Source organism: Polypterus senegalus, chromosome 8 (genome assembly GCF_016835505.1).
Source record: "Polypterus senegalus isolate Bchr_013 chromosome 8, ASM1683550v1, whole genome shotgun sequence".
In the NCBI taxonomy this organism is placed as follows: Eukaryota; Metazoa; Chordata; class Cladistia; order Polypteriformes; family Polypteridae; genus Polypterus; species Polypterus senegalus.
Window position 1 is genome coordinate 70,308,332 of NC_053161.1, and position 72,089 is coordinate 70,380,420.

General features: G+C 38.8%; 1 protein-coding gene and 1 long non-coding RNA gene across 2 annotated transcripts in view; one reads left to right on the top strand and one right to left on the bottom strand.

Moving 5' to 3' along the window:
• The window catches only part of cradd (CASP2 and RIPK1 domain containing adaptor with death domain), a 102,306-nt gene extending 83,981 nt beyond the window's left edge, over window positions 1–18,325 (top strand). Inside the window, exon 2 of the mRNA XM_039761235.1 lies at window positions 17,894–18,325. Within this exon, the coding sequence (XP_039617169.1) occupies window positions 17,894–18,207 (314 nt within the window). The 3' untranslated portion in view covers window positions 18,208–18,325. The remainder of the gene's footprint in view (window positions 1–17,893) is intronic.
• An 11,328-nt stretch (window positions 18,326–29,653) lies between these two features.
• On the bottom strand, window positions 29,654–36,809 carry LOC120534021. Its single transcript, XR_005634666.1, has 3 exons — window positions 36,737–36,809; window positions 36,308–36,479; window positions 29,654–31,193 (listed from the first exon to the last, which is right to left on the bottom strand). It is a non-coding gene; the product is annotated as an uncharacterized LOC120534021 (long non-coding RNA).
• Window positions 36,810–72,089: the final 35,280 nt, after the last annotated feature.

Genomic DNA, 72,089 nt, shown 5'->3' on the forward strand with positions numbered 1-72,089 from the left:
ACTAATGATTCTGATGCCTCTGTAACCTGAACGTTTAGTAATCCTTAAATTTTAGGGTCTCTAAGGCAGCTCCTGATGGGTCACCTACCTGGTCACTTTCCCACTAGTGTACTGGGATGGCACAGCATGAGACTAGGTCATCTATCTACCTGTTGCTGTTCTTGTTTAAAATCTATAATTTATAGTCAGATACTGTTTATCTGATCTCATTCCATTTACTCTTTTTTGCGGTTTTCAGTTCTCCTTGGAACTAGAGTACTTAGTCTAGTCTGTTGGGATCACATGATTTCTTTATACCATGGTTCTTAAGAGGTTCATCCACTGTGTTCTGGGTGTAATTTATCTTAATCCATGCATCTGTTGTTTCTTCTGGTAGCATCCATTCTTCTCTTGTTTTCTTCTATCATTAATTGTACAGTCCCTTAACTTCTGCTCTTTCGACAACTCCAATTACAGATATTTCTTATGCTAGTAGGCTAGCTGATTTCTTCCCCACCAGATCCAATCCTGTACCACATTTATTATTTTCCATTGGCTCTTTTTTATTTTCTCTTTACATTTTATTCCATAAAGAACATTTTCTTGTGTTATAATGTGATCTGTAAAAAATGTTTATCATTTTTCCTGTACTTTAATTTGTGAACATCCACACAGTCCCCAAAATTATGGAACACTTAATATTTTTTTGTGGCAATTTATAGCAAACATTGCTGTTTTATTATTGCAAGGGCATTATGTACACTTGGCCATCTTAAGTCTGTTTGTTTTGTTTTTCTTTGACATTGACTTGTCTTCAGATTATCTCAGACTTGTTTATTGATAAATAATCCCCCTGATTACTTCTTTGTAGTATTTTGGTTTGTAAATTTGATTAATTCTTTGTAGTCTTTCCCTATCTTTGTATTTAGTTTGTCCTGTTGATATTTATTCAAACATTTACTAGTGGTCCAGAACATTAAACACTACTGGTTTATTTTTAGGTAGGTTTTATAATTTCACTTTCCTTAATTTGCAGCCTGCTTGATACTATCATTTCAGCTCTTTACCTTATTGATTTAACAAATGGTTTACATTTTCATATTTTGGCCCAAATCACATAATGAGGAAAATGTTTATCACATTAGTTGGTGAATGGAGAATCCCAGCTATATACAATACTTTGGCCAGGATTACTGTTTTTATTAACATTAATTTCAAATCCATGGTCATTTTCTTTAATAAAATAACCCTAATTTTTGACTTGCTAGTTTTGTTATTGTGTATGCTGGCAACCAAATTTAATCCCAATATTTTCACTTTGTTACTTGTTTTTGTGTTGTAATTGTGTCTTTTCTTTCCATTTGCCCATGCAATATTCCTTCCCATTTTCATCTGTTTAGTTTTGATCCTGATGCTTCACAAATTTTTATCAACACATATAAACATGGTCCATATAAAGGAGTACTTTCTTTTGCTTATCTATATTTTTTGGATAATTATCCTAGAATCCATTGATTTTCCTAGTGACTCAAATATAGGAGCAGAAAAGTTGCAAACCTTTCTTACACTATTATTCCATTGGAATGACTTCACTTAAACAAACTTTGTTTCAATTTAAATTGTGCAAAGCAAAACACCTTTAGACCTCTGAGAGGATACTCCATCCCTGCATTTGTTCTAGAATCAAAACAAGAAGTACTGGCAGTTCTTTTTTTTCCACTTCAGTTAAATTAATTATTACTGTAGGACCACTGCAGTTTTACTTCTGTCTGAATCTCTCAAACAATGTTTTTACTGAAGCGTCGATTTGCATGGGACAACAACTAGGTTTGGTTTTTACAGACTTTTTATAGAAAGCAGGTCTTAAGTTTGAAAGAATTGTGTCGAGGCACAGATTTGGAAAGGCTACAAAAAGTATGTAGCATTAAAGGTTCCTAATAGCACAGTTGCCATGATAATTCTTAAATGGAAGAAGTTTGGAACAGCCGTAACTTACCTTAGAGGTGGCTATCTGGCCAAACTGAGCAATCGGGGGAAGAGGGCCTTAGTTAGAGATGTGACCAAGAACCCAATGGTCACTTTTCGAACTTTAGAGAATCTGTATGGAGATGGATGAAACTTCCAGAAGGACGACCATCAATGTGATACTCCACTGGACTTTATGGCAGAGTGGCCAGATGATACATGAAAGCCTTATTGGAGTGTAAGGGTGCAAAAGGGCACCTAAGGTTCTCTCAGGCTGTGAGAAACAAGATTCTCCCATCTGATGAAATCAAGAATGAACTTTTTGGCCTGAATTCTAAGCATCATGTTTGCATGAAACCAATAACCATTCATCACCTGCACAATACCATTCCAATAGAGAAGCATGGTGGTGGTAGCATCATGCTGTGGAGTTACTTTTCAGTGGTAGGGGCTGGAAGAATAGTCAGAGTTAAGGAAAAGCTGAATTGCACAAAGTAGAGTTATTTTAATGAAAACCTGCTCCAGAGCACTTTAGACCTCATACTGGACCAAAGGTTCACCTTCTAGTAGGATAATAACCCTAAGCACACAGCAAACACAACATAGGATTGGCTTAGGGTCAACTCTGTGAATGTATTTGAGTGGCACACAGAGGCCTGACTTAAACCCTATTGAACATTACCTGAAAATAGGTGTCCACTGACAGTCTTTGAGTAGATCTGCAGAGAAGTGTCACAGAACATCCTGTAATCCAGTTTTCTCAGCTCGTCTGTTTACCTGCGTGTCAGTTGCTTAGAGTTGTATAGAGTGAGAAGTCAAGCAAAATGACACCTTTTATAAATACTATATCATTATTTGGAACACTTGCATTTCATGTGTGTTCCGTACAACGATCTATGCACAGTAAACACATCGTTAAAACAGGATCGTTTTTCATGTTTTAGTAATAATTGACAAAATGTAGACATGAAGTGTATAATGTGTGAAGCCTGAATTCCAAATATCAAAGAAACATTTTCACAAAAGATACAGTATAAGCATAACAGTATAACAGTACAAATGCGCTTTTATTCAAAAATATAACTGCAGAAAAAGAACCCGCATTAGGGTGCGACATTGACACGCATTTGCTACGACCTGGTATCAACTGTTGACTGGTAATCAAAACTTCACAGGTTCGATCCTGGACGATTCCGTTTTGAGAAGTGAGCTGCTCGTATTCTTACTATTTCAGAATAAAAATGTACATTTGATTCCAGTCTGTCACAGCCGGTGTACTTTATGATACTTGCAAAGGTTAGCTTTGTTTTTTTTTTTTATTCAGTTTTATTCTCTCAGTCACGTCCACGATCCCCCTCTTATTTTTTATCAGCAAAGATGGCGCTGACTGGTGTGGCTGGCCGTCTGCTCGTCTCTCTAGTCTATGTCTTAACTTTGTTTTTATGTTTTATTTCATCCCAACGATCACTGTCCTATGATCGTGAGTCTTTACTTAACATATTTTCTGGCCTACTTTCCTCTAAGTTTTCATCTTCTGATTGGATTTTTTGTGAACCTCCACCTTTGTTTTATTCATCTCCTGACTTCTTCACCTGGACGCCGGTGTTCACCTGTATCAGTCAGTTGAATGTTACTCAGAGACGCAAACACACTCGCCGCCATCGTGGGAAAAGAGCCGGAATTGCTGTTAAACAATGCCGACTCAAGTCCCATTGTTTCCCGATGCCTGCGAGTTGTCTATGACCCATCTTCTCCTGCTCAGGAATCCATCACTGATTCATGGGCGCTGGACACCGGATTTAATTTGTCCATTTCAAGACAGCATCACTTTTCCTCGGTGTGCAATCGGGCAGTAAACGCTACTAATCTTCGTCCTCTCACCCGTGCTCATCCTGCAACGAGCTCTTCTACTTCTATCAAGGCTGCTCTCCTGAATGTGAGATCAGTGTCCAATAAAATTTTTATTCTGCAAGACTTTATTACATCAAATAATCTGGATTTCTTCTTCATCACTGAGACTTGGATTTTAAATGGTGACTCTTCATGTTTTATGGACTTGGTTCCATCAGGTTATTCATTTTGAAACTCTCCTCGTTTGACTCGTCGTGGGGGGGGCATTGCCACTGTTTTTAAAAGTATGTTCTTGTGTCGGAGCCTTACAAGGGATCCGTTTAGCAGCTTTGAACTTCAACTTTTCAAGTGTGCAGCTCCCTTCTTTGTTGTTTGCCGTGGTTTATAGACCTCCTGTAATTAATGATACTTTCATTTCTGAATTCTCTGATCTCCTGGCTGATATCACCCTCTCCCATGACAAAATATTTATTGTTGGTGATTTCAACATTCACGTTTGTTGTCAATCGAAACCTTTGGTCAAAGACTTTTTATCACTATTGGACTCATTTGATTTTATACAGCATATTAATATGCCAACTCACTCTCTAGGTCACACCCTTGATCTCATTCTTACTTGTGATATTTCAGTGAATAGTATTGATTTATGTGATGTTTCTTTCACTGATCACTTTTCTGTAATGATGGATCTGCATATTACTGTTGATCTCCGACTAATAGCTGTCCCCACGCTGCTCGTGCTTTTAAATTCTTCTACTATATCTGATTTTAAAACCATTTTCTCTAGTCTTTATATGCATGACCAAAATATTGATATCGATGACTCTGTCGTAAAATTTTATTCCTCCTGTGAAACGGTTTTAGACGCAATTGCTCTGCCCAAGATACGCAGTAATAAGGTAAGACCAGCTCCCTGGCTAAATGAAACTACGCGATCACTGCGCCGCGCCTGTCGAACTGCTGAACGGCGTTGGAAAAAAGATGGACTGACTATCTCTAAACAGATTTTCAGGACTTCTCTTTTCAATTTCCAGGCTGAAGTTAAGAAATCGAAACATGACTTCTTTGCCGATTTAGTATCCCGCCATTCAAACAATCCTAGGGTTTTATTTAATTCAATTAATGCGCCATTCACCCTCATTCTATGATGGGATTAAATAGCACTGTTCATTCATGTGAGCAGTTTCTATCATTCTTTGTCAGCAAAATTGATACTATCCGCCGTGGCATTGTTCAAACTGGCTATGAACTTCCTACTGTTAATCATGACATTGTTCTAGATTCCTTTGATCAAGTCTCACTTTCAATGCTAAAAGAACTATTGACACCCTTAAACCAGCTTCCAGCCCCCTTGATATTGTACCACCACGTCTCTTAGTGGAAGCCTTTGATGTGTTGGGCCCATCTTTACTAGCCATTATAAATGATTCTATTAGTTCGGGGGTTGTGCCCTCATTTTTTAAACATGCTGCAGTCCGTCCCCATCTAAAAAAGGCAGGATTAGATCCTGGAGTTTTAACCAACTTTCGTCCAATTTCCCAGCTCCAATTTCTGGCTAAAATTCTAGAAAAATTATTTATAATCAATTGGTCAATCACCTTAACTCCAATAATTTATTTGAGACCTACCAATCTGGTTTTAGGCGTTATCATGGTGTTGAAACGGCACTCCTGAAAGTGTTCAACGACATCTCTCTTATTACTGACTCAGGTGATGCGCAGTCCTTGTCTCCTTGACCTGTCCGCTGCCTTTGACACCATTGACCATGAAATATTGCTGATGCGGCTCGAACATCTTGTTGGGATTAAAGGGGCTGCTCTTAACTGGTTCAGGTCATATTTAACTGGTAGACACTTTTCAGTGACTTTAAATTCCTTTTTTCATCTACTGCTCCTCTTAAATATGGTGTTCCTCAGGGATCCATTTTGGGTCCTATTTTATTCTCTATATACCTTCACCCTATTGGAGCGATTTTTAGGAAATTTAACATTTCTTTTCACTGCTATGCTGATGATACTCAGGTTTATATTCTCGTCTGCAACTCTGCAACAAATCAACTCCACAACTGTCTGTCTGAACTAAGATCCTGGATGGCTAATAATTTTCTTGATCTAAATCAAAATAAAACGGAGGTGCTTATAGTGGGTCCATCAGCTAAAGCCCAAATTGGTCTTGGACTTCTCGGCTCTTTCTCTGTCTTTTCCAAACCTCAAGTCCAAATCTTGGTGTTACCTTTGATAGTAACCTCTCTTTTGAGAAACAAGTAAATTCTGTAGTCAAGAGTTGCTTTTTCCAACTTCGTCTATTAGGTAAGATAAAGCCTTTTTTATCTTCTAAAGATCTTGAGAAAGCTACTCATGCTTTTATTTTTTCTCGCCTTGATTATTGCAATTGCTGTATTCTGGGATTAACAAATCTCTGATACACAGGTTACAGCTGGTCCAAAATGCTGCTGCTCGCTTTCTGGTTGGGGCAAGGAAGTATGACTCTGTTTCTCCTATTTTAGCTTCTTTACACTGGCTGCCTGTCAGTTTTCGAATTGATTTTAAAATCTTGCTGCTAGTTTTTAAATCTTTACATGGGCTTGCTCCTGCCTATTTATCTGAATTGTGTGTTTTACACCAGCCATCCAGAGTGCTTAGATCTTCTGGTCAGTTGTCTCTTGTTGTCCCTCGCACCAAATGTAAAACCAAGGGGGACAGGGCCTTTGCAGCTGCTGCCCCTTGCCTGTGGAACTCTCTACCTCATCATATTAAGGAGTCGTCTACAATTGAACAGTTCAAAACAAGATTAAAAACTCACTTCTTTTCACTTGCATTCAGTGACCTTCAGTAATACTGTTGGTTTCCTCTTTGTGATCATATAACATTATTTCTATTTGTTATCTATCTTATTTTATGTTCATATATTTTATTACTATTTATGTTTTATTGTTTATTGTTTTTCTTTTATTCTATTATTGTAAAGCACTTTAGCCGCAGCATTACTATGTTGTTTTAAATGTGCTATATAAATAAATTGACATTGACATTATTTGACACTGCTGTTTTCACATAAACACACGCTATAACAGAGGTGAACTTAGATCATAATGACGGTTCTGCATCGGAGCAAGAATGCACTTTTGCCATCGCTGTACTTTGTATATGTACATGGGAACCTCTGCACTCTACTTGTGACTTTACACTGTAGGAAGTAAGTAAATAAATAAATAAAGGTATTCGATCTGGCTCTTACATACAAAGGACAGTGTATGTAAGGACGGTGCATGTGCCCAAAACATTAACATTTATATGTTACTTACATAAAAGCCAGATCGATTGTTATTTACCTTGAGGTATTTACTTAACATACAGAGAATGCAGTTAGACTTTTTTTGGGGGCACATACACCGTCCAGATCTAAACACTAGCGTGGAGAGTTGCTTGTGTACTGAAGAGTCTATAGCTGCAGGTGGAAGCTGCTGTCACTTTGTATGGAAGAGCCAGATCGAATGTTAGTTACCTATTTACCTTTATGTATTTACTTACTTCCTACAGTGTTAAGTCACAATTAGAGTGCAGAGCTTCCCATGTACATATACAAAGTACAGCGATGGCAAAAATGCATTCTTGCTCCAATGTAGAACCGTCGTCATGATCTGAGTTCACCTCTGTTATAGCGCATCTTTATGTGAAAACAGCAGTGTCAAATGTGAGGGGGTGGGTGGGATCGTGAACGCAACTGAGAGAATAAAACTGAATAAAAAAAAAAACAAAGCTAACCTTTACAAGTATCATAAATTACACTGGCTGTTACAGACTGGAATCAAATGTATGTTTTTATTCTAAAATAGTAAGAATACGAGCAGCTCACTTCTCAAAACGGACTCGTTCAGGATCAAACCCGTCAAGTTTTGATTACCAGTCAACAGTTGATACCGTTGCGCCACTGAAGTGGTCGTAGCAAATGCGTGTCAATGTCGCACCTTAATGCAGGTTCTTTTTCTGCAGTTATATTTTTGAATAAAAGTGCTCAAAGCAACTGACATGCAGATAGACAGACTTCAGCTGAGAAAGCTGTGCAGGGTGGGGGGATGTGATAGCAGGCTGCTGGCTGCTTGCTCCTTATCGACACATTTACAGGACAAAAGACACTGACGGAGAGGTGCGAAGCGATTTAAGGTGGGACGGATCTACAAGTTTTTTTGTAGGCTGGCTCTGGTAATTCTAGTGTTAAGGACGCATACAGCATCACCCTGCTGCCTGTACTTGGGAAAGCAGATCATAACCTGGTTCTGCATCAGCCTCACAACAAACCAAGAGTGAGGGAGCTATCTACAACCACACGCTCATTCAGGAAGTGGGGGGATAAACGTTAACATTATACAATGTTATTGTCTGTTATACCTGCCTTGCACTCTCCACCTTGCATTTTTAAACTTGCACTGCATTTTTATCACTATTTAATTGATATTGTTTTTATCAGTATGCTGCTGCTGGAGTATGTGAATTTCCCCTTGGGTCTTAATAAAGTATCTATCTATCTATCTATCTAAACTTTGTTTTATATTGGCCTTTTCACAAAGCCTGTTATAACAAGGTGCTTTGAAAAGGCAAAAAATACATTACAAAGGAACAAACTATCCACATTTTCATAATATTGTAACATATAAAAATAGTTTAATTATATTCCTGCATTAAACAACCACAGTAGTTCTTGACTATATAATTTTAAGGAGCTTTAGTCTTTAAAAATCACTTTAAATTCTGTCTCATACAGTAACTTGCTCTAGTATTTGTGAACATTCTGGTGGTCATATCAGAAGACATACCACACGAGGTCCAGTAGAAAGCCATCGGCATCTGCTCTAGCATGTCCATCTGTTTACTCATCAGTTTACTGAAGCCACTCTTCCAGTTTCAGTGGAGGAATTTGGTGGTGTCTATCCCTGAAGCACTACACTCACCAGCTAATTTACTACATATACCTTGTTAGTACAGGGTTGGATACCCTTTTGCCTTCAGAACTGCTGTAATTCTTCATGGCATAGATTCAAAATGGTGCTGGAAACATTCCTTAGGGATTTTGATCTTTATTGAAATGATGGCATCATACAGTTGCTGCAGATTTGTCGGATGCACATTGTCGAGGATGCCAGGGGCCACGACCCGGCCAGGACGCCTTGGAGGACCGGAAGTGGGTATGTGCCCATCTTGGATCATGTGGGGGCCGCCTTCCTGGTTGCTTTGGGGGCCACGGGTTCAGGGCATGGAAGCCCCACCCTGTAGGGGCCCGTGGTCACCGCCAGGAGGCGCCCCAATGCCTTGGGGACCCTGGACCTCAGCACTTCCGCCACACCAGGAAGTGCTGGGAGGAAGAGAAGCAGGGACACCCTGAAAGCTTCCGGGAGAACAACTGGCACTTCCGCCACACTGGGGCGTGTCAGCGGGAGATTGCCGGGGAGCACCTGGAGCTCATCCGGGTGCGGATAAAAGGGGCCGCCTCCCTTCATTCAGGGCGAGAGTCGGGAGCGGAGAGGACTGAGCTAGAGAAGGCAAGGAGGCGGCCTGAAGAAAGGAAGGCATTGTGTGGCCAGGACTTTGGGGGTTTGTGGTGCACTGACTAACTGTAGATATTGTAAATAAACGTGTTTGTGGGTGACATGAACGTGTCTGCCTGTCTGTGTCCGGGTCAACTTCCACAACATTCATGCAAATCTTCCATTCCACCACATCCCAAAGACGCGCTATTGGATTGAGATCTGTTGACTATGGAGGGGATTTGAGTATAGTGAACTGATTGTCATGTTCAAGAAACCACTTTGAGATGATCTGAGCTTTGTGACATGGCGCGTTACTCTGCTGGAAGAAGCAATCAGAAGATGAATACACTGCAATCAAAACAGGATGAACATGGTCAGCAACAATACTCAAGTATGCTGGGTCATTTAAACAATGCTCAATTGGTCCTAAGAGTCCCAAAGTGTGCCTAAAAGTATTCCCAACACCATTACACCACCACCAGCCTGAACTGTTGATACAAGGCAGGATGAATCCATTCTTTCATGTTGTTGATGCCAAATTCTGACCCTACCATCTGAATGTAACAGCAGAAATCAAGACTCATCAGACCATTCACCATTTTTCCAATCTTTTGTTGTCAAATTTTCTTAAACTTGTGTAAATTCTAGCCTCAGTTGCCTAACCAACAAGACATTTTCCATCAACGATCTTGTTAGTGATAGGAAAATCTATATATATAATTCACTAAGGCAAGACAACCATGGAAAGCACGCCGGAAGGGGCGTGGATTCTCTAAGCCACCCACAAGTGAGACACCTATGGCACACGCAGGAAGGAGCCACGGCCACCAACTCCAAGACCATTGGATATGACAACAACTCACAGAGCCACGGCCACCAACTCGGACGTGACGACACAGAAAAACTGGCGTCATTTATATTCGTCTGTCGTAGAGGTCACATGCAGCTCCGACCCACGTTGACTGTTAATAGAGGCATGTTTCTCACGGAGGTAAATCGCCATATGCGGCGTGTAAAACTGTTTGCGAGGGTATCCCATGGGATCCTTAAAACGTCCCTTTACAACTGAGGTTAAAACACAATGAAGTAAGCAGTCTTTAAAAAATGAGTTTTCGGTTACGACCACGTGCACTATAGCAAACTGTTTTACACGCTACATACAGCAATTCGCATCCGCGACAAACATGCATCTTCTTAGATACTCCTGCACTTTGTACACACCCCCCTCCCACCGTGGTCGGGTGTCTTGGTGGATTATATATAGAAAGGCAGCCAAAACCGCACAGAGCAATGAAAAGTCTATGTGAGTCACAGGTGCATCTGGACTGTACAAAGACTCGAGTGACGAGTTGGAGGTGGGCACATGAGCAGGCAGTGTATACTGAACGAGAAACCAGCAGACTAGCATGACGGAGGGAGCAGAGTGGATGTCCCTCTCTCCTCCCGTTCCACCCTGAGCGATTGTGTGTTGGTTCGTTCCGTGCATTGGTTAAAAGCCAATGAAGGAAGCAGTCTTTAAAAACCAATAAGCCCTGTGCCTCTGTTTAATTACCGTCTCACCTGCTTCACCAATGCAGGCCCCGCAACAGGCGATCCAGCGGCGTCATTCCCATGACCCGCCGGGCAGCCAACCGGGTAAACAAAGTCTTTGGGTTCAGGGAGGAGTATGGTTACAAAGCTGAAACTTAAAGCAATTGACGGAAGGGCACCACCAGGTGTCGAGCCTTTCGCTTCATTTGACTCAACACAGGAAACCTCGCCCGGACACGGACAGGATTGACAGATTGATAGCTCTTTCTCGATCCTGTGGGTGGTGGTGCATGGTAGGTCTTAGATGGTGGAGTGATTTGGCTGGTTATTTCCGAAAACGAACGAGACTCCCGCCTGCTAAATAGTTACACGACCCAACAGTGGTCGGCGTCCAAATTCTTAGAGGGACAAGTGGCTTTCAGCCACGTGAGATTGAGCATTAACAGGTCTGTGATGCACTTGTATGTCCGGTACTGCACGCGCGCTACACTGAATTGATCAACGTGTGTCTACCCTGCGTGGGTAAGCCGTAGAAACCCCATTCGTGATAGAGACCGTGGTTTCCAATTATTCCCCACAAACGAGAAATTCCCAGTACGTGCGGGTCATACGCTCGCACTGATTACGTCCCTGCCCTTTGTAAAGCCCCCCATGGTCGGGTGACTTGGTGGATTATATATATAAAAAAATGCAGCCGGGACCGCAAAGAACAATGAAAAATCAACGTGGAAACTGACTGAGGCGGTGTTTGGAAAATTAACAGTCAACGTGACTCACAGGTGCATGTGGACTGTACACAGACGAAAGCGACTTAGGTAGGGAGTTGGGGGCGGGCACATAAGCGGGCAGTGCGTACTGAACGAGCGCCGTTCAACCCTGTCCTTCGCTTTGGAAGGAGAAAGCGCGACGGCGCTCCTCCGGTTTTCAGTCACGGACAATTGTATGTTGGTTCGTAGCGTGCATTGTTGCAATGTTACTTTTCTTGGTGGTTTATTAAATTACGGATTTTTCAAATGTTTATTTTTTCCTCTGTGCTTAAAAATCATTTAAAAAGCGGCCTGATTATGCGGCGTATGCTACGCCGCGGGTTGACTAGTTGATTTTATTGCACTAGTGAAACGTGGCTTAACTCTGATGGCACGTCTGTTTTAATCGAATCTGTGCCTCCGGATTATAGTTTTACTCATGCGGGCCGCCAGGGAAAGAAGGGTGGCAGCTTGGCAAACATTTACTCGAATTTAAAGTGTAAAGATGTCAGTTTTGGTAAAGTCCTTTGAGTATCTTGCCGTTGTTATTCATGGAGTTTCTCAGTTTCTAGTATTATCCGTGTATAGACCTCCTAAGTACAATGTGTCTTTAAGGAATTCTCATACTTGGTGTCAATTATAATTATGAACAATGACAAACTCCTAATAGTTGGAGACTTTAACTTTCATATCGATAATCAGTGTGAACCGAAAGTAAAAGAATTTATGAACCTCCTGGACTCTTTTGATTTGGGACAGCTCGTTAGTCAGCCTATGCATAAAGCAGGTCATACTTTAGACTTAGTAATTACTAAAGGACTAAAAGTTGAAATGTGAAGCAGATCATTGATATTGGTCTATCAAACCATTTTCTTTTACTATTTAATATAGAAATAATGATAGAAAACATTCACGAGAAGCATATTGTTAAAAAACGCTTCTTTGATTCATCAGCAGCTTCAAAATTTACAAACATTCTAATCAACCAGTCAATTTGTAGTGCTATCTACAATAGCGAGGATAATGTAAATTGTAAGGTGGAAAATTTCAATACTAAGGTGAGAGCTGCTGCTGACATAGTCGCACCTGAAAAGACAGTTAAAAAATCTTCTAGCATTGTTATACCATGGAAGACCAAAGAGTGTCTGATTTAAAGAGAACATGCCAGAGAAAATGGAGAAAAACTAAACTAACTGTCCACTATAAGATATTGAAGGTTAAAATAACAGAATATAACAACACAGTCCGTCTTGAGAGGCGCTGCTATTTCTCTAGAATTATAAATAACAATGCCATTCTTTCTTATATTCTGTAAGTGCCTTGAGCATGAGAAAGGCGCTATATAAATAAAATTTACTATTATTTTATTATTAATGCTAGTAATCCCAGAGTCTTATTCTCTACGATTGATCATCTGCTAAACCCAGGTAACTCAATGGAATGCCTCCAGAATACTTCCAGTGAAACTTGTGAGGCTATTGCTGTATTTTTTCGATCAAAAAATTAATGATATTAGAAATAATATAGTATATCTCCCCAACACTGATCTTCTTAAGCCCCAGTATTCTATTATAAACAAATTAAATTCTTTCACCAGGATAGATTTACCAGATTTATACAAAATAATTTCTCAACTGAGACCCTCCACCTGCATCCTCAACCCAATACCAACAAGTTTTTTCAAAGAAGTATCTGGCATGTTAATTGATAGTATTCTTGACATAGTAAACTTGTCACTAGATACGGGGGTCTTCACAGACTGTCTTAAGACTGCTGTAGTTAAACCCCTACTCAAGAAAAATAATCTTGACTCATCTGCTTTTGAAATTTTAGACCTATTTCTAACCTGCCTTTCTTAAGTAAAATTCTAGAGAAGGCAGCCATTATGCAGCTAAATGACCACATCAATAAACATGCAATTCTTGATAAGTTTCAGTCGGGTTTCAGAACAAATCACAGTACAAAAACTGCACTCGTTAAAGTAGTAAATGACTTGCGGGTAAATGCAGACAGAGGCCTTTTATCTGTTCTCATCCTCTTAGATCTGAGTGCCACATTTGATACCATTGATCACAATATTCTTAGTAATCCTCTTAGTCAGTGGGTGGGCCTCTCCGGCAGTTTCTTAAATTGGTTTGAATCCTACCTGGCAGGTAGAAAATTCTTTGTTAGTTGTGGTAATTATACAGACACATGATATTCTATATGGTGTTCCACAAGGCTATCCTGGGTCCGCTGATCTTTTCAATCTACATGCTTTCATTAGGTCAGATTATCTCAGGGCATAACATGAGTTACCACAGCTATGCTGATGACACGCAGCTGTATTAATCAATAGCACCTGATGACCCCGACTCTGTTGTTTCAATAACACAATGTCTTACTTGTGTTTCTGAATGGATGAGTAGTAATTTTCTCAAGCTAAATAAAGAGAAAACTGAAACTTTAGTGATTGGCGATAATGGATATAATGAGGTTATTAGAAATAAACTTGATGCATTAGGATTAAAAGTCAAGACGGAGGTAAAGAATTTAGGGGTAATTATTGACTCTGACCTGAATTTTAAATCACATATTAATCAGATCACTAGGACAGCATTTTTTCACTTAAGAAATATAGCAAATGTTAGACCTCTTATATCATTGAAAGATGCTAAGAAATTAGTTCACGCTTTTGTTTTCAGTCAACTAGATCAGTGCTCCGCTCCGCTCGAATATATCAGCCATGTATGCAAGTTTGGCTATCCAGTAATCATCATCGAGGCTGGTATAGTTCGGGCATATTTTGATCTAAAAGAAACTCGCGCACCTCGTAGCGAAGTTCAAACAATCTACCAAAACTTTGCCTCTGGATAGCCAACGAACTTCAGTATAAAACAATAAGGATTCATATTCGGCTCCCATTTCTGCACAGAGTATTCCAAAGATTCGCGAATTTAGGGCTCTTGATTTAATTATGTTTATGATTTTAATGCATTCATTCATCATGTTCAAAAGTTCCTCTGGCAAATTCTTGACCATCAATGCTTCTCGATGTATGGAGCATTGTGTAATTTGTATTATCGGATTTTTTTGTTTTACACAAGAGACAAAACCTTTTTTTACTACCCGTCATTGCTGCAGCGCCTTCCGTGCAAATAGCAATGCAATTGCTCCATTGAATATTATATATTTTGAAGAAATCAGCGGTTAGTCAGAAAATTTCTTCACCGGTAGTTCGTTCTGGAACCTCCTTACAAAATAAATAATGTTCTTTAATAAAGTCAACTAAATGTACAATAGCTATCAGTTGTGCTTTATTTTTAATATCGGTTGATTCGTCGATTTGAAGTGCAAATTTTTCAGCCAATATCAGTTTTCTAATCAGTGTACCTAAAATATCGCTTGGCATGCCGTGAATACTTCTTTTAACAGTATCGGCAGACAATGAAACTTTATTCACTTCCTTAATTTCATTGGGCCCAAGCATAAGTCAAACAATTTCCATGCATGCTGGTTTAATAAGTGTTTCGCCGATAGTATGTGGTCTTTTCTGACATGCAATTAATTTTGCAACATGGTAGCTAGCTTCTAAGGCCTTTTCAGAAACAGTAACAGCCGATTTCATAAATTGCTTCTGTTTTTGATTTTGTTCTAAGCACCTCTGAAAATATTGTTTGTCTTTTTTGGCTTACCTGGGATGGTTTGAATTTAGATGGCGATTTAGTTTACTGGGTGCCATTGCCTCGTTTGATAGCTGATCGCCGCAAATGATGCATTGTGGCTTTGGAGCCGTTTCCACCACACCACGAGAATCCATATCGAATGTAGTCTTCGTTGTACTTCCTTTTCACAATCTTCTTTGTTTTTTTTGCAACTCTTGTGCTATGTTCTTCATCATCTGTACGTGAAGACGAATCTTTTCCACGTAAAAATTTATCCATATTTAAAGGGGTATAAAACTAAATATGAATCACACGAAGAACGTTAACCATACACAATTCAGCAACACAACTAATAGTAATGAATGATAACTACTGTCGCAAGACGAGTGAATGCGACGTAGCACGACTAATACGTCGCCTTGAATTAAATCTAGGTGAGAGCACGGAGCACTCTGCCTGTCAAAGCATACTACGCATTTGTCTGGCGACTACGTAGGGCCTACGTCGTAGGCGCCAGGCGATGGGATTTATTATTTCAGAGAAATGACACATAAAATTATGAAACCGGAGAAAGCGGAGCACTGAACTACAGTGGTGTGAAAAACTATTAGTCAAAGTCCTGACCTGAATCCAATTGAGATGCTATGGCATGACCTTAAAAAGGCGGTTCATGCTAGAAAACCCTCAAATAAAGCTGAATTACAACAATTCTGCAAAGATGAGTGGGCCAAAATTCCTCCAGAGCGCTGTAAAAGACTCATTGCAAGTTATCGCAAATGCTTGATTGCAGTTATTGCTGCTAAGGGTGGCCCAACCAGTTATTAGGTTCAGGGGCAATTACTTTTCACACAGGCCATGTAGGTTTGGATTTTTTTCTCCCTAAATAATAAAAACCAACATTTAAAAACTGCATTTTGTGTTTACTTGTGTTATATTTGACTAATGGTTAAATGTGTTTAATGATCAGAAACATTTTGTGTGACAAACATGCAAAAGAATAAGAAATCAGGAAGGGGGCAAACAGTTTTTCACACCACTGTAGATTACTGTAACGCACTCCTCTCAGGACTACCCAAAAAAAGACATCAATCGATTGCAACTAGTGCAGAATGGAGCTGCTAGAATCCTAACTAGGAAAAGAAAATCCGAGCACATTTCTCCAGTTTCGATGTCACTACACTGGTTACCTGTGTCATTCAGAATTTACTTTAAAATACTGCTTATGGTTTACAAAGCCTTAAATAATCTCACTCCATCTTATATTTCGGAATGTCTAATACATTACATTCCAAATCGTAACCTTAGATCTTCAAATGAGTGTCTGCTTTGAATTCTAAGAGCTAAATTTAAAAGAAGTGGTGAGGCGGCCTTCTGCTGTTATGCACCTAAAATTTGGAATAGCCTGCCAATAGGAATTCGCCAGGCTAATACAGTGGAGCACTTTAAAAAACTGCTAAAAACACATTACTTTAACATGGCTTTCCCATAACTTAATTTTAGTTTAATCCTGATGCTCTGTATATTCAATTATTTATCATTACTATTCATAGTGGCTCCAAAATCCGTACTAACCCCTACTCTCTCTTCTGTTCTTTTTCTGGTTTTCTGCAAAATCAAAGCACCATGATGACCCTACATTGATGGATTAAAGGCCAGAAGCCCACGTGACCATTATCATCAAGCGCTTCCGTGAGAACCCTGAATACAATGAGGACTGATCATTTATGTTAGGTTGAATGCATACAGGGGGCTGGGCAGTCTCATGGCCTGGAACCCCTGCAGATTTTATTTTTTCTCCAGCCATCTAGAGTTTTTTTCATTTTTTCTGTCCTCCCTGGCCATCAGACCTTACTTTTATTCAATGTTAATTAGTGTTCTCTTATTTTAATTCTTACTTTGTCTTTTTTTTCTCTTTCTTCATCATGCAAAGCACTTTGAGCTACATTATTTGTATAAAAATGTGCTATATAAATAAAAGGTGTTGTTGTTGTTGTTCTTAACTGACTGCAGTGGCACCCAGTGTGGTCTCCTACTACTGTAGTCAATCTGCTTGAAGGTTTGTCGTGTTGTGTGTTCTAAGATGTTCTTCTGTATACCTCGGTTGTAACGAGTGGCACCAACAACCATGTCACATTCAAAGTCACTTAAATCACTTTTCTTCCCCATTCTGATAATCATCTTGAACTTCAACAGGTCGTCTTGACAATATCTACATGCCTAACTGCATTGAGTTGCTGCAGTGTGATTGGCTAATTAGATATTTGCTTTAACAAGCAGTTGAACGGGTGTACCTAATAAGGCCAGTTAGTGTATAACAGAGTTACTTTGGGGGAATAACGGCTTGAGGGACATGGGTAAAGAAAGTGTAAAATTTGATGAAGTATAAATATTTTAACTATAGGAAAAGAATGATGTTTGTGTTAAGTGATTTTGTGGGAGAGAGTAATGTGCCAGCAAATTGGAGATGGAGTATTCCTTATCTACAGCGTTAACATATAGGCATCGGTAACTGCACTGTACAGACATGTTGGTCATTTTAGAATCTGGACTTTTTTTATTTTTCGTCTCTTTTTAACCTTTCACAATTAATGTGCTGGTTTTCTACAGAGACAATGAATTAAAATTTTTTTTTTTTTTCTTTTTTTGTTAAACAGAAACACTGAAGCTGCCAGAGCAAGTACAAAACACCATTCCAACAGAGAAGCAATTAAATAAACTTGCCAGCAGACTGGGACCAGATTGGGAGAATGTATTAATCAGTCTTGGCTTAACTACAGTGGACATCTACCGGTGCATAGTCAACCATTCCTATAATGCACAGTCCCAGACTTTGGCTGCATTTGTGTTGTGGAAGCAGAAGTTTGGAAAGGAAGCTACAGTGCAGCGCCTGTATGATGCTTTCTTAGAGAATGAAATACACCCTTCTCTGGGAAATGATATCTTTCAATTAGAAGTAGAAAGTATTTAGTGTCTCAAAACAAAACGCAACTACCAATCCTAGTGATATTTAAGTACACTGCTCACAAAAATAAAGGAACACTTTTTTATGGGGCCTGGCATGAAATCAATTAAACCTGTCTGATAATTTTCTGGTTGGTTAAGCAGCTGAGGTCATTGTTAATCACTTTCAGCTGTATTGGTGTTCATGGACTTAACGACAGGTGCACTAAAGTGGCAACAATTAGAAAACCCTCAAAACAGGACTGGTTTTACATGTGGAGGTCATTTCAAGTTTCTCCCTCTTGATCTTTTTTGGCTGGTTTTCCACTCGTGCTAGTTTTGGCTTGAGTAATTATCTCTACTGGCAGTGTGAGGCGATTCCTTAACCCTACAGAAGTTGCACAGGTTGTCCAACTTCTCCAGCATGGCACATCCACACGTGCTGCAGCAAGAAGGTTTAATGTGTCTCCCAGCACAATCTCCAGAACATGGAGGAGATTTCAGGAGACTGGCTGTTATTCTCGGAGAGCTGGACAGGGCCGTAGAAGGTCCTCAACCCATCAGCAGGACCGATACCTGCTCCTTTGTGCAAGGCGGAACAGGCTGAGCACTGCTCGTGCCCTACAGAATGACCTCCAGAGGGCCACTGGTGTGAATGTCTCTACCCAAACAATCAGGAACAGACTTCATGAAGATGGCCTGAGGGCCCGACGTCCTGTAGTGGGCCCTGTGCTCACTGCCCAGCACCGTGGAGCTCGACTGTCATTTGCTCAAGAACACCAGAATTGGCAAGTCCGCCACTGGCCCTGTACTTTTACAGAGAGCAGGTTCACCCTGAGCAGCTGTGATAGATGTGAAAGAGTCTGGAGAAGACAAGGAGAACGATATGCTGCCTGCAACGTCGTTCAACATGACAGGTTTGGTGGTGGGTCAGTGATGGTCTGGGGAGGCATATCCATGGAGGGACGCACAGACATCTACTGCGTAGGAAATGGTGCTCTGACTGCCATAAGGTATCGAGATGAAATCCTTGAACCCTTTGTCAGACCCTACGCTGGTGCAGTAGGTCCTGGTTTCCTCCTAATGCATGAAAATGCCCGGCCTCATGTGGCAAGAGTATGCAGGCAGTACCTGGAGGATGAAGGAATTGAAACAATTGAATGGCCTTCACGATCCCCTGACTTAAACCCAATAGAACATCTGTGGGACATTATGTTTCGGTCCATTAGGCGCCAGGTTGCTCCTCAGACTGTACAACAGCTCAGGGATGCCCTCATACAGATCTGGGAGGAAATGCCACAAGACACCATCCGTCGTCTCATTAGGAGCATGCCCCGACGTTGTCAAGCATGCATACAAGCTCGTAAGGGCCACACAAGATACTGAAAAGCATTTTGAGTAGCAGAAATTAAGTTTTTGAAAAAATGGACTAGCCTGCCACATCTTCATTTCACTCTGATTTTAGGGTGTCTACACAATTGAGCCCTCTGTAGGCAGAAAACTTTTATTTCCATTAAAAGACTTGGCGTCCTTTTGTTCCTAAGACATTGCCCTGTCGTTATTTGTATAGATATCCAACTTCATATTGAGATCTGATGTATCTAATGTGTTTCTTTAAAGTGTTCCTTTAATTTTTGTGAGCAGTGTATTTTTTGTTTATTCCAAAATTTCAAATGCCAATAAGCTGTAAGAAAAAGCCAGAAAGGCCTGCAATTCACACTTGGAATGCTACCCCAACAAAGAGTCTGTACTTCAAATATACTGTCATTATACTGGCAAAATGACACACTAAATGTCAAGATGTCCTTGTAAATAAACCACTTGCTGTTTTTCTAAGAAGAAACTGATTTTTAAAATTATTTTAACCATTGTTGATCCATCTGCTTTTCTTGTACCAACCATTGGCGTGGGCTGAAGAAAACAGTTGATTTACTAAGCACATGCGCAGTTGGGCTTTATATAAGGCTAAAATGTTTACTGATAGACTTTGGACAATTTTGAATTAACTCCTCAAAATGGAGAGTTCTAAAACACAACTCATTATACCATGAATGGAATATAATATAGAAAACAAGTTTCACTCTAGTAGTTTCACTTTTTTAATTGCTGTATTACTATTTTCATGTTATTTGTGGTAGTGATTTTCACATTTTCATTTTTCTCTTTGTGTTTGTGTCAGTTCATACCAAGTTATTGCAATTATCTTCAGGTACAATACGTCAATAGAAATGTTACACACAAGGATAATACATTTTACTGTTAAATTATTTCTTGCTAGCTTTGTTTGGCAGCTCTTCATGCCATATACATGTTATCACTGGATTCAATTATTTTAAGTCTCTGACAGTCCCTTTTTATCTATTTATGATGCAATCAGTAACTTATTTTATTTTTGTGTGTTTTCATTCAGGCGTCACAAACATCTGCAAGCTGTCAAATTGAAAAGACAAAGGATTCAGTGTCTCTTTTCCATTTTTTTCTGGTAGTTTAAGATTATGAAAGAAATTAAGAAATGTTACATAGGACAATATATTCAATTTATTTTCAAAAATGGTGTGATTTCTAGGCAATTTGTTGTATTAAATCATTAACTGTAATCTTCAATAAATTCAATTGATTAAATATAATCTTTTAGTCTTTAATAATAATAATAATCTTCAGAGGTAGTTTGTGTTGCTTTTTGTTTATATTATGTAAATGTGTGTGTGTTGTAACAGATTAAGATGCTTGCTCGCACCCTTGCACCCTCAGACACCACGTCAGACACTAGGTAAAAGTCCAATAATGATATTTATTATATCAATAATGTGCACAAAGCACCCTCCACTCCCAAATACTCCAATAATAATAATAATAATAATAATATTAATCCTCCACTCTCCCAGACGCTTAGCCACCCTGCCTCCCAACTCAGCTCATCGCCTGGGAGCTCCCACAGTCCTTTTATATTCCCTGACCCGGAGGTGTTCCTTCCCAACAGTCCACAAGTCCTTATTCCTTCCGGGTCAGGGTAAATGATGTTTTTCTCACCCGAAGCCCGCCGCTCTTCCTATGACGAACTTCCGGGTCATAGGGCATGAAGAACTCTTCGTCCTCCCTGCAGCTCCCTCTCGTGGCCCCATGGCATCCAGCAGGGCGGTGCATAAAAACTACATGGTCCATAATGCCCTGCTGGTCTTCTGGGGACCTCCATGCTGCAAGGAGGGCTCCACCTGGCGGCTTGGGGGTATTGGCCGGGTGACAATGGCCGCCATATCTTACAGTATTCCCCCAGCTTAATTATAAAGATTCGGGCGCCTGCCCCGAGAGGAAGTCTTCCTCCAAGAGGACATTCCGTTGAGCCTTGATTAATCTGAATATCTTGGTCCCTGGAGAACCTAGGGGAATATTATTCCAGTTTGATATCTTGTCCTCCTCTCTCCAAGGACAGTATCGCCAAATGTGGCCCAACCTTCGCACCCGTAGCACTGCCTCCGTCCTCCTGGTATTCTCCCCTCGGGACTGAAAACAATTAGGAAATGTTAGGTCCGCCTTGTTTTGCTGGGAGTGAAACCCCTGCCGCCTCTTATGGTGCTTTCTCTCTTTCTTTGTCAGGAGACCCCCGTTTTATTTTCGGGATCTCCTGCTTGATCTGGGGCTTGTCCACAGTCTGAGTCTCTACTAGATGAAGAGAGACCCTTTACTGTCTGCACCCCTTTTACTTTATAAATTACCGGTGGCGGCGTCTTTAGGCTGTCTCGCCCGGAGTCAGCACTGTGTAGCTGCCCCGGATCGATTAGCCCTTCTGCTGGCCACTCGGTTATCGTATCGCCTCTCTTGTAGGGCACGATCCACTTGGCACCCGCTATGGATTAAACGCGGCCCGTGTCACTTTGGCCCCTATTTCATTATATACGGTACCGCTTTACCTACCTGTACCGCTAAATCAATTAAGACAGGTGGCTCCCGAGACAATCGCCGCAGGTACTCATTTAATTTGTTCATAGGCTTTTCAGCCGCTCCTCTCAAGTCTGCAACGATCGCCTGGATTGTTTGCACCACCTGTAAAACTGTGCACGGGCTGAAGCAACTTCTCCAGCTCGTGCACGCCCAAAATTTATTCAATGCAACCGAGGCACGCCAAGCCATCATTAGCCTTACCCTCCGCTGGGAGCCAATAAACACGCCGCTCCTGGCATCGTGCTTCGACAGGTCCCGCAAGGGAGCCTGGGATTTGGAGTTCTTTTGAGGACCGCGGTGCCGCTTTGGCTGACTGCAATCAGTCTGCATCAATTTGTCGACAGACCGATCAGTCATTTCCGGACCTCCTTACTTTTTGTAGGGAGAGCGGTGCTTCGCTCATCTCCCTTTTCCCTTCGGAAAACCAAGTCCGTCTTTTCTTGGGTGAAGCCACAAACAGCTGAATATGGAACGCCACCTTCCTGGAATCCTTCGTGGTAGGTCACGTGTCCCTTGTCGGCACCCGTAATGTGGAAGTCCTTCGGGTTGCTCGCTTGCCTGAACGAGCGCGCCATCGCTGGTTTGTCTTCTGCCTCCCGCAGAGCCTTCGGATGGACATCTGGGAGGTATGTACATGGGACATCATGTGTTAAATTAAAAGATTGTAAAGTACATTCCCAGCACATACCTCGCCGGAGACGCCTTCCTCCGGAAATCTCCCAAACTCGTAGCTGCTCCATGGCTCGCCTTGAGCGTAGGCAATGCCGAGCTTTAGACCTCCGCTGTGACTGGCGCTCTGCTTTGTCTTCTTCCCATTACGGACTTGAAAATAGGGATAGTGGTGTTTTTTCCTGTGTGTGTCGACGCTGTCTTCCTGGGGTATTCTGTCCACAATAAATTTTTTTTTTTTTAAATACAGGTCCTCTGCCAAACTGACGGCCAGAGAATCCTGCCGGAGCTACGCCAATTGTAACAGATTAAGATGCTTGCTCGCACCCTTGCACCCTCAGACACCACGTCCAGACACTAGGTAAAAGTCCAATAATGATATTTATTATATCAATAATGTGCACAAAGCACCCTCCACTCCCAAATACTCCAATAATAATAATAATATTAATAATAATAATCCTCCACTCTCCCAGACGCTTAGCCACCCTGCCTCCCAACTCAGCTCATCGTCTGGGAGCTCCCACAGTCCTTTTATATTCCCTGACCCGGAGGTGTTCCTTCCCAACAGTCCACAAGTCCTTATTCCTTCCGGGTCAGGGTAAATGATGTTTTTTCTCACCCCGGAAGCCCGTCGCTCTTCCTATGACGAACTTCCGGGTCATAGGGCATGAAGAACTCTTCGTCCTCCCTGCAGCTCCCTCTCGTGGCCCCATGGCATCCAGCAGGGCGGTGCATAAAACTACATGGTCCATAATGCCCTGCTGGTCTTCTGGGGACCTCCATGCTGCAAGGAGGGCTCCACCTGGCGGCTTGGGGGTATTGGCCGGGGTACATGGCCGGCCATATCTTACAGTGTGTATATGTATATTGTGGCATGCAGCTTGCGGTGGTACCCAGCCGGGACTCCCGAGAGGACCGGAGGAGGGCTTGCACCGCCTCCACATCACGAGGGGCCAACCGCCCTGGTTGCATTGAGGACCACGGGTGCAGGGCTTGGAAGCTCAACCCTGTAGGGGCCCGTGGTCACCACCAGGGGGCGTCCTGGTGCCTGGAGAACCCTGGACCTCAGCACTTCCGCCATACCCGGAAGTGCTAGGGGGAAGAGGACTGGGGACACCCGGAGTGCTTCCGGGTACGCAGCCGGCACTTCCGCCACACTAGGGAGTGCCAGTGGAAAATTGCCGGGAGGCACCTGGAGCACATCCGGGGTTGTATAAAAGGGGCCGCCTCCTCCACCAAGCTCTGTCCTTCTCCTCACCCGACTCCAAATTTGAAGGGAGGTGGCCCCTGAAGAGAGTGAGGCATTGTTGTGACCAGGACTTTGGGGACTTGAGAGCACTTTTGTAAATATGGAGCACCATAATAAACGTGTGTCGGGTGATTCAAACATGTCTACTTGTCTGTGTCCAAGCCGGCTACCACAATATATATATACACAAAACCAAGGCACCACTGCGTATGTATGTGTGTATATATATATATATATATATATATATATATATACACTCACCTAAAGGATTATTAGGAACACCTGTTCAATTTCTCATTAATGCAATTATCTAATCAACCAATCACATGGCAGTTGCTTCAATGCATTTAGGGTGTGGTCCTGGTCAAGACAATCTCCTGAACTCCAAACTGAATGTCAGAATGGCAAAGAAAGGTGATTTAAGCAATTTTGAGCGTGACATGGTTGTTGGTGCCAGACGGGCCGGTCTGAGTATTTCACAATCTGCTCAGTTACTGGGATTTTCACGCACAACCATTTCTAGGGTTTACAAAGAATGGTGTGAAAAGGGAAAAACATCCAGTATGCGGCAGTCCTGTGGGCTTAAAATGGCTTGTTGATGCTAGAGGTCAGTGGAGAATGGGCCGACTGATTCAAGCTGATAGAACAGCAACTTTGACTGAAATAATCACTCGTTACAACCGAGGTATGCAGCAAAGCATTTGTGAAGCCACAACACGCACAACCTTGAGGTGGATGGGCTACAACAGCAGAAGACCCCACCGGTACCACTCATCTCCACTACAAATAGGAAAAAGAGGCTACAATTTGCACAAGCTCACCAAAATTGGACAGTTGAAGACTGGAAAAATGTTGCCTGGTCTGATGAGTCTCGATTTCTGTTGAGACATTCAAATGGTGGAGTCAGAATTTGTCGTAAACAGAATGAGAACATGGATCCATCATGCCTTGTTACCACTGTGCAGGCTGGTGGTGGTGGTGTAATGGTGTGGGGGATGTTTTCTTGGCACACTTTAGGCCCCTTAGTGCCAATTAGGCTTCATTTAAATGCCACTGGCTACCTGAGCATTGTTTCTGACCATGTCCATCCCTTCATGACCACCATGTACCCATCCTCTGATGGCTACTTCCAGCAGGATAATGCACCATGTCACAAAGCTTGAATCATTTCAAATTGGTTTCTTGAACATGACAATGAGTTCGCTGTACTAAAATGGCCCCACAGTCACCAGATCTCAACCCAATAGAGCATCTTTGAGATGTGGTGGAACGGGAGCTTCGTGCCCTGGATGTGCATCCCACAAATCTCCATCAACTGCAAGATGCTATCCTATCAATATGGGCCAACATTTCTAAAGAATGCTTTCAGCACCTTGTTGAATCAATGCCACGTAGAATTAAGGCAGTTCTGAAGGCTAAAGGGGTCACACACGGATTAGTATGGTGGTCCTAATAATCCTTTAGGTGAGTGTATATATATATATATATATATATATATATATATATATATATATATATATATATATATATATGCATACACACTGGTGCCTTGGTTTGCGAGCATAATTTGTTCTGGAAACATCCTTGTAATTCAAAGGACTAGTATATCAAAGAGAATTTCCCCATAAGAAATAATGGAAACTCAGATGATTTGTTCCACAACCCAAAAATATTCATATAAAAATGATTAATACAAAGTATAAAGTAAAAATACATAAAACAAATTAACCTGCACTTTATCTCTGAAAAGAATCGTGGTTAGTGTGAGGGACACGAGAGAGACGAGAGGAGGAGGAGGAGGGTTAATGTGTAGGACGACTTTCACTATAACGGAATCACTGCTATCTGTTGCCTCACTTGAATCTTTTTCTTCTTTTGTGACTTTAACAAAGAACCTATCCAATGACCGTTGCTTTTGCCTCATTTTGAGGATTTTGCGAAAATGTGACATTGTATTGTCGTTAAACAGATTCATTACTCGCACTGCTACAGCCTTATTCGGGTGGTGCTTTACTAGAAACTTTCCTTCTTAACTTCCACCGTAATCATCTCCTTTTTCTTACCACCTTCCTTTTTCTTCATAGGGGCCATTGTTGCAGTACAGTTACTAAAGAACAGTTACTACACTTGGAAGCAAAATTAAAAAATGCTTTACACATACACACGTGGTCACAATGCTATAGTAAACAGTATACGCTCATACGGATGGTGACTGTATGAGTGAGGCATGCCGACTGAGTATGGGAGACGATTACCCACCATCCCGCAGCGAGCGGGAAGAACCATCCACTCAGTTGTAATAACATGACGCTCGGCAGACAAAGCATATAATGTACTTCCTACTCGTATTGCAAGACCTCACTTGTTTATCAAGTTAAAATTATTAAAAATTTTTTCTCGTCTTGAAAAACAGTCACAGACCAAGTTACTCGCAATCCACAGTGTCAGTAGTAGGATTTGAACACACAGCCTTAGAGACTGAAGTTGGAAATCCAAAGCCTTAATGACCACATTGCCTGCCAGTAATCTTGGTCCTTTGTATTAGTCCATTGTCTTACAAAATTTCCTGGGCAAAGCCAGGTAGCACAGCTATTATGCTATATTTTATGGTTGTGTTCTGTGCATACACTAAAATCTTTAGGTGAATGAATGTATACTTATTTTTTTTATTATAAAACCTTTTAGAAGCAGAATTCTGAAAGTGAGCAGCATAAAAATAAAATTTTAAAGTCAATACTTTTCTGTTAGGTAAATTGTGCAAAGGTCTCAAATTTTATTATATGCAATAGCTGATATTTTTTCATTGTTTTCACTTTCCCTATGCTTTACCTATATTTCTGCATACAGTATATAGAGAGAGATTATTTTAAGAGGAAACTATAGAGAACTATTAAGGAAAAACTATTAACATGAAAATCAATTCTTAAAATGAAAGGAAAATTAAAGTCTGTTCAGTATGCTAAAGGGGTTTTTTTGATTTTATTTGAAGCAAATTACAATCCATAAAATAAAGTCAAACTTAACAAATCAAAATTCAGCCCCATCCAAGAAAGAAGGGAGCCAGCAACCAGAGCAAATCGTAAAAGCAGCAAGGAAGGAAGAGAATCCTTTTCCCCGATACAGATGCTTATTCTAAAATGTTATTGATCAGACCCTGCCATATTTTTAAAAAGGTTTTGAATAGATCCTCTAAGTGAAAATTAGATTTTTTTCCAATTTCTAAAAGTATAGAACATTAGTTACCCACTGGCTTAAAAGAGGTGGGGTGGGATTCTTCTAATTGATCAAAATTTACGTGTAAGTAGTGAAGTAAAGGCAATTACAGTTTGTTTGTCCTTCTCCACATTAAGCCCATCCCAGAGTACACCAAACACAGCTGTTAATGGGTTAGGAGTGATTGTGATACCAAGGCTATCTGAGAGGCATTCAAAGATTTTTGTCCAAAATTGTTAATTTGGAACATGTCCAAAACTTGTGGGGCTAGAGATAGATTGCAACATTCATAGGTTGAATCTTGCTCTGGATACATTTTGGACAATTCTAAACAAGATAAATGCATTTGATGAAAGATTTTAAGTTGACTGATTGAATGCTTTCCACATATGGAGCTAGAGTGTATTTTATGCATTAATGATTTTCTTTCTTTTCTTTTGAAAGGTCTTTTCTCCACTGTATCCTGTGATTTCTGAAAGGAAGCGACTTTAAAATGTTTTATATATTGTTGAGATGCTATCTGAGCCTTCAAGACTGATCAATATTTCTTCTGGATAGAAATAGGTTGAAGGTGAAGAAAATTGGGCAGGCTCCATTTAGCAAAGTTTCTAATTTGAAAGGAGTAGAAAAATTGTGTTGAGAAGTTGAATTTGAAGCGTAATTGTCCATATGATGGAAAGACATTATATATAATTCTCGAAGTGTTTTAATCCTGGACTTTTTCCAAACATTGAATACTGCTTATGATTGAAATTGTAGTAAGTGATGGATGTCATTTAGAGGTGCAACAGATTAAAGCTTCTCTGTCTTAAAGTGCTTCCTACATTGGTTCCATATTCTAAGTGAATGAAGGGTAATTGGTTTTTTCATGTATTGACAATAATTTGTATGTACTGGAGCATAAAGCAGTGGATATAAAGAAGTACTGCAAGATTTTAATTCTGTTGCAGACCTGACTTATGTATATTCATTGATTTTTTGTTGATATCCAGGTCTTTATGGCTTGTATATTTGCTGCCCAGTAGTAAAACTGAAAGTCATGACCCCAACATCATTATGTTTTTTGGATGTGTGAATGTTTTGAATTGCAAATAAATGAAGTCATGATTGAATCTAATTTCTTAAAAATGATTTGTTAATGTATATGGGAATGCTTTGTAATAGAAGAAGAAGCTTGGGAAGGATGTTCATCTTAACACTGTTGATTCTTTCGGCTAATGTGAGATGAAGGGTAGACCATCTATTCACATCTTGTTTAATTTTTGCCATGCAGACATTTAAATTTTGTTGAAAAAGAGCTTTATTTTTACTTTTGATATTTACCTCTAGGTATTTAAACTGATCTGCTAAGATAAATGGGAAGGTGCCCAGTCTAATATTGTGTGCTAGAGACTTCACTGGAAAAAGCACACTTCTTTTCAAATTGATTTTAATTCCAGATATCCTTTGAAAATCTGCTAGTGCTTTTAGGATTGCAGGCACAGGTATTTTCCGTTTAAGTCCTTCTCTGGTAATCCCCTTTTTTCTCTAATGCATTTAAAATGTAAACAGCCAATGTCTCAATGGTGAGTGTAAAAAACAATGGTGATAGAGGGCATCCTTGTTGAGTACCAAATTCTAGTTTGAAATAGTCTGAAATAATGTTGTTAATACAAACTGAAGCTTCTGCACTGGTATAAAGTAGTTTGATCCATGAACATATGTTTGGGTCAAACCTAAATTTGTGTAATATATTGAATAGGCCGTCCTATTCAGGCATATGAAATGTTTTTTCTGCATCCATAGTTAATAAGATCTCTAGGGTATTTAATTTAATGTGTCAATATATTACATAAACAACTGTCGAAGATTAGAAGCTAAGCATCTGCCTATAGTAAATCCGGTTTGGTCTTGTGGTATTACCGAAGGAAGCATTTTCTCAAATCGTTTTGGCTAGACATTTGGATAGTATGTTAACATCATTATTCAGAAGTGAGATTGGTCTGTAGGATACACACTGACATAAGACCTTATTTTTCTTTGGAAAGATGGTAATTAATGCTTGGTGAAAGGTCTTAGGTAGAATTTTGTTGTCTCTAGCTTATATAAACATTGCTAATAATAGTGGAGCTAACTTTTATTTCCTTCTAAAATTCCACTGGGTAGACATCCAGGTCTGCTGCTTTCCCACTCTGAAGTGAGTTTATAGAGTCTAGTAAGTCTAAATGGCATTTAGATCTATTATGTGGAAGAATATGTTTTTTCTCTTTAATTTGTGATTGAGACCTTTTATATTCCAGCTCACAAACTTCAATGTTTGGTCATAGAGACATTGATTCTGAACATTTGTTGACATTTTGTAGTCTTAAGGTTACATTGTTACATATGAGAACTCTGACCAAGATTTCATATTACTGCCAGGTCTTGTGGCTATGTAGCCTATTGTTATTTTGCCACTTATACTTATTGTGGTAGAAGGGATAAATAAGAAATGGCATTGCTCTCTTTCTTTCACATCCCCATTTTTTTTTTTTGCCTCCCCAAGTGAGGCTAGACCACATTTCAGTCCCGGTAAACCATGCCCGCCCCTAAGCAGCGATGTAGAATATATTAAAATTGAGATATCTTATAATGGTATGGTCCAAATACAATATTTTGGGATCAATCTTCTTAGCTCCTTTTCTACTTTAACTAGAGAACTAAAAATTTTAAAGTGACCTTCAAAAACCACTTTCAGTTTGGCAGGAAACAAGAGACTATATCAGATTTCGGCTTTGCGTAAGCACTGTTTAATGCTGTAGAATGAGATGCATTTAGCAGCTATTTGAAAAGAAGAAATCTGGGAAAATACAAATTAAACTATTTTCAGATATAATCTCTTTCAGTCTGAAAGCGACATCAAGTTTTCTTTAACCTGTAGTTTGTCGAAACAGATAATTGAGTTTCTCAGTTTTGAGGCATTCGGTCCGCATATACTGTAAGCTGCTGAGATGACGGTGTCCAATTTGAAGTCCTCTCTAGTAATTTTAGAGAATAATTTAGCTATGAACTTCACTGGGTTTGAACTTTCATATTTTTAAGGGAGACCTTCGATTCTGATGTTTTCATTCTATATCTATCTTCCAGTGCAGTTAGTTTGTCACCAAGCACTTTGCATTATGATTTTGCTGCTGTTGCTTCTCCGTTAGCAGTGGATTTTGATTGTTTGACTATTTCAAGACGAGTCGTAAACATTTACTTAAAATCTTCAAGCTGAGCACCAGGTACTTTAATTTTACTTTTAAACTTGCTTATATTTTCCAGTATTTTTTCATTAGTTCTTTCTAGAATTTCTTGAAAGGTTGCAGTAAAGTTAGTACTTAAAGTTAGTACTTAACATTTCTCCAGGTCTTTTATATCCTGAAGCTCTTTGTAATTTTCCTTGTTTATTTCCTTTATTTCTTTGTTTATATCCCTTATATCCTTGTTTATATCGTTCTTTATATCACTTATGTCCCCCCAATGAGTGCAGAAAGAATTACCTTCAGCAGTTTGTGTCAGTCTTCTCTGTACTCCGTAGGAGGAGTTGTGAGTCTAGTTGGGGTTAATGCTGCTGACTCACGGGGGTGTATTAGCTGTAGTTGACAGCAGGGATGAGGAGGCCATGCTCAGCTCAATAATCCTCCTGGAATCGACAAATTCTGCTTGCCTGCCTCACTAGCAGGTTCGCTCCCACTTTTGCTCACAGTTGGAGCTGATGTGCTGGGTCCTGGCAGATCTGTTCCTTCGCCTGTCTGTTCCAAGTCAGTCTCTAGCAGGCTGTACCATGAACTTTTGGCCAGTTTAGATGTAGACTTTGGCAAAACTTTTACAGCCTTTTCACTTTCCTTTTCCTTTTCTTTCTGAGCTATTTGCTGCTCATGCTTAAATATATGTGCATGTAATGTAATTAAATCCACTCAAGTTGAGTAAATACAGGATACCTTGGGATGACAGTTAAAAAAAAAAAAAGTTAAAACAGCGCCACTACTAATGGAGCTCTGTCTAGTTGTCCATCTAGCACAATGGATGCAACCAACTCCCCATTATACTAAAAGTTTTACCAATATGTACAACTACTTCCTTCCCTATTCCTCTGCATCCTGACCAGAATCGTAGGACAACACTGGGCATTTAAACTTTATGTATTAGTACATGTGACTTTGTTTGTGTATTCCATCCAGGTTAACATTTTATTAACACACAAAATAATAAAGAAACATGTGATGCAGAGCAAAATACATTATTCCAACATTGTAGGGTTTCTTTTTGGATATCTATATACTGTAAAAATATAAGAGAAGTTTTATTATGCAAGGGCATTGTTAAGATGTGTTCACACTGTCCAAGTGCATTCTCTGGTTATGAAATGGGCACATTTGTACAATTGTACATCTTAATTAAGCTAACATCTTGCTTGATCCAGAACTTGATTCATAATTCTTTAAAAAAATAAAGATCCACCTTTTAATTTCTAGTAATTTAACTACAAAACACACCAGGGAATTGTGACTTGTTTGCTTTTAGCTGGTTTAGCTATAATTGTATTAAGTTTTGTTATGTTTTGTGTGTCCCAAACTGAAAATACCATCTTTTATTGTTAACTGGTAGGAGTTTATTTAGTGAGGTATTGTTAATTAACATGATTTCCACATGGCATTCACTGACTAACAGTGAGCAAACTTAGTTAAAGGATAATGGTTCTCAAGTTTCCCTCACAAACCTCAAAGATATATGTTATCGTGGTGCTCCTCTGTTTGTTCATTTTAATGTCTTATCCCAGGTATGTGCATTTTTTAATCATTTTAGCTGGAAGGTAATGTTCTAAGCACTTCTAAACATGTGCTTTGTTATGATATTCTATACCACTGCTACCATTATACTGTCTGTTGTTTATAAGAAAATTTGACTCACACTAATACCAAGCGTCCCACAGGGTAGATAATGCCAAGGATCTTTGACAAAAATGAATTACGTTGAACTTGATTTTCTTGACATAAACATACTTCACAAACAGAAGGCAAATTTTCAGAGCTAAAAATCTTTGCTACTTCAGAGTGGATGCATTTGTATGTTTTAAGGGGATAGAGTTTCATTGTTAGCTGCTGGGGGAGATGCTTTTTTGAACTTAGAAATAATGCATCACTTAAGGACAAAGGTTACTGGGACAAATTAACATGATATGATTCTGGAAAAAAAAAACTTTTCCTTCCAAAATACCAAATGCATCCATTAACATTGCTCTTTTTGCTAAATACATAAATGTATGTGTGTAGATTTTTTGTAAGTTATCTTGCATAAAGGCACCTGCTAAATAAATGATACTAAAATCTCTTATAGCTCTTAAATCTCTTGTATTTAATTAAAATATGGGCTTTTTAGTTGCTTCCATGATGGCGCAGTGGTAGTTTTATTTGCAACAAGGAAACTGTGGTTCATGTTCCAGGTGCTTCCTGCACAGAGTTTGCAAGTTTCTGCTGTGTCCACATGGGCCTCCTCCAGGTGATCTACCCACAGTCCAAAGACATGCAGAGTAGGTGGATTGTTGATACTACATTAGCCCCTGATATATGTGTGTGTGTATGTGCACTCTGTGATGAGCTGAAACCCTGACCATGCGTTGTTGCATCGATGATGATTTTTAATTTCTTTAAAATGTGTAGGCTTATAAAGTTCATCCACATGAGCACCAATAACTTGTGCTGCCTATCCGATAGCCTGTTAAAGCTTTTTTAATTTTTGATTTGGTAGGCAATTAAATCAGGCCATAGGGCTGAAAGTGATGTAAGCTGGATCACAGTGTGATAAAAATACAGTCTGAGGTTCCTTTCCACTTTGAATAGTCTCAGTTTGCAGAGGATACATAAGCTCTGGTTGCATTTTTAATATATATTGTCAGTCAGTCAGTCATTTTCCAACCTGCTATATCCTAACACAGGGTCACGGGAGTCTGCTGGAGCCAATCCCAGCCAACACAGGGCGCAAGGCAGGAACAAATACCGGGCAGGACGCCAGCCCACTGCAGGACATCCACACACTAGGGACAATTTAGGATCGCCAGTGCACCTAACCTGCATGTCTTTTGGACTGTGGGAGGAAACCGGAGCAACCGGAGGAAACAACATGCAGACACAGGGAGAACATGCAAACTCCACGCAGGGATGACCCAGGAAGCGAACCTAGGTCTCCTTACTGCAAGACAGCAGCGCTACCACAGCACCACCATGCTGCCCTATATTCTTTGTATTAATTATTTTTATGTTATCAATGTAAGTTTAAAGCTATTCCTATTGAGTTTTTATTTCTACTTCTCAGAACAATGTGGGATGAGTATACAGAATTTTTCATATTAATCATATTGATTATTGCCAATGCACTACTTCTGTTTCTGAACTTGGAAACTCAAGCCTTCCTTAACTGCTTAGAAACATTCTTAACAATGTTATGTTCTTAATGACTTTTCTTAATTTTATGAAATTCCATTTGAATGTGATGTGGACCAGAGTTATTATAGTTTTGACTTTTGTTGCTAGTTTTTATTTTTATATTACTTCAGGTCTTAATTTTAGTTTTAATTTAGTTTTAGTTGGCCTTCATGCCATATTTTTAGTTTTAGTTTAGTTTTTATTTCACAAAGTCATTTTTATTTTATTTTTATATATATTAGTTTCAGTTTTAGTTTTAGTAATTATAGTATGGTTAAAGCAATTTTGTGGAGGTTAATTTTGTGCCACAATGCGAGAACTGTAGACTTAATAATTTTGGAAATAACATTTATTTAATGTCAGTAGAAACCTATAGGTATGTCTTGTTAAAAAACACAAAAATAAACCCAGATACTGAATTTGAACTGACTGTGGAACACACTGCAGTTTTGCATGCAAAATAGTAATCCTAATTTAAATGGTATAATTGAAACAACAAATGCTTCTTTCTTCTTTGCACAATTTACTAAAGCCCCACCATAACAGTGATACAAAACAGCCTGACTGATTCAATTATACATCGTTCTGTTAATTTTCAAGAAAACTCTGTGCTCTAGAGAAGTGGTCATTCTGTTTCACAATCCAGATGACAACTGTCCACAAACTGAAAATATGCGTTCAACAAATGCTTGTGAGGCGGGGCACACACAAGGTCCAAAGCCACAGGGCTACGTTTAGGATACACAGCCACCCTGGCTTACCAGAACTGAAGAGGATTTCCAGTAAAATCTCCCTGCCTAACCTCCTCCTGATATTTCTGCATTTCACGTGGAGCACTTTCAGATGGCCAAGGCTGGTTTTCAGGGTTTAAGCTAATTACTTTATTAGCCAAGTACTTGTATTTCTGAAGGACTGTGATGTTTGCTGAAACTGCTACTGTTTGTGTAGACTCATCTTGTTGTGCTTCTATGGTGTGATTGTGTTTCGCTGCCTCAATTAATACAAATAACTCTGCTGTTCTTTTCAAAGATATTAGTTCAGGAGACTGTAGGGTTAGAGAGACAGTTGGATCCATTAGACATGCGGCTGCAGGGACTGGATCAAATTGGTCACTAATGGGATCTAACAGACATGTAAAACGTTGGCGCAAACACTTAAGAAGAGCTTGTGCCAAATTTTTCTCTCCACTAGTTGACTGGAGATGTGCCTCCAGGTTTAGCAGGAAGGTATCACCTCTGACAGAGACTGGCTATCTGTTTGAAGCTGATCTGTGTGCATGCCAAATGGCTCCAATACTTTAAGTTGGTTTTCCAACTTGGCCCAATCACTGGTCAACAGTGTATCTATCCCGAGTTCATCAAGAACCTAATTAAGTGTAGCTTTAGTTTCCTGAAGTCGCTTCAGCATGTCAAGTGTACTGTTCCACCGTGTTCGCCACACTTTTAGAAACAAACAGAGAATAATGTTATTCTAATAAAAAGGTAAGAAGTTTAAACAAAATAATCACTTATTCCTAGTGCATCATAGAATAACTAAATGATAATTTTGGTCAAAGCCACTATTATTATTATTATTTATTATTATTATTCACTATTGGTGTGAATTTACCCTTGGGATTAATAAAGTATCTATCTATCTATCTGTTACCACTGTGGTTGCAGGATTTTGTTTTGTTAAGTTTCACAGTCAAAGATTCACCTTACCTCTGTAACTGATCTCATTTAATAAGCTGGCCTTATTTTCTCTTCTCATATTCAGAAAAGCTTTAAAGTGTGATTTTTTTAAAAATATTTAATAAATTATTACTGTGTACCATACTATGTACCAATGCCTGATTCAGTCTAATAAAATTTTTCCAAATTTAGTTTTATAATTTGTATATTGACACCAAATCTGGAAAATAACTGCTCAATTAGTCTTGTAAAAAACTTAAAGCTGCATTAAATCGTTTGAAATAAATAATAATTTTTATTATTTATTTTACACCTAGCCTCCAGAATCATCTATTAAGTTTAATCTATAAATATAACACTACAAAATAAATAATTTTTAAATATGATAATTTATTACGATTTTACCAAGACTAATTAAAATGTAATGTGCTGTATAAATGTGCTAATGTGTTATATTATCACAAAATATAACAGACTAGAGAGACAATGGATACATATTGGATGGTTTGCTGACCGTTTATCATACATGCCACAATCTTGCTACCTGAAACAAAAAGTATTAACCATTTTGTTTGATACGCTGTGTTGCTGTATTCATTTTATGTACGATGAACGCATTTATTCGTGCAGCACGTGGCATGCTAAATTTGGGATCAAGAGAGGAAACACATTTTCGGAATGAAGGCATGTCACACAGCCTGGTAGACATGCCAGTGTCAATAAATAAGTTTACTTGGGCGTCTTCGCGTTTTTGTTGTTCAGCTGAGTTCGTTCCCCAATTTGCTGTCCTCTGCAAACACGATGTTAATGTCTGCTGTCTTGTATGATGTGTACTAGAACTTGCATGTATACTCAAATTGCACTCGCTTTTCAGCCTTTCTTTTTCTTTACCCAGAAATATGTCATAGGCTAATTTGTGATAGCTATTAAGGTGCACTTTAAGGTTTGTTGGGTTTTTACCTTTAATCTGTACAGCATACAACGCACCCTGCTCCAACACTATGCATTTACTGCTGTTGCTTTCAGCATTTTATTCGAAAAACTCCCATACGGCGCTGTGTCGTTTTCTTCCGGACATGTTGATCGCAGATACCCTCTGGTCTGATAAAGTTTATATGCTGAATTTCATCACCTACAGGGCAGGACCGGAAGTTTATGAAAATGCAAAAACAGATTCAGCCGCGTTCTTTCAGACATGATCACGAAAACGGATTTTTTTTTTTTTTAGAAATTATTATTTTATTTCAGTTAGTCTTTAAGCTACTGTAATCGTTTCGTATCGTTTTAATTTTTCATCTCAGTTTTGTTATTTATTTTATTTCAGTTTACAAAAATGTTTTTTCATTAATAGTTTTAGTCTTCGTTTTCGTTTTAGTTTACGATTATTACCTTGATGTGGACATGATGATGTGTTTCAGAATTCCTCTGTGAAAAGTGATCCATAAGTTCTGTTTGGGGTCTCAGAGACCTTAGCTGACATGACTAAATGCAATGTATTTATGGCATGCTTTGATCCTCTGTGTGGTGTTGAGGGCAAAGTTAACTCTATAATGCCCCTCTTGAATACAAACATGCAGCACACTCAGAAACACTTGTCCGAAGGTTGTAACATTATTACTTTTTGCAATCAAGTTCTTGTGTGAGTGCATTTGAGGTATATATCTTTCATAGATAGATACTGTAGATAGACTCCAGAAGGAAATTTGGCTTTTTACAGAAGGTCTTTAAATAAATAAGTACATAAATAGATTAATAAATTAACACACACACTATAGTCTGAACACACAAGAAAATTAAAAAGAAAGAAAAGAACTGGCTTGGCTGTCACAGTCATGGTAAGTCATTATGCAGGCATATTGCTGTTGGTATAAAGTAGCCCCAGTAGTGTTTTTTGACACATTTCTGCTGAATGATTAATTGGCTGAAAATCTTAGTGTGTCAGAGAGAGGATGTGCAGCATTGTTCATAATGGCTCTCAATTTTGTTTCAATTCTCTCTTTCAATCTAAAGGTGCCCAAAGTGTCCTCTCTGTCTCTCATCTCCAACACAAGAGTCCCTGGAAAACCTATTTATTTGTAGGTTACAGAACATGAAGTAGAGTAATCATATGAAGAGGGGAAGACAGAGCCTTCTAAATCATTTGTACTTCTCCTGTACCAGTTACCTTCTCTCACTGTTCTTCTTTTGTTGTAAAAACTAATAGTCGAAGGAGATTTATTGCTCCTATGGTTCTGGAAGTGTGAGTAAGTTACAGGGAAACCAAGGAGAATGTGTCTGAGAGTAAGAACACTGATTATGAAGAAGCCTCCTCATTGACGTTCCCCCTCAAAAAGTATCCTAATTTCATGTCACTTATATGCCTTCTCCTACAAAAATGGAAAACATACAATTTTTTTTCTCTCTGTCCACACTTAAGAGGTGCTGCCATCCATGTTACAGATATAAAATGCAAAAACACAAAAAACTGAGGTCATCTTCTACAGGAGCCATTATTCTTGATATGACAAATTTACTGGGAAGACTGATGCATGGTGAAAAGTAAAAAGATATGACTGTGATCCTCCTACATGCCAGCATTGGGATGCTGATGGACAGGTCTAAAGGGGAAGCAAGAACAAGCTGGCCCTGATCAAACAATATTCCTAGCTACAATATAACCTTCTATGGTGTCTACAGTGCCATACACTTTGAATAACAGCGATATTAGGGTACACAAGGAGGATGTTTGCCCCTGTTTTTACATCCTATAGTTCAGCAAAAAGAAATGCTGAAAAGAAACACACACAATTTTGTGAGCAATAAACACATTAAGCCAGAGTTTCCAAAAGAGCTGACTGAAACAAACACCAGGAAAAAGGTGACATCATCCTCCTTGACTTTCGCTGTACTTGGGTTATCTGTGCCAAGAAAAGCTAAAATGCCTTCCCAATGAAGATAATGCATATGCAGTAGATGCATTTCTGACAACCAGGAGGCCAGAAAAACTAAATTGTTTACAAGGAAACCAAAGATGGGATGAACAACTTAAGTAAAGTTTTGATTCTAGGTAAATATATATATTCTAGTGAAAAAACTACCTCCTGGCTTTTGGTTATTTTTTGAACATTATTAGATATATATTAACCACTGGTTTCTTTTATTGTTTTACTTTTGTACATTGGAATCCCTTCTACATTGTAAGGGTAAATGTCTACTCTGTTTCAAAGTTCATTGAATCAAAGCCCCTGCATTAACCATTTTTTTCTGCAGTTCAAATGAATCAAGTTGCAATGCAGGACAGAAGACAAAGGGATGGAGGGAGGGTGTGGCATTTCTGTTTTGTAACACGCAGTAGCAGATGACAGTGTTGCAGATTGCATGCTTTATATTGTGTCTTTTTTCATATATAACAGTGTGAATATCAAAATGTGCCCAAATGCTCTGCATACAGTGCCTATAAAAAGTATTAACCCCTTGTAAGTTTTTAAATTTTATTTTTATCCAGCATTTAATCACAGTGGATTTAACTTCGCATTTTTAAACTAATCAACAGAAAAAGACCTCTTAATGTCAAAGTGAAAATAGATCTCTGCAAAATTATCTAAATTAATTACAAATATAAACACAGAATCACTGATTCCATAAGTCTTCACCCCCTCTAATATGTCACACCTAAATTATCACCTGTGGCTTTGGATGTCACATTATTAGTTAAATGAAGATCACCTGTCTGTACTCAAGGGGTTTTGGTTGATTGTAGTATAAATGCATGTTATTAAGGAGGTCCAACTTTTGGTGAGTCAGTATGGCAGTTTAATCTATGCAACAAAGACAAAGGAACATTCCAAGCAACTCAGTGAATAAGTGATTGAGCAAAACAAGATGGATACAAAAAATATCCATTTTACTGAACATTCCTTGGAGTCCAGTTAAATTAATCATTAAGAAACTCAAAAGACTGTGGCACAGCTGTAAATCTGCCTAGAGCAGCCCTATGGTTCTGTGGTCCATTGAGACCAAAACTGAGATTTTTGTATGTCTAAAACAGTGTCACACTACACATTATCAAAACACACTATCCACCACTCTGCAGGGTGCTGACAGCATCAGGATGTGGGTATGCTTCTCTGCAGCAGGCACTAGAATGCTTGTGAGGGCAGGAGGTAAAATAAATGTAGCAAAATACAGAGAAATCCTGGAGAACAACCTGATGTAGTCTGCAAGAAACCTGTACCTTGGAAGAAGATTTCCATTCTAGCAAGACAATAATCACAAGTATAAAGCCAAAGATACGCAGTAATGGCTTTTAAACAACAATGTTAATGTCCTGGAGTGGCGGAATCCGATTGCATATCTCAGACCAATTGAGAATTAGTTGCTGGACCCGACAAAGGCTGTTCACTCACGATTCCATGGAACCTGACAGTTTGAGCAGTTATACAATGCTAATAGAGATCTTTGCACACAGACCCAAGGCTGTCATGGCTGCCAAAGATGTACTGTATCTGCTAAAAACTAGTTTGAATGGGCTGTAATTAATTTAAATCAACATTTGACCATATGCATTTTAAACCAAGTCTTTCGTAAATATCAACAGCAAATAAAAAGTCCTACCAGAGATGACAATGTTCTAGATCACTGCAATGTCACCCTTAGGGATGCACCCTCATCCGTAATTCTGATCCTATTGACCATATTTCCCCTTCTGCACTCAGGCCCTGTGCAGACCAGTTTGTCTACAGTATTTGCAGACATTTCAACCAATCTCTGGGTCTGTGCACTGTTCCTGCATGCTTCCAGACTGCCAGTATCAGTCTAGTAGCAAATAAAATAATGGTCACAGGCCTAAATGACTACAGACCTTTGATCGCCTTATTCTCAATTACATCAATGATGCTCCAAAAGACTTCCTGGACCCATTTTAGTTTGCACACCAAGCCAACTGGTCTGTGGACGATGCAGTGAGCTTTATTTATTAACACATTGATAAGCCATGGGCATGTGTGAGGATTTTTGTTTGTAGACTACAGCTCTGCTGTCAATAAAATAATCCCAGAGCTCCTAGATGAAAAACTCACCCAGTTGAAACTGTCCAGTTCAATCTACTATTGGATCATAGATTTTCTTACAGATAGGAAACAGAATGTGTGGGTGGGCACACACTTCTGACCTATTATTCCTTAGTACTGGTGCACCACAGGGCTGTGTCCTTTCCCCACTACTCTTTTCAGTTTTTACAAATGACAGTGACTAATGTGAACTGTCCATCACACTTCTTAACTTTGCAGATGACATTTCACTAATAGGACTTATTACAACAATGAGTCCAAATACAGATGAGAGGTAGAACATCTGACAGTGTGGTGCAGCCATAATCATTTTTCTTTAACATTCAAAAACTCAGGAGATGATTATAGATTTCAGGAAACAGTCACCTGCTCACCTATCAATTGCAATAAATGGCTCAGCCATTCAGGAAACAGAGTCATTTAAGTTTCACAAAACCTTTAGTGGGATAGTAACATCACACGTATTATTAAGAAATCCCATCAGAGAATGTTCTTTTTGCCTCAGTTGAGGAAATTCAATCTCCTTTAAGTAGTATTGGTCCAATTCTACACATCCATCACACAGTCCATTCTGACCTTATCTATAACTGTCTGGCTTGGTGCTGCCGCTGTTCAGGCTAAGGCCTATCTGCAGCACATCATCAAACCCTGTGAAAAGATCACAGAGTGTAACTTACCACACATTGAAGTCCTATATGAGTCCAGGGTAAGGAAGAGGGCCGCAAAGATCATTGCTGGTCCGATTCACCCAGTGCATCCCCTATTCCAATGAGTTCTCTCCGGCACATGTCTTTGTTCAGTGAAAGCTAAAATAATATGTCACCAAAACAGTACAATGCACTGCCTGAACTTTTTAAATCCTTTTTTTGTCTCATTATATTTTTTATTGTTCTTATATACTGCATAATATTTTATCTTATTATTTTTATCTTTTGTATTCTATGTTGTCCTTGTATGTTGGACCAATTCTATCAAAACAAATTCCTAATACACATTAGTGTACTTGGCCAATAAACTGAATTCTGATTCTCATTCAATAAAATGGGAATAAAAAGTGCCCAAGGGGGTAAATACTTTTCATAGGTGCTGTAAATGCAGACTGAGTTTTTATATTGGAATCTCTTCAGCATCTGTACCATCCGATGCAATTTATAAGCAATATATTGAAGTATCAATAATATAATTACTCCCCTCCTACAGACATGATTAAAAGCTTTTCAAATGCATATCAAATATGTTAGGTATATAATGCTAGTATTTGATATAAACGCATTCATTGAATGTATAAAATAAGGTTTAAGTGTTAATCTTGCTTAAAAAATAATATTTAGAATCAGAGCTTGAAATGGAGCCAAATTACTGGTGGTACTCTATTTATGGCAATACAGTGACATTCAATAAGATAGCTGGGGTGGAGAGGTCCCCATGAAAATTACTGAAGAGGTACCGGTACTCACTGGTACACTAAGAAAATATGCTGAAGCAGTGAAAATTATATTGTTTTGCTGTTGAGATACAACGGCAGTCGGCCAAAGATAGGTCTGAGTCCCCCATTTTGAAAGAGATGCCCTTACTCACTGGTACACTAAGGAAATATCAGAACGGTGAAACTTACATCATTGCGTTCTTGAGATACAATGACAGTCGATTGAACAGCGGGTATAAGTCCCCCATGAAGATTTTGGAAGAGGTGCAGGTACTCACTGGTATGGTAAGAAAACTTTCCAGGATGGTAAAACTTACATTGTTGTGTCGTTGAGATACAATCATAGATGATTGCAGAACTAAGTGAATACAGGCCTTCTTCAAGCACTACTTGCAATAGTATTGTCACTATATGATTACTAGAACATTAAGAGAAGAAAAGAATACTCATATTGGGTAGATTAATAACTGCAGGCACCCTAAAATACATGTCCTTTCTATATAATGTCAACTATAATAATAGTAAAAAAGTGGATACCAATACTAAAACATGTTAGACATTAAAATAAGTGAATAAAAAGATCACAAAAAGGAAATTTTTTCTTTCCTTTTTATGCCTTAATTCTTTACCCTTCTCCTCTCACTTTCAATCAAACTACTCATTCGTTGACCCAGTCTGGTCACTTTTTTACTCACAACATTTACAACATTCACGATCTCCTCATGTCCAATGCCCCTTAACTCAATGTCCAGGCTCTTGTTCTCTCTAGTCTGCACTTGCTGGACTCCTTGTAACTCTAATCTGACTTGTCCATTTGGCCTAGAATACCTTTGCACAGCTGGTTCATCCTTCTCTTTGTTTTAACCACATAATCTCTTCAATAACTTCCTGCTGCTGTTGGTTCAGTTAAAACTCCTGTTTTGACCAGCTGGTCCCTGCATTACTCTGTCCCTGAATATGTCCAATTTCTGGTCTCTTCATGCATTTCAACAAAAAGCTTAGGTTATCCACTAACTGTCCATTCTCCTGCTAGACATGTTAAATCAGGCAATGTTTCTCAGTTGTTGCTACCTACCAAGCTTTTAAGTGTGTTTGAAAATGTTATGTTGTTTTGGGCTGAATAGGCTTCTTCAGTTCTTAATGTGAATGACCATTGGAGTGGCTTAAAACTTACTGATGTTGAAGACACACCACTGTATGTAGCACCTTGATTCATACCAGTGGTCATATTTATTATATTAACCACTTGTGCTAGTATGAGGCTTTCATCAAAGCTTTGGATTGGAGAAGATTTCATCTCCTTGCTTGTGAACATTGTACTTTCTAATCACTCTGTATTCTACATACTGTTGTCATGCACGTGTGTCGGAGGATCTCCTGAGGTACCCGCTAATTGAGCACTGTCATTAACATTCTCTTCTCCAAGAAAACATCCAGTGAGAGCACTTACCTGCTCAAACGGAGGCATGTTTTGCAGTGTGGAAAAATAATAAATAGTTTGATCAGTTTGATCAATCTGGTATACATGATAGAGCCACGCAGAACCTGTCTTTATAGTGCAAGTGCAAACTTGTTTCTCCTAACGAACAAAAAACCACAAGTGACCAACTGATGAACTTAAAGGATGTGGTAAATGCTGATCCAAGCAAAATGTTGTAAGATGTAACGGTTTGAAATTCTTGTGCAACCAAAGTCATAAGACAAAGGCTCTATAAAAGATTTGGGATACCGACCCCTCGGAGCAGACGAAGGGCAGGTGTCCTAGGACTGTGCTTCTCTGTCATCTTACCCTTGCCTAGTGTGTATTAATAAAAGATTTGTTACTAACTTTAATTAATATCTCTCTGTCTTCAGTCACAAGAAACGACACTAGAGAAAAAGTGTCCACAGCAGTCAAAGCGGCCTACCAGATGGAGCTTTTGTGACTAACTCCAAATTCTGCAGCTAGAGCCAAATCGCTTTTTTTTTGCATTGTGCCTAAGGATTAGAAGCCTAATACCAATTGTATTGTATACCAATTGTCCTTCCACTTTGTTGGACATTTCTGTTGATTAAATGGGATGACCCGGTTGGCATCCCAACTTTTATCTTTGTGCAACCTGTTGTTCCTGTACCTGGCCATACTGTATATTAATTTTGAAAGTAATTTTGGATAAAAGCGTCTGACCTATACATAAGAATTAGAATTGTTACAAAATGATCCAATGCCTTTAAGATTTGTCCACTCAGTTGTGCATGTAATTTCTTCACTCAGCTACATTTGTTGTGTCACACTTGGATATCCCTTTTAAGTGTGAAGTTGCAAATTTCTGTTTCTGCACAGATTAAAAATTCACAAAAGCATCTGCACTTTATTTTCACTGAAACAATTTTAGGATACAGCCAAAATAAATAAATATTAATGTATAAGTTAAATGTATACATGTATTATATTTCACTTACAGTAAAATACATTACAGATAAAGCATCTAAAATGCTCAGATTGCCACCATATGTGCCTTGCAGGACATTTGGCTGCTGAGTGTGTAGCTGTTCCAGGTTTTTCTTAGAAGTAAAGGTACATCATTGTGATTAACAAAAAAAATTATAAGTTATTAATCTCCAGCAGTAAAATTACAAGTTTTGTCAATTAAATGACTGTCAGGAAACAATCTGCCCATTTAATACACATGCTACTGCAACACTTAAATATTTGCTATCTGTGAACAAATGACAGTCAGCTAAAGCAAATGGCAATACAGCTGTACTGAACAATGGCTCAATCATATCACTCTTGTCTTTGGATGGGGGAAAAGCTGGACCTATGCTTGGCCTAGGATGAAGTGTTGCCTTCAAGGCAGGAGAACGTCTGGGAGCTGTAGGCTAGTTCAAATAAAAATGTCTCTTATACCTACAAATTGTCAGCAAAAATATGACCAAGGAAAAGTTGTATTTGCAGAACGAATATAGCAATATGTGAGAATTGTCCTGGATAACATACAGAAGAGCAGCTCAGATCCTACTGGGGACCTTTGATTTCCATTCTAAAACCCTGAAGGTTGTAGACAGCCTAACATAACATAGAACTGTCCAAATTGCTTTATCCAATTCAGAATGTGTGTTTCTCTGGAGCATTTCTGCATAAGGCAGGAACCACCTCTAGATGGGGCAAAGGTCCATGTCAAATCCCACTTGGGCACACACTCCAAAAGGGCAATTTAAAATTCAGCAATTAACCTAATATACATGGGAATTTGGAAGGACAACCAGCAGAAACACAGGGACACCATGTCAACAGAGCATGCAGGATTCATGAGGTAGTGACTCCCATATAGAGGCTACTAAACGCTGTGTTTTGAGTTTGGCACTAGGTCAGGTGGACACCATGAGTAGTTTTGATGCCTCACTGTGCTCAGTTTCATTCTCAACTTATCTGACCTCTAACCCTTTGCATTTTCCTCAATGATTTGCCTTTAGTCTTTTTGCTCTGCAGCTAATTGCATCCATTAACTATGGCTGTCAGAGGGTGGCACAGTAAGCTCCCTTTTTCCAATCCTGGCCTGGGCATTGAGTGTGTGTTTGCACGCTCTTCCTACTTTAATGTTTGTTTTCTTCCCCCACATCTCTATATATATAAAATCCAGTGATTGTCTGTCTGTTTGTCTGTTTGCTTTTCACGAGAGAACTACTTAACGGATTTAAATCAGGTTTTTTTCTATAATTTGCTTGAGCAACCCTGTAGTTAGGATATAGCAGGTTGGATGGATGGATGGATTGATGAATTCCGGTTGATTTTGTGACCTCTCTCATTGTACTAAGTATCATAGTTCATTTGCTGTACTAATTTATTTGCGTGAATCCAAGAGAGACGCAGCAGGTCAGGGGGCGGGGCACTCCTCACTCACGTGCCAGCCTCAGGCCGTATCTTATATCCGCTTAGCTAGCGAACAAGAGAACTACTTAACAGAGTTAGATCAGGCTTTTTTCAAGAATTTGCTTAAACATTCCAGTTGATTTTGCGACTTCTCTCATCATGTTAAGAATCATAGTTCGCTTGCAGGAGCGATATCCGAGACAGAAGCTGCAGGCCGAGGGGAGGGGGAAGTGTGATGTCAGGAGTGGAAAGCCGGGCAAGGCCCTCCTTACTGTCGTGTTTCACTATTACGCAGGCAAAGCCGCAGTGGACGGCTAGTCCATTATAAGTATAAATTATGTTAGTGTTTGCCCGGTACAAGGGATTGTGTTTTAGTGGGATTGTGACTTGCAATGGAGCGGTTTGGTTTTAGCCAATATTATTGAATATCATGTATTCCTTTAAGGTAAGCCACCATTACAGGTTTTATAGGGTCATTAGTGTCACATGTACAGAATACAATGAAAGCCTTACTTGAATGTGCTAATCAGCATGCACACTTTCACCATGATTACTGTGCACAACTACCTCACCTTGAAACATCTATCTTCCTTACTTGAAACCTCTCAGGACATATTTATGCTACTGTTGAAAACAGAATTAGTGTTGCTTCTCTACAGCTACAGGGAACTGGGTTTGTCAAGTGTATTTGCTCTGTTGTTTTTCCATTGCACTTTTGAACTGTAAGATATTTTTGTTTTTCTGTGTTTACATACTTTTATTTTAAATTGTCAGTTGTATAGTTTGTATTGTATTGTACTCTGAGCTCACCTCTTATCATTTGTGTTACTGGTTACAGTCTCTATAATTTGCGTCTCCTCTGCAGTTCACTTTATACTTGCTATATATGTATCACTTTGTCACATATTTTGTTTTATTTCATTTATTCATGTGCATATTTATGTCCAGTTTCAGCTTTAGTATTAGGGCTTTAGGAGTGACAAACATTTTTCTGCATATCACAAACCCACCCCCCGACCCCTGCCTTTTCCAATGGCTCAAAAGTATTTGGACAAAATAACATACAGTGGTGCTTGAAAGTTTGTGAACCCTTTAGAATTTTCTATATTTCTGCATAAATATGACCTAAAACATCATCAGATTTTCACTCAAGTCCTAAAAGTAGATAAAGAGAAACCAGTTAAACAAATGAGAGAAAAATATTATACTTGGTCATTTATTTATTGAGGAAAATGATCGAATATTACATATTTGTGAGTGGCAAAAGTATGTGAACCTTTGCTTTCAGTATCTGGTGTGACCCCCCTTTGCAGCAATAACTGTAACTAAACATTTCCGGTAACTTTTGATCATTCCTGCACAACGGGTTGGAGGAATTTTAGCCCATTCCTCCGTACAGAACAGCTTCAACTCTGGGATGTTGGTGGGTTTCTTCAGATTAACTGCTCACTTCAAGTCCTTCCACAACATTTCGATTGGATTAAGGTCAGGACTTTGACTTGGCCATTCCAAAACATTAACTTTATTCTTCTTTAACCATTCTTTGGTAGAACAACTTGTGTGCTTAGAGTCGTTGTCATGCTGCATGACCCACCTTTTGTTGAGATTCAATTCATGGAGAGATGTCCTGACATTTTCCTTTAGAATTCTCTGATATAATTCAGAATTCATTATTCCATCAATGAAGGCAAGCCATCCTGGCCCAGATGCAGCAAAACAGGCCCAAACCACGATAACTACCACCACCATGTTTCACAAATGGGATAATGTCCTTATACTGGAATGCAGTGTTTTCCTTTCTCCAAACATAACGCTTTTCATTTAAACCAAAAAGTTCTATTTTGGTCTCATCCGACCACAAAAAATTCTCCCAATAGCCTTCTGGTTTGTCCACATGATCTTGAGCAAACTGCCGATGAGTAGCAATTTTTTTCTGGAGAGCAGTGGCTTTCTCCTTGCAACCCTGCCATGCACACCATTGTTGTTCAGTGTTCACCTGATGGTGGACTCATGAACATGAACATAAGCCAATGTGAGAGAGGCCTTTATTTGCTTAGAAGTTACCCTGGGGTCCTTTGTGACCTCGCCGACTATTACACGACTTGCTCTTGAAGTGATCTTTGTTGGTTGACCACTCCTGGGGAGGGTAACAGTGGTCTTGAATTTCCTCCATTTGTACACAATGTCTGACTGTGGATTGGTGGAGTCCAAACTCTTTAGAGATGGTTTTGTAACCTTTTCCAGCCTGATGAGCATCAACAACTCTTTTTCTGAGGTCCTCAGAAATCTCCTTTGTTCATGCCATGATACACTTCCACAAACATGTGTTTTGAAGAGCAGACTTTGATAGATCCCTGTTCTTTAAATAACACAGGGTGCCCACTCACACCTGATTGTCATCCCATTGATTGAAAACACCTGACTCTAATTTCACCTTCAAACTCGCTGCTAATCCTAGAGGTTCACATACTTTTGCCACTCACAAATATGTAATATTCGATCATTTTCCTCAATAAATAAATGACCAAGTATACTATTTTTGTCTCATGTGTTTAACTGGTTTCTCTTTATCTACTTTTAGGACTTGAGTGAAAATCTGATGATGTTTTAGGTCATATTTATACAGAAATATATAAAATTCTAAAGGGTTCACTAACTTTCAAGCACCACTGTACTGACATGATTGTCCTTCAGATTCAAAGCTAAATGTCTGTCATCAAATTTCATGGATTGTAGTGGACGTTATTCTGTATATAGGGATTTCGAACAGTATGACAAGTTTGTAAAATATCTAAATTTAAAATTGAAACTCAGCTCAATTAATTCTTTGTTATTTTTTTACCAACAACAGTGTTTTATGCTTAACCTGTGACACTTCATTTTCTTTTTTCTCAGTTGCAGTTGTTTCCTGTTTGTGATCCCTTTACAGTTTTTCTTAATCACTTTGATGCAGCTCATACATCAGAAACATCATTCTCATCACTCTTAATACAGTTGTGAAACCAATGTCACATGTCCCCACACACATTAGCATTTCTCACTGTATTTGTACAAACTGCCATTGTGTCTACACATATTTCACTCCAAAATACATGTTATCATTGTGTTGATGCATTTCTCATCTGACTCTGACTGCTCATGAAAACAGTTTGTACATTTCGTCAGTCAGAATTAGTAATCTCACTCACAATGCAGGACAGTACCAAGGTATTAGTTCTTTAATTCAAAACACTTTAAACTTTCTTCAGATATGTATTAAAGAGCAGTTACACACCGTAAGTGGTCGTAATAAAATTGCCCTTCATTTGAGAGCAAATGGAAACACGTGTCCTCAGTGTTGTATCACAGGTGCCTGTCATTGCACTGCAGTAATTACACACAAGCATACTATATATGGATGCTCAGGTTTGACCCTGTGCATAGTGCTGAAAATGGAGCAGGAAGCAGGTTTCATGCAGATGTGCTGCTACTGCTGAACATGGGGGAATTCACAATGTGGCAACCATTGGGCCCTGCAATTCAGATGAACTCTTTTACTTCTCAGATAGGCTGTACAATGGCCTAATTCCAGACAATAAAAGGGCCATTGTGAGGGCCAATATGCCATGTGATGTGATGATTAGGGACACTGTAATTGTTTAGCACTCCTACCACTTGAGAGAATGATTTACAGCACTTGATAATGGTGTCCCTGCCACATTATTCACCATTCATCAACCCAGTTGAGAATTCTTCTCTGCTTGGAGATGGAAGGTGATATCTGTACTGCTGCTCTGTCTCCAATGACATTCCTTCCACAGCTCCTAGTCTTGGCCTGATTCAGCCCAACTTCATCCACATAAAGGAATGTAGGTGGTTTAGCACTGGACTCCAGCTCCATGATCCTTTCGAATCACATCAACCATTCCAAAAGGAAACACATGAAAGCATACAAAATGAAATAGGTCCTGCATAGAGCTAGAGTAAACATATAGTGAATGTTCAACTATGGGTCATTAACTATACATAGTGATATCTTGGCTTCTTTACCTGGTCACTGTTCCTTTTGAATGGCACCCTGTAGATTTGTTTCACGTTTATGTTGTGATGTTTCAAGACCCTGTCAATAGTTGCTGTACTGACCGAATGAATGTTGTGTTGAGTGCTGTGAAATTACAGCAGTCTGTATTTCCCATGAACAAACTGTTTTGTTCGTCTGCACCATCTGAACAATCTCTGCTTCTTGCTCTGCAGTGAACATTTTACTTCACCCACCAACTGCAGGTCTTCTTTCAGTTTTATGATGGTAAAGACAATATTTATTTTTACTGTAGTAAATATAAACCTGAAAACTGTATGTAGTGTAGCCCACATATGCAAATACAGCAAGTGAATGTTTTTGCACCTACCAGTTTTCACATTTGAATGTCCAAATAATTGAAGCCACACATGACTGTGGAATATTTCTCTGCACCCTTATAGACCAGCCTCAGGCATAGATAGACCATGATTAATGACATGGTCTACAATCGTGGCTCTAATTTTGTAGCTGACCTCTGTTCTTTGTCGTCTTTGTCCTCATCCACCTCTTCCTCTTCATCTAGCACATCTTCTCTGGCCTTGTTCCTGTCTGTCTTGTTCTTTTTTGTGTTTAAAATTAAACAACATGACCACCACAGTTTTTTTATATTGTGTTAGCATCTTTTCAGTGGTTTAGAATTAGATTTGCAAGGAGTAGTTAACCAATTGGAAATTTGGCCTAATTTCAGGAAGTGTTTTGTGATTGGGCCTTAGCAACTGCTGCCATTTTGTAGTCAATAGCCTGATCAGACACTCCCATGTGGTTTTGTTGTTGCTGAATGATCACTGTGGCTGGATTTTGCAAAAAGTCCTTAAGGAATGAAAAGTAATGTGCAGTAAGGTCTTTGCTGTTGTGCAGGAATTTGTGTTGTTTTGCTTCCATGTATTTAGAATTGACAACATGTGTTAACGGCTTGGTCTCTGTAGTTAAGCATCTGAGAAAAATTTTTTTTTTTTTACTCTACATTTTCTTCCGAACTCTTTTTTCAGTAAGGTTTTGATTAAGATATCAAAACATTTGGTGTTTTGATCCTAAAGCGCTAATGAAAGGGTTTTGTTTATTGGTGACAGTGTGGAAGTAACTGACTTACTGTGCATGTTTCGACACTTGTGAGTGAGATTTTGATTCTTTTAGTGTTTTTTGCACAGGTAAGTTAGTGTTATGATGTTTTGAGAACTGCATTAATACTTGTGAGAATGTTTTCTGATGTGTGAATTGCTTCAAAGCTATCAAGAAAAACTGCAATAATTCTGGTTCTCCACTTGAAGTACTCAGAGCTGTTTCAGGTTTTGATTCTAATCTTGTGTCATAGACTGCTTTATGATAGTGATAACTGCTAAATAACTACAAAAGTTTCTATATATATAATAAAAGTTGATTGGCTAATAGGTTAAATAATTTCAAAGGTCAGGAAAATCAAATCTATGAAACAAATGACATAAGGCAATATTTGGAGGAGGACATTCCCCGAAACCCTTAACTGGATTGTGTTATGCCACATTAAACAAATGTCTATGAATAAAATGCTACTCCAAATAAAACCATCCACCCATTTTGGAAATTGCTTAATAAAATTCAAGTTTCAGGACTGCTGAAAACAAAGTGCTACTTTAGCAGAAATCGCTGACAATGCTGGTGTGAATGTTACATGTCCTCTAAAGTAATACTTTTTATATTAGTAAGATAAACATGTTCACTGCTAGAAGCAAAGAAAAGCAAAGTCTTCAGAAAACATTAAGTCACTGAAACTGCAATAAACCTTTCATGGTTTTAAATCACATATTATGGCAATTGGCAGTCTTTAACAAGAGCAAAGTGTTTTTTCCAACCTAATGAACGCCAGCTTTTCAGGAAAAGGGTGGATTCTACTGTTACTGCTATGGAACAGGCTGAAGAAATGTAGATTCTAATAATCCAATACTTTCCTTTTTATCTGACAAATGAATTAAACATGCAAAGTTTTCTCCAAACTAATGCCTTTAATAGTTATGCTGTAGTTCTCTGAATTTGGGTTCTTGGAGTTCTTATTGAAACAAATTATATTTCAAATATACATTGTCACTGATTTTAAGTGCATTTAATAAATATCCTTCTATTTATCCGCTTTTGAACTACATGAGTGCTATTCAAGGTCACAGAGAGTCACAGTCTATCCCATTACCTTCAGGAACAAATCAGAAGCCAGCCTTGGTGAATGGCCAGATCTTCACAGCATCCCCTCATAGAAAAATCACGCCTTCACAGGGCTATTTTTGAATCACCAGTTAACCTAACAGGCACATCCTTGTGAATCCATGTTTCTTCCAGTGCATTAGTAGTTCACGAATAGTACTTCCCTCCTTAGTTTTGACACAAAGATTAGCCATGGCTGAATAGTCCTTCTTGGAAAGGCACAATGCACTATTCAAATCTTTAAAAAGGGTGCTTGGAGAGCAGTCAGCAGCCTAAATGCTGCCTTATGCTGCCATTCCCTCAGGTGGTTTGTGTCCAGATCCCACTGTGTGCCTTGGCATGGAGAGATATCATGGGTTCCAGACAAGCACAGGGGTGCCCCAAGGATCAGTGCCAAGCCCTCTCCTCTTCTCACTAGGTTTTATCATCCAGTCACATGGTTCGTCTTGTCAGTGTTTTGCCAATAATACCTGTCATTCACCCTAGAGGACCAGATGGTATCTCCTAGAATTTCTGCATTTCTCACTGATATTCAAACATGTGGATAGTGGAACACCACCTGCAGTTCAACCTGGAAAAGACAAACCTCCTTGTTACCCTAGCTTATCTGCCTGTTCAGCTCTCCATCTCCGTTCAGCTCAATGCTTTATTGCTAACACCTGCCAAATCTGTATGCAAGCTTGGTTTGGTTAATGACCACATTGCATTGGTTTCTCAGTGTTGCAGATTCACTTAATAAAATATCCACAAGTTAAGACTATACCTGCCCTGTATGCAACTCCTGGACCAAGCTTCGTTCTGGACTATTGCTGATGTCACACACAATGAAAATCTGGGAAAGGGTTATAGGGAGAAGGCTTTGGGTAGAAACCACCACAGGGGAAGGGCAGTTTGGTTGTATGGTAGGGAGAGGAATAATGGATGCAGCCTTTGCATTGAGACAGCTCGCAAAGAAGCATCGAGAAAAATAGAAAGATTTACCTACGGTGTTTACTGCCTGGGAGAAGATGTATAATAGAGTGCCACTTCAAGAGGTCTGGAAGAGCATGATTGAGAAAGGAGGACCTTGGAAGTATGTGACGATTGTCCAAGATATGTGTAAGGGAGTGAGGACTTGGGTTAAAAGCAGTGTTGGGGTAACAGACAAGATCCCAGTTAGAGTAGGTCTGCACCAGGGATCTTTTTTAAGTCCTTACTTCTTTGACCTGGTTATGGATGTGTTGTGTCATGGAATAAAAAACCAATCCTCCTGGTGCAAACATTATATTGTTGTGTAGCACCAGAACAGCATAAGTGGAGAGGAATGTTGGAAGAAAGCAGAATGGCTTTGGAAGATTAAAGATAAATAGGAAGAAGACGGAATACATGAGATTTAACGATGATCAGCATAGCCTACAGGGAGAGCTACTGAATAGAGTGAACACAATTAAATATCTAGGATCAGAACTAGCCTGACAGGGAAAAGTAGATGCAGAGATAAGCCATAGAGTGTAGTCTGGACAGAACAACTGGAAGGAGGTATGAGGAGTATTGTGTGATCGAAGGATTAAGGTGAAGGTTAAAGATAAGGTTATAAAGACCAGTAATGATGTATGGAGTTATAAAGGAAGCACAGGAGAAGAAGTTAGATGTGGCAGAAATGAAAATGCTGAGATGGATGTGTGGAGTTACATAAAAGGGACAGAATAAGAAATGAGACAATCAGAGGTATGACAAAAGTGGGAGAGATATCTAATAAAGTACAGGAAAGTAGGTTGAAGTGGTGTGGACATGTGGTGAGGAGAGACCATGAATATATGGGCAAAGGTGCGATGGGAATGGAAGTATAGGGGAAAAGAAAACGAGAGAGGCCAAAACAGAGGTGGACTGATAAAGTAAAAGAAGATCTGACAGAAAAGGGCTTGACTGGTGAGGAGGTGCAGGGCTGATCTGTATGGAGAAGGTTGATCAAGCACATAAACCTCACAAAGAAGTGGGAAGAGATTAAGAGGAGGAGGAAAAAGAAGAAGAATAAGGATGCCGGCTTCTTCTTCTTGTTCTTCTTTTATCCTGCATCTGAATGTCTACAATGGCCTGAAATCCAAGCTGCAGAAAGCTTCCTTAGCTCATTTTTAAAGAAATTTGAACATGCTGTTAATTGCAGGATATCTTTTATCTATTTTATAGTTAGTTCCAAAAGAAAAAAACTTTTTGCTTTGATTCATATTCTCCTGTTACTTATTTCCTCTCAGCTCGCTAAGCTGCAGTCTTCTACTATATGTAAAGCATCGAAAAAATTTTGTTTGCTGACAAGTGTTTGTTAGAAAGAGTCATAATATAAAATCTGTGATAGATTTAGAATTTTATGTGACTGTTTATTAGAAGAAACATATATTTTACTAAGCAAAATAAAATGAGGGCTCTGTGGTAGAAGTTGAGAGCAGAAACTTTGCAGAATTTGAATACAAGCATGTATGTTGAAGGAGAGCACTTTTTTCATTTAAATAAGCAAGTCCTAGGTGCATGTTCTCCACATTTTTTCATGGGTTATCCTTCTAGTGCTTTTTCTACTGCATTCAAAGACATGTAAGTCAGATTAACCAAGGACTCTAAAGTGGCCCTGCAGTGGAGTGCCACTCTGTTCAGGGTTGGTTTCTACCTTGTGCCAAAGCAAATGGGGCTACAATGGCAATGTGATTACCAAAACTGAACATTGAAAATATGTCACCACTGTCCTAGCAAATCTACACAACATTAATCAAAGCATTGAAATGCATGACTTTTAATTTTTTCTCTTATGTTGTGAAGTATTTTTAATTTTATTCCTTGTTGATTTTTTCACTCTTCCAATGGCATCATTGAGCTGCCGTCTCATGCCCATGTCTTCTGTGAAATCTATAATTTGCCATGTATAAAATCTCATAAAATGGCCACGGACTCAGCATGCTACTGGGCAACATGACACGCATGTTTGGTGTATGAAATTAACATCATTGAACCATAAAAATATAAGAGCACACACAATGATTCTGTCAGACTCTGTATATGCACCTTTATGACTGGCGCTAAGTTGTTTTACTTATTGAAAATTACTATAAACCTTATTTTGTGCTTGAATTGAATTCAGAAAGGTTTTTTTTAACCTCCTTGATTTTCACTATTTACAAGATGTTCCCAGTGTTGAAAAACTGACGGCTCTGTTGAGCTTATGATGTCATGAGATTTTGTGTGTAAATATGCTGCCATTTCTTATTTCATGATACACCTTGTTTGATACCAAACTCTCACATTTGTACCAGTACCAGTTAGCTTCTTTCTGAATAGGCCATAGTAGTAGGTTTGGTTTAATTGATATTCATGACCCTTGCTTTCTCTTTTTTGACTACAATTCTTCTTATTCTAATTATCTCCAGATCTTCTATCGCTCACAATAATCCCTGTGTGTCATAACAGAATTGTTTTAACTTTGACTAATACAAGCAAAGATTTTCAGTACAGACTAGTACACAAACAAAACAGAAAAAAAAATCATTTTTTTATCATTTGGAACAGGTTTTACCCTAGTAATGAGTTGAAAGATTAATGATGATTTCTGTGCACCGATTCTGCCCAACACAATGATTATTCTCTAACTAACAACAAAATGAAATGCTTATATAATTTTGACCACTTACTGTAACATTTTTGTTCCTTAGGACTTCGTATCCATCCTGCTGAGCATGTTAATGTTCAATATGGTGTCAAAGTGACACGTTGGTGTTGGTAATGTAATGGCATGGGGAGTGACTCCTATACTTTAATGTCATCTGTGTATCTAAGTAATGTTGTACACATGTAAGTTCATTATAGTTGCAATCTTCTGTTTTTCAAATGGATAACGCCCTTTGTCTTATGTTCCAGCCACGGTTTATTCCATGGCTTAAGTGTACTTTCTTTGTTTTTGAAGTTTTTTAATTATTTATTTGTTATTTTTTCATTATTGTGTTGTTTATTATATAAGAATATGATTATTTATGACTTATTTTTGATTTACATTGTTTTCTTATGTTCTTGTGTTATGTGGGTAGAACACCAAGAGGCATAGCTACCATGATGTCACTCTGTGGGACCACCCTCAGTCTTTATATTGTTGTCCCAGCAGAAATTCATTTCAGTGTTGTACATAGCTTGTTGTAAATGCTACCTGCATGTTTTGTTTTGTGTCCATTGTCTCCTGACTTACTAGTATAAAAAAAACCCCACATATGATAGACCATTAGACTCTTCTTGATGTCTAGTTGTGCAGGATACCAAGCTTTTTGGGGTTCCCTCTATTTTTGGCCCTGCAGACCAAAAATAATCCATATTTTAGGTCATCCTTTGGTCTATGTTTTGTGCAGGAAATGACACGCTTATGATAAACAGAAACCCAGTAGGTATATTTAGCAAAAATGATCAAAGGGACTTGAAGGGTCAAAGTTACTCAGAGATTTCAAGGTAAGTCATTTCAAATATGAAGTCCTGTTCCATCCATCCATCCTTATCTGGATCAGGGGCAGAAGGCCAGCAGTCCAAGCAAAGATACCCAGTCATCCCTTATCTCACCACCTCCTCTAACTCCTCCAAGGCCCCCTGAAAGATAAAATCTCTACAGCATGGCCTGAGTCTGCCCTGAGGTCTCCTCCTGGTTGAACATGCCCAAAACACCTCACCAGGGAGGTATCTGTGATACATCCTAGTAGGATACCTGAACCACCTCATCTTGCTGTTTTTGATACAGAGCAGAAGTGGCGCTCCTTTGAGGATGTTTACACTTCTCACACTATCTCTATAGCTCATCCTAGGTGCCATCCCAAAAGAAATTCATTTCTGCCATTAGTTCTTTCATTCACTACCCACAACTCATGACCATAGGGTGGGGGTAGAAACGTAGATCGATTGGCAAATCAAGAGCTTTGTCTTTCATCTTAGCTCTCTTTTCACCCTGACTGGTACAATGTCTGTGGACACTGTTCCCATTAATCTCATGCTCCATTCTTCCCTCACTCATAAAGAAGATTCCATAAAAACTCCTCTGCACATAATCCCAAACTTGGAAGGGACACTCCTCCCTTTTACATCTGAGAACAATGATCTCAGGTGCTGAACATCATCTTGGCTACTTTACACTCAGCTTCAAACTGATCAGTGAATGTCTGAGGTCACAGCCTGATGAAGCTGGCAGGACCAAGACATCTGCAAAAAGAAGAGATGCAATCCTGCGGTCACCAAACTGGACACCCTCCACTCCTCAGCTGTGCCTAGACATTCTGTTCATCAAATTAATAAAAAATATGAAAAGAATCAGCGACAAAGGGCAACCCTAGCAGAGTTACACATCCACTGGGAATGAGTCTGATGTATCAAGCTTTCGCTTCAGTTGCACAAGAGCTAAATAGCCCACAACAGTAGGCCTGTGCCCCATACTCCCAAACAGGACACCCCAAAAAATGTTGTCTTATGCCATTTCTAAGTCCACAAAGTACATGTAGACTGGCTGGGCATACTCCCAACTGTGAGGGTAAAAAGCTGGTCTGGTGTTCCACAACTGGGATGAAATCTGCATTGTTCATCCTCAGTTGGAGGCTCGACCAACAACCGGATCCTACTTTGCAAAATTTTGGCATAGGCCTTCCCAGGGAGGCTGAGGAATGTGATCTCCTAAAGCTGGAACATATCCTCTGGTCCCTTTCTGAAAGATGGGGACCACCAACCCAGTTTGCCAGTCCAGAGGAAGTGTCCCAAACGTCCACACAATGTTAAAAATTGGGTGTTAGCTAAGACAGCCCAACAACTTCCAGAGCCTTTAAGAATGCAAAGTGAATATCATCCATTCCTGGAGCATTGCCACCATTGAGTTTTTGAACTACCTCAGCCACTTCAGCTCCAGTGATGGGTGAATCCTCTTCCGAGTACCCTAATTCTGCTTACTCAAAGAACAGCATGTCAGTGGGATTTAAAAGGTCCTTGAAGTGCTCATGCTATTGCCTTACTATATCATCTGGTGATGTCAGCAGTACTCCAGTTCTGCTGTAAAGTACATGGGCAAAGCACTGCTTCTCACTCCTGAGTCACCTGACAGTTTGTCAGAATCGCTTTGTGCCCAACTGAAAGTCATTTTTCATTTTTTTTTTCTCCAGCCTGTGGAGTTTTTTTTTTGTTTTTTTCTGTCCACCCTGGCCATCGGACCTTACTTATTCTATGTTAATTAATGTTGACTTATGTTTATTTTTTATTATGTCTTCTATTTTTCTATTCATTTTGTAAAGCACTTTGAGCTACATTTTTTTGTATGAATATGTGCTATATAAATAAATGTTGATTGATTGATTGATTGATTGATGTCCTCACTGAACTTCTCCCATAACTGAGATTTTTGACTTTTGATAAATTACTAGGGATGTAGCCCCTCTATGGACCTCTATCTGATATTGAAAATTTACAAATTTCTATTATAGTCAAGAATATTTAGACTATATACGTTTAAATTGAAGCAAACAGTTTATTATTTTAAATACATGATGCAACTATTCTTGTTTATTATGTACTTCTACCTCATGAAGTAAAGCATTACAATTCTTATGAGCACTTTGAATTAGGGAATCCTATGCTAATTCAGACTTTTTTTTTTATTATTTTTGCTTTACCTTTGGAGTTGATTATTGGATTACAATATAGATTTATTTTCCTTGGGTTGCCTTTTTTAACCTCATTTTTGCGTTGTTTTGCCTTTTCCTTACATTTATTTTCATTCTTGATTATCTTAACAAATTCTTTATGTTTGAGGAACATTGTCTTTCTTTGACTTTTCAAGCCAAAGGTTTTACAGTTTAACCTCTCTCATGAAGGGCATTTTGTGTATTTAGGACCAATAAAAGTATTTTTGACCTGTTTGAAAGCCAGAACCCCTTTTTTGGGCCGCAATATTCTTGAAGCCTGCTGGTTGATTTTAGAGTGTGGCTGCCTGGAGTGAGGCCTGTTTCTAGGTATACCAGTGAAGTCCTGTCTGACCTTTTTTGTGATATTTTTGATGCCATTAATACCTTTTTGCCATTGTGTGCACTACATATGTCATTATATCACAAAACGCCAATCATCTGTAGATGCTCCCATGAGTGTGACAATCACCTCCTTTTTTCTAATATCCTGTACAGTCTTCAGGTCGCAATTAAATAGAGCTCCTTTGTATTATGAGTTGCAAATTCGCAAAACTCATTAAGGGCTTCATTTCAAAAAACAGGGGTTAAGGCTCAAGTGATACCTAGTAACAAGGTGAACCATACTGTGAACTTGAGAAGCAAGCTAAAGGCTTTTAGTTCTTAAAATAATGTCAAAAAGGGAGAGGAGAACCGTTAAAGCCCTTGAGTCATGAGCAAAGCAATATTCAAGAATATAATCAGAATGTAACAGGCATAATACAATATCCTATCTATAGCATAACATTTTTTGAATGAATGTTTGGTTTACAAAAATGCTTTGTCAGCATGGGTTAAAAATCAGAAGGGAATGCCTCCATTGGAATCCATGTCTTCAAAACTTCAAGCTTCTCGTGTCAAAACTGCATCCTAACTGGTAATAGATAGATGCACCCAAGAAGGTGGCCATTGAGCATGTACCATCTAAAAGTAAAAAATCTTTATTATATAATGCAGTTTCATGCAAGTCGTAAACCTATGTTCAACGTATCAGTATATGTGTCACAAAAAGCAACATACCTTATGACATCAGTCTTCTCATATAATACACTACCATGGCTGTTTGCTTGTCTGTACAGAATTTTAAATCACTTGTAGCTCGCAAACCGTTTCACCTATTGACTTGAAATTTGGAACACATATACTATGTGACGTCTACTATCCGCTTTCAGGTTGATGATTTTTATTACTCTTTTTATTTTTATTTTATTTTATTGTAGAATCAACTCTAAGCAGTGTGCAGCAGGGCGGCCATGTGGCACATGCGTATGGGCGCCGTTCTCATTCCCTACCTCCTTCGCGGTCACTTCCCCTACCTCTTCATACCTTTAATCATTCTTGAGGCAGAGTGAAGACTTAAGTGCCAGCTTAAGTGAAAAATGAAAGAAAACATACTAAGTAATTGCAACACAAAAACTAACTTAATCAGTTTTAACGCGAAAAGATGCCGACGAAGAAGAGAAGCAGCGGGCCGCTAGGGTGGAGAAAAGAAGAGCTGCTCAGGGAGCAGCAAGCGCATCAACCTCTGAGCAAACGAAGGCTAAATGTACAGAAGAAGAGTATGAAAACTACGAATGCTCACGTCAAGTGTATTCACTGCATGTTATCGTGCAGAATGCCGTTACTAGTGTCTATATATTTTAATATATTTTTCATTGAAATTAGTACTACATATACATATTCTGTCAAATTGCCCATTTATTCTTCTGCTTAATTAATAGATTTTAATATAGAATATTATATTTTCTTTTTTACACATTTTACTCTGATGTGCAATATTTTTAGCTCACTGTTTATTGATCTCAAACATTAGACTATTCCACAGAAAGACCTTATTTTGACATTTTTTAACTGTAGCAATAAGCAAAACCTTTTTATATTTTTCTAAGCATATCTAATTAACCGATGAAGTATTTATCAGAATGTTGTAGCAAACAACTTTTACTTTACTTCTTCTATAACCAGATTACTATTGGTGTGTTTGAACTGCATTGTCATTTGATACTCCATCTGGTATGCAGTACTTCTGTTTTATGATATTTTGTTATTCATTATTTTCCTTGTTTTTCAAGACTTCATGTAATCAAGCATTTCATTTGTAACTTGAGAGCACTGTTCAGTGGCCCAGCACATGAATGCCAGTTATTGTTAAAAGTAATATCCTGAGAGGTCACATATGAGGAAGTCATGAATGGATATAATTAAAAACACCACACTGGCAGATGTCTCTGTCAGAAAACAGGATCTTGTACTGTTCGACACATTCAGTGCACAGTAAACGTGGTTTTAGTAAGTTTATCCAGCCTGTGACAGGTTTGGTCATCCTATTCTTTCCAGGAATTGAGAGTCATGTAATGATATTGTTCAGTGAATTTAAGGTCATGGGCACCTTGAAGCATGGAAAAATAAAAGATCATTCAGGCAAAAGAAACTGATTACTGTCCAATCCACTTATATTTTATGGGTCTTTTTCCATTATTTTTTGTACTCACCCAATCTACAGGTAGTTACAGGGAAATGGGAGTCTGTCATGGCTGCGTCTGGTACAAGGTGTCCAGCTGTGGACAAGGTACCAGTCCATTGCAAGGCTCATTCAAAATAACAAGACCAGGAAAAAAATGTATGTTCAGTGCTGGAGAAAGTTTTTCTTCATCATGGTATATTTTTCACCAGATGTAATCACCTTGGACAGGAATATCTGTCAATCTGGATCATAATCAGTACAAAGTTGCTTTTTCAATCAGCTATATGTGCCTGTCCTGCTTTATGTTGGCAAGACATGAAAAGCCAAGGAACCCTTCAACAAGAAGTCAGCTAACAGCTGACAGTTTCACAATGGTGTGCTTCTGAATGTTTTCATTCAGGGAGGGATATCAGCAGGTGAAGATAACAGCAGTTGTGATGGTGGTCAACTTAAAGTTCTTCAAGAGGGCTGACTGACTGGAGTATTCATTACATTCTCAAACAGGAAAATGTACACATGGCGTAAAATTCAGGTGCTTTTAATGATTTGGTTAGTTGGAGTATTTTAATTTTTTAGCTACTTCCTCACAGGGTAAGTTATAATTACTTTTGTTTATTAAGTATTTTTGTAATCATATGCCATATTTAAAAATAACAGCAATGATAGAATTCAATTGCATGCATTAATAAACTACATTAAACACATGCTTTTTCACAGTACTTTACAATATAATTTGCAGTAGTTAAAAATGGAGCTCGATTAGGCTTGTGGTGCTCCATAACTATTGGAAAAATAGAATCAATTTATGTTTTGTTAGTTGTGCCGGCTCTGTGACTAACTGTAGTTCAAATTTAAGGTAAGGTAAAAAGTCGGGTTAAAATTTCTGAACCATTATCTGCTGATAGTGTAGCTGTGAAGTTAGTTTTAGTTTAACTTAATTACAAATCATATAATTGTTCACTCCATACTTACAAAGTGATGCTTATATCAGTTCTTATCTCATATACTAATTTCTAGATGAGTGACTTTTTGATTTTTTTTTTGTTTATAGTTAACTGTCCTCAAGCAAAAGGAGCAGTGAGATGGTGTACTAGAGTCTTTACAGGGATTTGACTAACTTGAGTTTGGCACCTGTTTTCAGGAGTGGCTGCTTGTTGAATGAAAAGAGAAAAATGTGCAAAATATACAAGTTGAAGTGAACTCTTACAAGGTAAATTTAAACTAGCAAACTAATATGTAGTTGATGTTCCATTGAACACTTTCTTGTTTTAAAGTAGATGAGTACACAAGTTCACCAATGCTTTTAAAAACTTGTAGAGTGTGCTCTATTTGTGATAGGTCAATGAAACATTACATTTTCTCAGAACATACGTTTTACCAAAATTCCTCCACTGGGGGCCAAGTTGTATTCAGGGAGACAGTGAGACAGACAGACATGGCAATCGCAATAGTTTCTTGTGTGATCACATTCTTCAATTAAAAACTTACGTCATCGATCAATCAGTAAAGCAAACTTTGTTTTATGTTATTTTTTATTTTACCTTCATGACGATGATGTTGTCACTGGTATCATTTTGTGTAAGTGTAAGTGGGCCGTGCCATTTTGTGAGTCTAGTCATTACTATGCTACATGGCGTTAAGGCACATAACGCTTATACCATTTGTTATATACCCGTGTCATCATCAATTGGAGTTAAAATAGTGTTTGAACTTTGTGCAGATTCAGGGAAGATTTGCAAAAGATGTATCTGTGTTTATCAACTTTGATTTTAGCATTGGCCATATAACCTCTCATTATCGTATACAAATCTCTGCTACAATTGTCAATGCTTTGGATATGCCTCAAAAAACAGATTTATGGCACCCTCCTTAAATCTGAATCATGAAGAACTTGCTTAAAAATACTAAATGGTCACGAAAGGAGACAATCCTGTATTAATAATGCAAATGTAATCTTTGTTGTGGGATAATGGTACAGCGCTCTGTTCTTGTGTAGATATTTGTGGAGTTGTGCCAGTCCTTTGTTTTTTTTTTGAAGAAAGCTTATGACTGCATATTCAGTAGTAGATATTATGAGAGTTGCTGCTGCAGTTAAAAAAATAGTATTTAATAACTGCTGCTGCGTGTCATTCAGTGACTATATTTGTAGATCAACAGTTGGATACATATTATTGGCATTGACCTTTATGATTTGAAAGCAGATGTAGGACTCCTTCAAGGGGCTGACCTTTCTCTTTTCCTATTTGAGATTTTGATTGCCATGATAACAAAGCACAACATAGTGTTTTCAAAGAATTCACATTTAGGACCTTAGGAATATGTCAATGTTTTTCAATGATGATATTGACTACTCAGCTCCCTCTGATTTTGATTTATGATGGTTCACAATTCATAATGATGTGTTTGGAATTGAGACTATTAGAATGTCCAAACATGAGGTCATGGTCCTCAACCTGAAAAGAATGGTTTACTCTTTGCCGGTAAACCTGAAGTAGCTTTCTGAATTACAGGTCATGTGTGAGGTAGATGTAACTGTGACATTGACTAAAGAATATTGTAGTGGCACAGTGGCCAGATAATTTTATTTGTTGTTTTAGACAGTTATGATAAAGGTAAAGCTCAAGTGGTAATCATGGATATATGGTACTTGAAGGAGCAGTTGACAGAGAAATGACCTTCAATCAGTCTGTGATTCCATCCATACTTATGTAATTCCCAGGCAAGAAAGGATATAATAATAATATTCATATATACTTGGAAATGCCACCAGTCATTCTCTAAACGTACAGCTCTCTTTGTTGCTTAGTAGTGACCTGTTTGTTGACAGTGGTCAAAGGCTGAGACTTGCTAATTTTGTAATTTGGTTTCAAATTTTCACCACTTGCTTAGCTTCCTTAATTTTCTTTAGGTAAAACCATTTCCTTCCTGATAGATTATCAGACACACCAGTGGCATCTCTGCATTTAGGGTAAGTGAACAACTGCCTTCCATCTCCCAACAGATGGTGATGTTCAAAAAACAAGTAGTAAACTGAACTTAATAATTTAATATATTGTTAAAATGTTTACAGAAAACTCAACTTAGTCATTACATTCAAATGTTACACATTTTCCATTTTATGCTCAATACAATTCCTTATTTGTAAAAATATTTATTTTCAAGTATGTGCAATGTACTTTTTTATGCACATGTGCAGCCTGTGCTCTACAGTTCCACCTTGGGGCTTGACAGATAGAGCACTTTATAGAGATAACTTATATGTTATGGTATTTTGACGGAGCAGTCAGTATTATCATGAATCACATTGATTACTTCTGTATAATACTGTTTCAATTTGCCTATCAACGAGAATTATGAGTATTCATTTGCTTTTCCATTTTAAATGTGTGAGTATTTGAGGTTGAGATATCTTTTAATACTGTCATCTAGCGGTTGTACTATAAGTCAATATTTTGTAAGAAGTCTTGGGAGCACCAGTGGGCTCCAAAACATCCACACACCAACACAGTCCCAGGTTCAAATGCAGGGTGTTTATTAATATTACATTGTACACACAAACAGAAGAACAAGTTGTCTTTTCATTCTTTCTCCTCCTGTTCTCTCCCTGCTGCACTGCTCCCCTCCAGTCGAGTGTTGCCTTCTTGCTTCCCAGCTCCAACTCATCTGGGCAAGGTAGTATGGTCATTTTTATTGAGGACCCAGAAGTACTTCTGGTAATGTGATGTATCCAGTTGGAAGTACTTCCGGGTTATGAGAAAGCCAGGGAGATACACCCTTGGCAGTGCTCTCTATCGTCCACCACAGATCCCTACAGGACTGCTACTCTGGAGTACAACTCCCATGTAGCCTTGCGGGTGTCCAAACTGGGACTCTATATGAGGGATGCTGCCACCTACTAAAGTGGAGGATGAACTGCACTTTAATTTCCATTGGTGTCTTCAAATATGTGATTCACCGTTAAGATGTAAGAATTCTGCTGTATGTGCTTTATCAATGGCTTTGAGGACTTTAAATACCTACCTGGATTAGGTCCCCATGCAGTATCCTCTTCTAAAGACCAAACAGGTTTAATTCTCTGAGTTTGTCAGAGTATGGCATGTCCTTTAGTCCTGGGGTGCACTTAGATACTCTCCTTTGCACAGCTTCAAGTGCTGCTTTGTTTTTCTTGTAGTATGGAGACCAGAATTGCACACAATACTCCAGATATGGTCCCATTAGTGTATTATATATTCTGAGTGTAAATGAGCATAAATTCAGCTTGTTATGTTGAGCCTAAGACGTGTAGGGTGTTTCAGTGCTGCAGTTGTGCAGCTAATGAGGCCACCATCAGAGCCCCTATTTAAAAGCTGCACGGGCTAATAGCTATCTTCTCAACAGTATGACTGTGAACCCTGTAACCTAAGGGGGGTACCAGTGAGCCTCAAACCCAAAATGCATTAACCTCCAACATGTTTTTAGAATAAAATAAAAGGATTTTTATTCAGAGATGGCACTTCTTTTACAAAGGCTTTTTAATATATCAGTCACAATTACAAAATAAATACCCAATTCTTCCTCCTTACTACCCTTACTACCTCTGTTGTAATACTTGTTCCCTAGATCCATTGCCAACAAAACTAGAAAAAAATGCAATGGATGTACTTGCAGCGCCTATTCTTAACATTATCAATAGTTCATTATTGCGTGGTACAGTACCTGATGCACTAAAAGTGTCAGTCATTAAACCATTACTTAAAAAGTCAGACCTAGACCCACACATACTTAATAATTATAGACGTATTTCTCTCTAAAATACTAGAAAAAGTAGTTGCCAATCAGCTTCAGTCACACCTTACGCATTACAATTTATTTGAGAAATTCCAGTCTGTTTTCTGCACTAGTCATAGTACAGAAACGGCACTAACACGGGTTGTAAATGACATTCTGATATCCTCTGATGAAGGAAACTCCACTGTAATTATGTTGTTAGACTTAAGTGCAGCATTTGACACCATTGAACATTCTATTTTACTACACAGTCTAGAAAATGACATTGGGCTCACAGGCACTGTGCTCGCTTGGTTTAGTTCTTATTTATCAAATCGATTCCAATATGTACAGAAATGTGCAGACAGTACTCCATCATTATACACAGAAGTGAGATATGGTGTCCCAAAGGGCTCAGTACTGGGACCTTTACTGTTTTCACTTTACATGCTTCCACTGGGATCTCTCATTAGGAAACATAATGTTCATTTTCACTCGTATGCAGATGACACCCAGTTATACCTTTCATTTAGATCTAATGAAGTTTCTCCAATGTTGTCTTTAATTAGTTGTATTAGTGAATTAAAAGAGTCAATGAATGAGAACTACTTGTCTTTAAATACAGATAAAACAGAGATGTTAATTATTAGAGGGAATGGCGCTGATCAGAACAATATTCTGTCATCATTTACCTCAGTTGGAATCACTATTAATTTTACTGAATCAGCCCGCAATCTAGGAGTGATCTTTGACTCTAGCATGTCATTTAAAGTGCATATTACAAAGTTGTCCAAATCATGTTTCTTCTTTCTTGAAAATGTTGGGAAATTAAGGCTCTCTCCAAATAAACAGGATTCTGAGAAATTAATTCATGCATTTATTTCTACTAGGATTGACTACTGCAGTGTGGTGTTCACTGTATGTTCAAATTATTCTTTTTACAGCCTACCGTTAATCCAAAATGCTGTGGCGAGAACTATTACAAGAACAAGAAAATATGAACACATATACTCCAGTTCTTAAATTTTTACACTGGCTCCTGGTTAAGTGTAGGGCAGATTTCAAAATCCTCCTTTTAACATATACTGTAAAGCCTTAAATGGTCAAGGTCCAGCTTACTTGTCTGAACTTAACATGTCTTACAAGCCATATTAAGATCTCAAGATGCTGGCCTGCTTATAATTCCAAGAATTAATAAAATAACAGTGGAAGGTCGAGCTTTTAGTTACAGGGCCCCTAAACTGTGGAATGGTCTGCCTGCTACTATAAGAGATGCCCCTGCGATCTCAGCTTTCAAATCCTGTCTGAAGTCTCACTACTACAGTTTAGCATATCCTGACTAGAGCTGCTGATTAACTGTACAGCCTGCATCTCTGTTGTTAGTCATTAGCACTAAAATATAAGCAACATGATAGTTATAATTTGTTGCTAACCCTCACCTATTCTGTTTCTCTTCTCTGTACTCAAATGTGGCACTTGATGCCACAGCCCACCTGCCAAGTTGTTTTGCCTGCCTAAAGTAAAGTCATCCCTGATAGAGCATTGTAGGAATCGTCGGGTAGATGGGTCCTTTCATCAGATTGACTATCTCAGCTGTGGAATGGCCAATTGGGGTAGGCAGCTTGATGGCTGAGGTCTTCAGGGGCCTCATGTATTAATGGTGCGTACACACAGAAATGTTGCGTAAGAATATTTCCACATTCAAATCGCGATGTATAAAACCTAAACTTGGCGTAAAGCCACGCACATTTCCACGGTACCTCATACCCTATCGTATGCAAGTTCTGCGCTCAGTTTTGCAGACTGGTGGCACCCAGCGTCAAAGCAGTGCTACTGTTCCTGTGTGGTTTATCTTTCTTTTTCAGATCCACATTCCTGACGTGACTTTATAAATACACTGAAACTAACCGCATATTGTTTATTAGTGTAATGCATCTGATTGTAATTAACCTGTAACAATATAATGGTCCAGGGAATAGCCATAGCATTCTAAATACCATAGCTGTTTTAGTGTTGTTACAGTCACTGCACCTTCTTTTCTTCAGTAAGGAAAAGTAAGGACAGGAATTGGAGGTTAGTACGTTTGAAAGTGACAGTACTGCCGCAATAATTTCATTGAAGGTTGCGCACAATCACTGTGCCACCATTTTCCCATGTTTAATAACATGCTTTCATTCCTGTCATCATGAAAAAGATATCACGTATACATCTCAGTATTTTAATTATTCAGAGAGCTGTAATATTACGAATGTAATGGATTCTGTGTCCTGTTGGAGAAAGAGAAAGCTGGTTTAAGAAGCACGTAGTGATTCACACACATAGAGCACATAGAAGATCAAATACAAAACAAAGCATTTAACGTACTACTTTAGTTACGATGGGATTTGAGAAACTAGCAAATTAAACAATTTTAAGATGAAGTTTAAGATGTTCTGCTTTAATGACAAAATAAACTATGTGATTAAAGTGAAAATTTCGAGATTAAAGTTGACATTTCGTGCTTTTTCCCCACTGTGTGCCTTTTTTTTTCTTTCTCTGTACCCTAATAAGCTTTCATATGACACTCAGGCGGTGGGCTACGACTCGCCTTTTCACAGCGACTTTGATATGTGACCTCTTTTTTATTTCAGGCACTGTGTGACTTTGTGAACTTGAGCTTTCGAGTTTCTCCGACACGCTATGTCACTCGATCAGCTTCCTTTTCTTGTTTATATCACTGTTTAAACCAACAAATAGTACGTTTTTCCTTGCTTCCACTTGGTATTCGCTGAAATTGTTCTATTTTCCCCTGTGCTTTTGCCATTGTCTTTTCACAGAATGCTGAGCTTAAGGGCTATTTATATTGATTTACATATTCAAAGAGGCATAATTCTGGGAGGAATTGGGGCAGGACACCAGGCGCGTGCACATGCGTTACTTTTCACGATGATCGGGATTTATATAGCGGAAGAACATGGAATTTTGCGTACGCACAGATTCCTGCATCTGGATTTTTCTTTGCCTACACACATTCTCGCTTTTGTGCTTACACCATGTTATAGTGTGAGTTCTACGCATGGCGTTATACATGAGGCCCCAGGACTCTAAACAAATCCAAATCATATTATGTGGAATCATCTACTGTTAAATTCTGCTCCATACTTGTAATATTTTTATTTTTGTATTGTATTGAGGATTACTTGTGTTGTGTTCTGTGTATTGTATTCTTTTTGACACCCACTGCACACCCAACCTACCTGGAAAGGGGTCTGTCTTTGAACTGCCTTTCCCAAGGTTTTTTCCATTTTTCCCTACAAGGGTTTTTTTTGTGGAAGTTTTTCCTTGTCTTTTTAGAGAGTCAAGGCTGGGGGCTGTCAAGAGGCAGGGCCTGTTAAATCCCATTGTGACACTTCTTGTGTGATTTTGGGCTATACACAAATAAATTGTATTTTATTGTATTGTTGCCTGCTGCCTCCTGACTCTGACTCCTTAATATGATGCTGTGGGCAACCTTTCATGCTGGACACAGGAATGCTTCCAGTGCCACACCATGTCTTCTGGGAAAGCACTTCTGAGCCATAAAGAAAGTAGGGATGTCCTCCCCCAACAGTGCTCTCTATTGGTACGTAGGGACCCCAACAGGGTTGCATTTCTGGACTTCATATCCCAAGTACCCCTACTTGTATCTCAATTGTGTTCCCATACAAGGACAACTGCCACCTGTTGTATCAGGGATGGAACAGCTTCTGATTCTCAGCTACTGTTAGTCCATCTGCTAAATGATACTGGCCAGGCACAAAAGTATTCTTCCTTCCTACCGGCCAATTTGTTTACCATCCTGCTCTGGCCTCCCATCTGGGTAATGAATCCTCCTCCTACCCAGCCTGGATGACCATTCTCCTCTTACAACCCCCTTTTCTTTCTTCTCAAAAACGTGGACTATTTATTCAAAGATAAATTTGTTTTTTGCTTATTCTAGATATTTTGCCCTTTTTGTTACTAGAATTTGGCCCTAATAATTGCACGCCCATTCCTTCTAATTGTAGTTTTCTGTGTTGGCTTCTATATTGCTTTTTGTCTTTGATATCATATTTTAGAATTTTGTCTCTTTTTTATGATCTTTAATTTTTTTTTAAGTAACCAATAAATTAATCAAACTACATTCATTTCACCTTTTTGGATCTCACCGTTCTCCTTTATGATCTTTAAACCTTACATCACAACAACAATGGAGACTTCTGTTATCAACTAGGTCCTGGACTCAATGTAACTCTGAATGGGATTAGACGGATTTGAGAATGAATGTCTGTGTGATTAAAATGTAACATTTTACATAGACACACTGAAACTGTGAAAATGAAAATCCAATAAAGACTTGTGGTCTGTGATGTCTGGGATTAGCATAATGAAAGCAGCAAGAGACAGCAAGGGGGTGGTTGTCCTGGGGGTGTCTGTGGTTTAGGCAGTCGGCGCTTGTGCCTTACCTCCTGTTATTGTTGTACGTGGAATTTCTCTTCTTGGTTTGTAGAGGATGATTTGCTAGTGATGTAATAAATTACCGTTTCTATGAAATGTTTACAGATTTTAGCTCAGATTACCTTAAGTGGGTGGGGGAGAGAAGGGGGCTGGCAGGCAAGCAAACATGATTCTTTGAACACAGGTTTTATGTAAGAAGCCAGTGCAGCTCTTGCATGGATCTGCTAGCCTGTAATTGACATTCATGTGACAGATTTATGAAAACAGATTAGCAGAGTAGAATTTTACTGCATTGGAGGAATCTGTTGATGACATATTAATGTTTCAGCTAAATAGATAAGAGGCCACATGTTCCTTTAGATTGGCTTTACCTGTTTTTTAACCTAACATTTGGCTTAAGGCTAATAAAAATAAATCATGGAATATGACTTAGCTGTTTTTTTCTGAACAAGCATTAGAGAGATTAATGTGAAAGTGTCTCTTGCAAAATAATTGTTATACTGTACTTTTACAATTATAAAACTGTATGAAAAAATACTCTGACTTGCAACCTTAAATAGGAGTATGGACCTGGGAAGCCACATCTTGTAAGATGCATTGATGCCAGAAGCAGAGAGCAGTGGAAGAGTGAAGTGTGAATACAAAACATGTGAGTTCAGTCAGAGGCAGGTGATACTGCTATATTATTTTAGAGGTTCCTTCCCGGCCCAGATAACAGGCAGAACCAGGACACAGTCCTTAGTATGACTTCAATAAGTGAAAGCTGTTTTGAGCTAATCTAGAAAAGCTTCTCCTACATGCCCAATTCAGCAAGAACATTACACTGAAGTTCAGAAGTGGAACTTTGGATAAAAGGTGATCATAGTGGAGTGTCATATGATCCTGGCAGTTTAGGAAAGCTGCACAAAAATGATGGATGAGAGCAAGTGAGGAGAGTAACTTTCATTCACATATAGGTTCACTTAGATGAAAAAAAGGGAAAAGTTATTCTTATGCTGAAAAGGAAGGGATAGTGACACAATGTTTTGTTTGTATAAACTTCAACAGATATTTGTCATTGTGCTTGGTTAAGATCTTTTAGCACAGTGCCTTCCACAGTTGAGCACTACAGAGACCTAGACCTAGGCATGGCCTTCCTGAAATCAAAATTACAATATAAACCTGCCGCTCATTTTAATGTTAAGGTGCCAAAAAATGACAAGCAGGAATAACAGAAGGTAGCCATTAAAGTTACCTGAGTGAATTAAAGTAGACAACATTTTAAAAGCATGTCCTGAAGTTAGGAAGTGTCCATCAATGGATTGTGTAATTCAAGTGAGCATCGGGAGTGTCTCACAGATGTAGAATCAATTGAAAAGAGCCAGAAGATGTTTGGTGTGATGTTTCCTTTGAAGTGGAGGACAACTCTCTGGAAGACTATTTATGTCACTTTCCATCAAGACAGTACCAGCTCCCCACTTTTGTCTTTGTCAATCATATAACCATTTCTGCACCGGAAGTCATTGTTCATTGTGGACCTGACTTTCTATCAGCATGGAACTGCTCTATTGAAGAAGCCATTGTCAGGCTGTCAGAGCCAGGAAATTTCATTACTCTATCCTAAAACAATTTGGACATTGGAACTCCAACCATTGTTTTGTCTACCTTCTGTTTCTTTAAAATGTATAAATAAAGAGTAGGGTATTGACTATACAGCCAATTCTACACTGCCCTACTCAGTCTTTGCTCAGTCTGTTTATGGCCAAGGTGGCAACTGCCAAGTCAGAAGGCATTTGATTAGCAAAGACCAAGAGACAAATGGAGGCTTTAGGAGAACACCAATGGGA